Source organism: Chelonoidis abingdonii, chromosome 2 (assembly GCF_003597395.2).
Source record: "Chelonoidis abingdonii isolate Lonesome George chromosome 2, CheloAbing_2.0, whole genome shotgun sequence".
In the NCBI taxonomy this organism is placed as follows: domain Eukaryota; kingdom Metazoa; phylum Chordata; order Testudines; family Testudinidae; genus Chelonoidis; species Chelonoidis abingdonii.
In genome coordinates, this window is record NC_133770.1 from 265,051,010 (window position 1) to 265,123,098 (window position 72,089).

The window sequence follows — 72,089 nt, forward strand, 5'->3', positions numbered from 1 at the left end:
GTGGCCCACCTGCCTACGAGCTGGACTGCTGCTAGCCGCTTCCAGGGCACAGTGCAGTGTCAGAACAGGTAGAGACTACTAGTTTTTACTGGCCAGCCACCGAGGTCCCTTGGTGCTGAGCAAGGCAACTCAATGCCTTGCATTTGGCAACCCAGTACTGGGTTGTGACCCGAACTTTGAAAACCACTGTCCTAATCTACACCTAAAAATTTCATGCCGTGTGCAACCTAGGTAAGTCAATCTCGCTTCCACTGTAGTGACAGCTAGGTTGACAGAAGAATTCTGAAGCTTTGAAAACCCCTCTATTGTTGTTGTACATTGGTAGAGCTGCAGCACCTCAGCTGTGCTGCTGTCACACTCGACTTTTCCTGTCTTCACCTGGGCCTTTCGCTCAGATAGAGATAGAAACACAGCTTTTGGTGAGTAAAACAAACAATTTACTCACCACTAGTGATCTCTCTATATATTATTAAACCTCATTATAGATTTGGTTGGGTTTTGGGCAAAGGCTTGGGCTGGTTTTAATTTGATCAGTATTAGTTTGCTGGTCCCTACTGTACTGAAAGGATGCAGTGTCTTGCCTAGGTTTTTAGTAACTTTTTTTCAACTTATCTCCTATTGCCTGCATAACACACACACCTAAGAAGAGGGAAACAACTTTCCATGATCCCTCAGAGAATATTTTTATGTGTCTGAATTCATTTTTAATGTGTCTGAGTTCACTGCCAGACAGGAAAATGAACAATTAAATAGGCAATGAGAGGGGAGCATCAGGCTGCCAATGAACTCTGCCTTGGAGGCAAGCTGGAGAAGGCTGAGATGTTGCACAATATCAGAGATTTTATGATAGAGTCTAAGTACATAGAAATGAAATACTTTGCAAAAGTGTTTTACGTTGGCAGAATAAGTTAGTATATCATGCAACAGAGATGGCAATTTCCTGCAATATCCTGGACAAACCTTACTGAATTAAATTAAAGTATTTTAATAGCTCATTGTATTAAAAATGCAAATGTTTATGTATTATTGTGGGATTGTATGTAACTTGTCTAGGAGACCTGACTAACATTTGGGAAGTGTTAATGAGCTTTCAAGGACTCTTTTAAACAATGGACTAAGACAAGAATGAACTACTGGTTGAGTAGGTTTCCTAGAAAATATTTGGGAGGAGGGGAATGCAAATGATCCATCTCCAGATCCATCCCTTTTGTGATCCATCTTGAGGAGAAACTCATTGTCTGGCTGATTACCTATTTTGGATCTCTTCAAAGACCCAAACTAGATAAAGGCATAACTCTCATTCTTGTGAGTGCTTGTGCTGAGCTAACAGCTGAATTTGTGACGACAGAAAAACCCTGGGTGGGGTTTGGAGGGCTACTCGCAGGCCAGATCCTTTGTTGGAGTCAGGGGATAATTATTAGCGTGTGTGCAGGTTCTTTTATTGTTTTTAACATGTTTTCTCTGTAACGTTTTTACCTTAAGAATTAATGTGCTTGCTTAGAAAGAGCTGTGTGGTAACTTATACCTGTGGCAATAACACTATGTACCATCTGAGGAGGAAAGTAAAGCATGCCTGCTTAGATAATCAGACTTTGTTAGGGAATTCACAGTGTAGATATACTAGGCAGTCTGGAAATATCCTCCTTACGACGAAGAGACATACTGGTTTTTGCCAAGAGAGGTGATGACTGAGTAGCTGGGAATTTGGAGGATGTGCCCTTGCTGAACCATGAGGGAGAAATACAAGTGCAGTTGTGCCTGAACTGTGACACCATATACATTACTATCTTTTAATCACCAAGGTCCATCTCTCATTCACTTTATTAATTATTAATTGCTTAAGTTTTTTCAAGAGGAACTCTGAATCAGTTCCCATTAAAGTCAATGGCAAAACTCCCATTTATTTCACTAGCGTGAGGCCTTGTCTACACTTCAAAGTTTTGTCAGCAAAAGCTACCTTTTGCCAACAAAACAAGGGAGGTGTACACACTACAAAGCTCCTTTTGGTGGCAAAACTCCGCTGTTTTTTCAACAAAATAAAACCACCTCAGCAAAGGCATAAAGCCTTTTGCGGCAAAGTTAAAGCAACAATGTGTCAGCTTAGATACTGCTGTTTGTTTTGTCGACAGAACTGGCTTCCGCCAGTATCCCACAAGGCCTGCCCTGACCGCTCTGCTGCTCACTGCTTTGATCTCTGCTGCCCTCCAGGCATGTGCCCCTCCCCTTTCAAAGCTCAGGGAAATATCTGACAGCTAAGCATGCTGCTCCCTTTGAGGAACAAAGAGCAAATCATTGGAATGCTCCTGTTCTTCCCTGCACTAGGAACACAGAAGCAGGGAGACTGCTGCTGGGGTGGGATGGCTGCTGTGCTGCTTTGACATTCCTCAGCATGGAGAGCTCAAAGGTATTGAGTGAGAATCTTGAACTTCTGGGAGGTCAGGGCACTCAGCACTTTATAGGATTGGGCCCTGAGCACCCCAAAATAAAGTACAAGTTTGGAGGGTTTCATTTTTGTTACTTTTTCTGTGACCTTATCCTTCTGTAATGTGTTTTTAATGTGGCTAAATGTAAATGTATACATCTATGGACAAAACGTTTAGGTCATAGTTACATGATGGGGAACTCTATCCTGGGAAGCAGTGACTCTGAAAAAGATTTGGAGGTTGTTGCGGATAAGCAGCTGAACATGAGCTCCCACTTCAACCCTATGGCCAAAAGGGCTAATGTGACCCTTGGATGCATAAATGAGAATCTTGAATAGGAGAGAGATTATTTTACCTCTGTATTTGGCACTGGTGTAATGGCTGCTGAAATACTGTGGCCAGTTCTGGCGTCTATAATTCAAGAAGGATGTTGAAAAATTGGAGAGCATTCAGAGAAGAGCAACAAGAATGATTAAAGAATGCTTTATTTATAGTGATAAAATGAATAGATCAAGCTCTTTGAGTCTAACACCAAGAAAGTTAATGGGTTACTTGATTATAGTCTTAAGGTACCTACACAGAGAACAAATATTAATGGGTTGTTTAATCCAGCAGCGAAAGGTATAACATGATCTAATGGCTGAAAGCTGAAGCTATAGACAAATTCAGAATAGAAATAAAGTGTAAATTTTTATCAGTGAGGGTAATGAATTTTGGAGCAATTTACCAAAGATCATGATGGATTCTCCATCACTGGGGATTTTTAATCAAGGTTTGATATTTTTCAAAAAGATCTGCTCTAGGAATTATTCTGGGGACATTCTATGGTCTGCATTAGGCAGGAAGTCAGGCTAGCTGGTCACAGTGGTCCCTTCGGGCCTTGGAATCTAAGTCTATGAAGTGGAAAGGGTATTTGGTATGGCTTTAGATTTGTGGGCATCACTGAAAAAGGAATTTAAATGAGACAAGGATGGAAAAGTAGGACAGTAATGTTAACTACTAAAAAGTTTTCTTTGAATAAAGGAAAATCTTTCTAGATTGGTTATATAGTATATAGCCCTGTTTGATCCAGAACCTCTTGTTTTTAAAGACATCTGTAAGCACACTCAACAGTAAGCTGTATGATATCTGTTGTATCTAGCAGCATCTAGGCATAGGTGCTGACTCCATGGCTGCTCTGGGGCTGGAGCATCTACAGGGAAAAATAAGTGGGTGCTCTGCACTCACCGGTAGTCAAGTTCCCCTCACCCCGACCCACCTGCTGCTCCTCCTCCCTGAGTGTGTTGCGTCCTCGCTCGTCCACCTACCTCCCAGCGCTTCCCGCCCAGCCGCCACCAAACAGTTGTTTGGTAGCGTTAGCAAGCTCCAGGAGTGGGTGGAGGAATGGGAATGTGGCATGCTCAGAGGAGAAGGCGGGGCTGGGGTGGGGATTTGGGAAAGGAGTTGGAATGGGAGGGGACAGGGGTGGGGCAGGGCCTCATGGAAGGGGTGGAGTGTGAGCAGGGCCAGGGGCAGAGGAGGGTCGAGCACCCACAGGAAGGAGGAGAAGTCGGTGCCTATGGGTTCAAAGGTACTACTTGCAGTGCAAAGAGATGAGGCACCTCATCCTTAGTCAAAGTGCTTATATCAGGTGCCCTGAATTAGAAGTTATAATACTTAACCCTTTATTATGCCTTTTAGCCTCAGAATTGTTTGTAAACATTAGTAAATAAGTATATTAAATTCCTACTGTAGCATACCAATTTAATATGAAAAACCCAGGATGGATAAAAATCAATGATTTAAAAAAAAACAGATTTTTTTATTTAAATCAGATTTTTTTGATAAAATGCTTCTTGAGGAAAAAAATCTATCTAAAGATAGTTTTATTTAAGATACATTGTAGCTCAAAGATATCTCATCATGGAATAGGGATCATAAATTCTAATTCTATAGTATGAGACAATATAATCATGTAACATTTAAGAAAAGTTTTGTAAATGAGTTCTAATAGTTCATGGATTAGGGACCCAATCTCACGGAGTTCCAGGGGCTTCTGTATAGAGTATTAGGTTAATCTTTCTATCTACCCAATGGGACTCAGTGCTCAGTCTAGAAGATACCATTAGAGATGCTTAGTTTTGCAGTTCTCAAACTGTGGATTTGTTCCAGAGATAACATGCTTGTTAACAGCAGAAATGTTTTTAAATAAATAAATAAATAATACATAGAGGTGAGAAATAATAGACCTCAACTCTATCGTCCCTATGCAAATTTGTGTACACAGAGCCAATCCCTTACCTCTCTCTAAAAGTGCAAAGTTCCAAAAAGTTCAATGAATAGAAGATTGTTGGGGGCAGAATAGATTTGGCCATGGATAAGAAGTCTGGAGATAAATGTGAGAAGGAAGGGACAGCCAGTAGAAACAAAAGTGCAACTGTTTGAACAGCATATTCCAGAAGTCTTGAGGTCTTTCTGACTGTAGCCTTGAACAAAATGCAGGAAAATAACTGTTCTTTTTGAGTGCTTGTTCATGTCCATTCCAATCAGCTGTGTGCACGCGCATAGTGGGCGGAAGATTTTTTCCATAGCAACATCCGTTGGGCCGGCCTGGGCACCCCCTGGAGTCACACCTTCACGGTGCTCAATATAGAGCCTCGCCGATCCACCACCCCTTCAGTTTCTTCTTACCGCCAGCGATGGGTGGCTAGACCTTTCTTAGCCCTTGCTTAGCAAGAGCATTCTATATTTACTGTATATAGTTACCGTAGTATCTGTTCTCAGTATGAGAGTTCTTAGTATAGAGTTATTGGGGGTTCCCTCCAATTCCATCTCCCCGGAGCCATGGTAAGCCGTGGTCTCCAGGGTTTAAAAACTGTGTGGTCTTCACAAAGTGCATGCTGAACCGCAATCCACACTCTTTGTGTTTACGGTACCTAGCGGAGGGCCACCAAAATGATTGCTGTTAAATCTGCCACAAGTCCTGCTCTAGAACTCTTAAAGAAAGGGAACAGTGGCTTAAGGTGATCCTCTTGGAGGCAGCCCTGTGCCCTCACTCCGACCCAGGTTCAGGGGACCTGACGCCTAATGCTTCATCCTCAACATGGAGTTGGAGTGCCCTGGCATTGTCATCAAGCTCAGCGCCAAGAAAGAACTCGTCCCAGGACGCTTAGCACCTCACAAGGCCCAGCTGAGAAGAGGCACCAATCCCACTTGCCAGTGCCTCAGAAGAAAAAGAAGCCAGACAGCCACTCAACCTCCAGCTAAATCCAGAAAAGTGAGACCCCAGGCGGGCCACAACTCCAGATCCCCTACTGGGGCCGTGTCGACTCCAGCCCAGGCAAGGCAGTTGAGTCCGGGCCCCACCTCAGTCACCAGTCTCTACACAGCAGCTATGGCTCCCTTCGATGCCAGAAGCTTACCAAGCCACTCGGGACCTCCTGTATCTTATGGCACCATTCTAGCCCCCAAGGGAGGAAGAACGAACCTCCAGCACTGGTGGACCCTCCCTACCTCCCAGTGCAGTCAAGAGGGAAGCCAGCTATGATGTCCAGGAGCTCCCCCTCTCCATGTTTCTCGGCACCAGCCCTTTCGGACAGAGAGCCTACCCGCTCCCTGAGCTCTCAACACTTGAGGCACCAAGGCTCGGTTCCTCCGTGATCTTCAGTCTCAGAGTCAGAGTCCGACTCCTATCACTCCAGAAGAAGCAGGAGCCGCGGATCGAGGTCCGGAAGAGAAAGGAGAAAGCCCCAGGGTGACCTCCGCAGTGGCAGAACCTACCACAATGTCCCTTCTGGACCCCATGGGCCTTTCACCAGGGACAGGGAGGGACCCAAGGTCACCATTCTGCTGCGTCTTCTGTGGCCTCAGCCACCTTTATCCTGCCATCGGCTATGCATCTTCCCTCAGCGCCTGCCCACACACCAACATCTCTGATAGCAGTACCATCGCTGACTCCGACACTGGATTCGACACTGGATTTGGCACCGCCCTTGGCAACATCCTCGGCATTGCTGACACATCCAACTTCCATGCCAATACTGTTGTCAATGTCGACTATGGCACAGGTGCTGATCCGGTGATGGGCCCGGTCTTCGTCGGTGCAGACAAGCGGATTGGCATTGGCCCCATCGACTGTTCCTCCCGTTGTACCGATGACAGCACCAACACTTGGTCCACCATCTGCAGCTCTAGCACTGTCAAGGGCACCACAGGTACCAATGCTTCCCTGAGAGTCTAGGGACCCTCTGAGGCCAGATGGCAGGGAGCATCTGCTCCTTATAAGTACTTCTTCTTCTCCGTCACTTGATGGAAGCATTGGCGGGTACAGCTGTAGCACCAGTGCTCGAGGATAACAGGGTGCTGCAGCAGTTGCTGCTCAGGGTTGCTCAGGTCTGGGCATTAAGGCCGAGGAGGTAGTCAAGGGGGCTGATCCCACAGCGGACATCCTCGCCCCCTCAGGACCTTCCCATATTGCCCTTCCACTCATTAAAACCACTGTGGACATCACCAAGACACTGTGGCAGACCCCAGCTTCCTTGCTGCCCACTGCCAAGCATTATGAGAGGCGTTATTTCATGCCCTCCAGAGGGTTCAAACATTTATACTCTCACCCACCCCCTGACTTTCTTGCTGTGGACGCTGCTAACCAGCGTGAGAGTCAGGGTTTCCAAGGGCCCTCCCCAAAAAACAAGGTGGCCAAGCGTCCAGACCTTGTTGGGAGAAAGGTCTATTCCACAGGAGGTCTGCAGCTCCGTATCTTGAACCAACAGGCCACTGTCAGCAGGTACTAACACCTGTGCGGCAATGGCCAAATGTATGGCTCTCCTCCCGTCGGACTCCTGAACCAAGTTCTCAGCCTTGGTGGAGGAGGGGAGGCTAGTCTCCCGGGCTTCCCTCCAGGCCACATTGGATACTGCAACTAGGGTCATGGCGACTGGGGTAGCCATGAGGAGGAGATCCTGGCTCCAAGTCTCAGGGCTCCCTTATGAGGTCCAGCAGACTATTCAGGACCTCCCATCTGAAGGTGTGACTCTGTTTTCTGAAAAGACAGACAAGAGTTTGCATGGCCTGAAAGACTCACAAGCCACCCTCAAGTTGTTGGGCCTGCACACTCCCGCCACACAGTGGAAACACTTCTGACCGCAACCTCCTCCAAGATTAACCGACAGAATGGTTCTTGGAGGAGGAATGGGGGTGTCAGGAGGAGGCAACACCCATCCTGAGGCCAGGGCTCTGGACAGCCCAAGCTGTTTTCTGGCCCTAAACCAGCCTTCTGAAGGTGCGATTGAGGACGGCACACCAGATCAGAGATTGGATCTACTCCACCTTACCTCTTCCTACCAACTATCCCCTTTCTACTGTGCATGGTCCCATATCACTTCGGACCGCTGGGTGCTCGACACAGTAGAGAGGGGATACTCCATCCAATTCTGTGCCCTCTCACCCTTCCACCCCCCTCCCCGTCCCTCTTCAGGGACCCTTCTCATGAGCAACTCCTCATCCAGGAGATGCAGTTGCTCCTATCACTAGGGGCAGTGGAGGAGGTTCCTCAGCAGCACAGGGGCGAGAGCTTCTATTCCCAGTATTTCCTAATACTGAAAGCCAAAAGGCGTATCCTGGACCTGCGAGAACTCAACAAGTTCTTAAAGAAAGAAAAGTTCTGCATGGTCTCCTTGGCTTCCATCATCCCTTCACTAGATCCAGTAGATTGGTATGCTGTCCTCGACTTGAAGGATGAGTATTTTCACATTGCAATCACTCAGCCCCACAGGAAGTACCTCAGGTTTGTGATGAACGGTACCCACTACCAATTTACTGTCCTCCCATTTCACCTGTCAGCAGCACCTCGAGTATTCACCAAGTGCATGGCAGTCATTGACACATTCTTGCAGAGGCACCAGGTACAGGTGTTTCCGTATCTCGACGACTGCCTGATCAAAGGCCGCTCCAGGACCCAAATGGAAACTCAGATCACATTTATCAGAGGCACTTTCGAGTGCCTGGGTCTACTCCTAAACGAAGCAAAATCAACTCTGTCTCTTGTCCAGAGGGAGTTCATAGGGGCAGTACTGGACTCGACCCAAGCCAGGGCATACCTCCCTCAGGCAAGGTTTCAGGCCCTCAATGACATAATCTGAGGCTTCATGCAGTTCCCCACAAGTACAGTGGGAAACTGCCTGAAACTCCTTGGACACATGGCTGCCTGTACCTACGTGGTGCAGCACCCCAGACTCAGGCTTCGACCGCTCCAGTCATGGTTCATGTCAGTGTATCGCTCAGACCAGGACAGTTTGGACAAGCTCGCTACCCTGCCTCTGGTGGTGGATAGACATTCAGGGGTGTGCTCAGGGATCCCCTTTGCTGCCCCACAGCCGTCTCTGTTGTTGGTGACGGACACATCAGACTTGGGCGGAGAGCTCATCCGGGAGACCACAGAACTCAAGGCCTCTGGTTGCAATCAGATTTGGGTCTCCACATCAATGTCAGAGAGCTGAGAGCAGTGAGCCTAGCATGTCAGACATTCTGTCTTTACCAAATCGGACAATGTGTATCAGTCACGATGGACAATATGACAGCAATGTTCTATATGAACAAACGGGGGTACACGCTCCTCTCCCCTGTGCCAAGAAACTCTCATGCAGTGGGACTTCTGTGCAGAACGTTCAATGTACCTGCAGGAGTTGTACATTCCTGGGGTTCAGAACGAGCTGGCGGACCACTTCAATACATTGTTCCACAGCCACGAGTGGTTCTGTCACCCGGACTTCGCAATTTCAATCTTCCAGAGGTGAGGGTTGCCCCTGATAGACCTCTTTGCCACGCGATGCAACAGGAAGTGCCAGCAGTTCTGCTCCTTCCAAAATCACAGCCCAGGCTCCAGCGCGGATGCATTCCTCCTCCACTGGAGAGGTTCTCTCCTATACATCTTTCCACCCATACCACTTGTTTACAAGGTGCTGCTCAAAATCCGCAGGGATCAAGCTCAGGTCATACTGACAGCACTGGCCTGGCCCCGTCAACACTGGTACACATCCCTCCTGGACATGTCTGTGGGAGCCCCAATGATCTTGCTGCTCTCCCTGGACCTTCTCACACAAGATCATGGATGTCTCCAGCACCCAAACCTTCAGTCACTCCATCTCATGGTGTGGAAGCTCCATGGTTAAATCCATTGGAGCTTTCCTGTTCAGACCAGGTTAGACATGTCCTCCTTGGCAGTAGGAAACCCTCTACAAGAGCCACATACCTTGCCAAGTGGAAGAGATTTTCAATCTGGTCAGTGCAGCGCCATTCGCCCCTGATGCTACCTTCAGTGCCACACATTCTGGACTACCTCCTCCATCTGAAGCAGGACGGTCTCTCGTGTCTTCTATATAGGTGCACTTGCCGCCATCTCAGCCTTCCACCCAGGTGTGCAGGGCCGTTTGGTATTTGCTAACCCCATGGTCAACCGATTCCTAAAGGGGCTCGACAGGTTATACCCTCACGCCCGTCAGCCGGTCCCTGGCTGGGACCTCAACTTGGTCCTTCCTGGGCCCATGGGGCCCCCCTTTGAGCCTTTAGCAACATGCTCCCTGCTCTACCTCTCCTACAAGGTCACATTTCTGATAGCAATAACCTCAGCCAGGAAGGTGTCTGAGCTCATGGCCTTGACATTAGACCTTCTCTACACTGTGTTCTATAAGGACAAGGTTCAGCTCAGGCCTCACCCTGGTTTCTTCCCAAAGGGTGTCTCGCAGTTTCACATCAATCAGGACATCTTCCTCCCGGTTTTCCACCCTAAACTCATTCCAGCGGCAGGGAGTAGAGACTCCATTCTCTGGATGTCTGCAAGGCACTGGCCTTTTACACTGAGAGAAAGAAACCGTTCAGAAAATCTGTCCAGTTGTTTGTGGTAGTGGCGGACAGGATGAACCATCAGCCGGTTTCATCCCAATGCATTTCATCATGGATCGTGTTCTGTATCCATGAGTGCTACGACCTGGCAGGTGTTCCCGCACCTCCGATCACTGCGCACTCTACCAGGGTGCAGGCTTCATCTACAGCATTCCTGGCTCAGGTTCCCACTCAGGAAATCTGCAGAGCAGTGATGTATTCCTCCATACACACTTTTGCCACACATTATGCGATCACCCAGCAAGCCAGAGACAATGTGGCCTTGGGATGAGCAATACTCCAATCAGCAGACAGTTCCAACTCCACCTCCTGAACTTGGCTTGGGAGTCACCTGATTGGAATGGACATGAACAAGCACTCGAAGAAGAAAAAAGTTTACTCACTTCTCGTAACTGTTGTTCTTCAAGATTGTGTTGTTCATGTCCATTCCAGTACTCAACCTCCTACTCCTCTGTTGGAGTAGCCGGCAAGAATGAACTGAAATGGTGGCAGGTCAGCAGGGCTTTATATTGAGCGCCATGAAGATGTGACTCCAGGGGGTGCCCAGGCCAGCCCAACAGATGCTGCTAGGGGAAAAATCTTCCAGTCACCGTGCACACACACACACACGATTGGCATGGACATGAACAACACAAAGAACAACAGTTATGAGAAGTGAGTAATCTTTTTTTTATTGCCGATGCTCTTGAAATTTGGAAGGAACTGAGTGAGATCTTAAAAAGAGAAATATGCAATGACAGAGTTAAATTACAAGCATTAAAAAAATGAATGGGACAAGCTCTATCTCCAGCTCATTTTCCTGTAAATATTCTCAATATTCAGTACCAGAGTGAAACCTTAACTGCTGAAGAAGAGGAGTTGGCTATGACATAGACATCCAGCAATCATCCCTCCATAATGCCAACTATAATAAACTTCAGAGCTAAGGGTGAACCATTTCAAGAAATATTGTTTGCTGATGATGTTTAAGGAAGTCACACCAGTACAGTTGGAAGTCACTTAAGCACTTGTCAGAAGACTGTGAGTGATATGTTCTATTTAACATGCAATAGCTTCTTCTGTTGTGTAGAAAGATTACTTTCTCTTTGGATTAATTCATTCCAATTGGAAATTGTTGTGGGATCTGAAAAAGCAGGAAAGTGTGTTTTTTTCGTTTCCAGATTTATGAACAAACAGGGAAAAATGAGATGAGGTGAAGACGAGTGAATTAGCTGGCAGAAGCCAATATTTGAAGTTTTCTCAATGTTGACTGGCTACAATAGTAGATTTAATTTTTGTTTTGTTTTTTAAATATTCATTTAACTATTTTTATTAAAAACTAATTTAACGAAAACAAACCTGATTTTAAAAAACTTGAATGTAATAAATTCAAAAATCATATGCCTTTGTTTGTTAAAATATTTATATGTTTGGCTGCTGAAGGAAAAAATCCAATAAAGAACATTGTTGTTTAGTTAAATGAAATAATTTAAATGTCTGTTTGGTGATTCTCCTCCTAATACAGCATTGGCAAGAAATCCTCCAGATATTAAATGCCATTAACCTGTGAAATTGCGAGATAGTTCACCCTCCCAATGACTTCAAAGTAATATTGCCTTCATTACTTGTTGGTAATGAATAACCAACAATCTTCATTTTTTGATATAGCTGTAAAACTAATCTGAAAAGTTTTCAAAATAAATCACTTTAAAAATGTATAGCATGTACCTTCTAAAAATGAAACCTACATCTATCTCTGAGTTTTGAAGAATATGTATTAAGGTTATAAAAACCAACAAGAATGCACTTTAATGTAGAAATCCATGATTAAATCGAGTCTTCCTGAGTAGTGATTTAAATCAAATCCACCCTGCATACAGGTTAGGCAAACTTGTTATTCCTCCCTAAGTACCTCCCATATTGTATCATTTGCTAACTGATGGGTGTATTTATAGAGGTGAATACTGGGTTTCCACCTGATAGCCTGGAGCTATGGTCATGTAAAGCATATCTAATCTTGTTCCATAAACAACGCATGTAGTGGCTTGCATTTGATAGTTTGTGTTGATATATGCTGTATTGTGCCAAGTCTTCAAGAGACTGTTTATAGCAGCACCTGATCTTGCTACTAAGTTTTATTAGATGTTTTTACTGGAAACCTAACTAATCAAGGATTAATAACTCAGCCTTAAAAATGTGACTCATGCATTTTTAACCTAAACAAGCTTTTAAAAAATAGAAATTATTCATTATTAGGAGGTATTGGGCTTGATATGACTCACAACTTGATTTTTTTATGATAGAAACATAGTTATATACACGTAAAATCTTTGTCTGTGGAATAAGATCCTACTGCATAGTAAAATTGCACCAGCAAGACCATTCTTAGAGTATCAATTATAAACAGGTCTAGGCATCTCAATTCCAGGAATATCTTAATAAACTGGAGAAGAGTCAGAGAGCAACAAAATGATCAAGGGGTTGGAGGAACTGACTTACTGTATCAAGAAACAGATTAAGGTTTTTATATTTTTACCTTGCCTAAAAGAAACCACAGGATGGTAGATTTGTAAGTATTTAAGAGTGTGAACATCAAGGACAGGACTTCCTGTGAGAGTCACTGGGCTGTATTCATCAATGCACTGGAACTGAGATGGTGGGAACCAATACTGGCTTTACACCACATTTATGCCTCTCCTATCCTGCAGATGCAAGAGGCTGCTTTGGCCCACTATATTGATTTCAGCTGCAGTTGCTGCCCTACCTTGTGCCCAGGTGAAAACTGAAAAGGTGGGGGAGGGTGGGTTTTGGTTCTCGGTTCTGCAAACTGTTCCTGTTGGCTGGAATCAGCATCCTGGATTCAGGTCATCATCTCTGTGAAACAGATTGTGGAAGAACTGTCAATATGAAGTACTGGCTTCTGGGGTAATGTGGCAACAATATGGATCAATGGAATGATTCACAGTTTGGAAAAATTCATCTAGTCCTGCCTTAGCAATTACAATGGCAGGGCAGAAAAATGAGCTCTTCATCTCTGAAATCTACTAGTCTACAGCTGTGGCAGACTTAATCTTCTTCTGTCCATCACCAGCACTTGAATGAAGTGGGAGAGAAGGAAATTCACTGTAGGTCATCGGAGAACCAGCATGGGGAGGGTACATTTAGGCACAAGTGTGTATTAGTGGCTTTGCTCAGTGTATTATCATTAAATTTCCCAACATTATGAACTCTATATCCACATGAGAAAAATGCTAAAACATGTTTTCTAACATTATACTAATAGGATGTTAACCAGGACTTAGTACCTACTGTAGAAAGACAAATTGCTTTAAAAAAGCTTTAGCCAATTGTAGTTAAAACAACCCCCACACATTTTTTTAAACGTTAATATCATTGTCTACTAAGAACAAAACAGTATATGACATTTAGCATGATCTATTTTCCAAGTGTAGACAAGGCATCTTTGGCTCACTGGTTGGGTGTGGTTTCCTCAAGAATGCTCTAGAATTTAGCTTGACCCATAATCTTATAAGGGAAGACAGTGGATTTTTGAGCTTGGAGCTCAAGTGCTGATCTGACTGAATGAGGTAATAATCTATCCAGGTTAGGGGAATGATTTTTACGTTTCAGGTAATTAATGTTGTTTAAGCATTTGTGATTTTTTTCTAATAAACTACATACAATTTTAAAAATTGCTTTTAATGGTTAAAATATCCATTTTTTCTTTGACTTGTTTTCCTCCAGTGGCCAAAAGGGGATGGGGTGACAGTGAGATAAAATGGCTCTTTTTCATCCTACCAAAACTTTAAAAACTTCAAACATTTTTGAAATGGCAACTGTTGGGTTATTTTAATGAAAAACTTCAACTAAAATTCTGTGGGTTGGGGTGAGGGCATTGGCTTTTTCTCATTTTTTCCAAAAAATGTTTGCTGTCAAAGTATTTCCTGTTAAAATTTTTCAACTGAAAATTTTCAGTCAACAATATTCTTTAAATTCTCTTCTAGTCAGATGATCATGTTTAGGATGTGTCTAGATCTGGAGATTACCTTGGAGTACTTTTTCCTTCTCTTTTTTTTTTTTTTTTTTTTAAATTACTATTACTCTCCAAGAATAAAAGGATCCCCCTTTAGACCAGTAAAACAAGGAAACCATGAGCTAAGGCTCCCTATTTTCTGTTCTTGCTACTGCAGCAGCTCTTTAAAGGACTCTGGAATAGGCACAACAGACAGGTTAAAGGGACAATAAATCTATCTAACTTCTATGCCATGTTCATAGTAATCTGAACACTTTGAGAAAGGCAAAATTAACAGGCGGAAAGGGTAATTCTTATAAAACAAAATCCCCCCCCCCCATCCTTTAAAATAATCAGAGTTGGGAGAGTCTTAAAATGCCAAGCAAAAAATATCCGACACTTAAAGGTGGCTGTAAATTTAAATATCTTGCTATCTCACAAAAACAAGTGAACAATAAATAATAGAGGGCAGACTACACGTTCCCACCCAGTGTACTGCATTTGTAACTGTTCCACTCAAAGCTCATTAGCTGGGATTTTAAGCCTTGTTTTGCAGGGCTAATAATTTTTTCCACACATGTAACTGACCACTAACTTCAAGCCAAATACCCAGGGCATGGAACTTGTCAGCAACTGACTATTTTATTCAGTGCAGTTGTAGCTGTGTCAGTCTTAGGATATTAGAGACACAAGGTGACTGAGCTAATATCATTTATTAGACCTCTTTTTGTCTATTTTATTCAGTTTAGTTTCTTATATGCAGGCTATACTAGAGCTATAAATAATCCTAAATTGCCCATTTGATTTGAAGAGCCTCTTCTTCGTGGGGCTTTTCCTCACCTTTGTCAGGCCTATTTCCTTTCTTTAATCTGTTGTTTTTTATGTCTCCAAGAAGGTCGTTATTGAATTGAGTAGGGAGGAAAGGGCAGACGTGACTGCTCTGATGACTGAGCTTCTTCCTCCATGGGTACAAGGGCCAGCTGTTGAGCCAAGGGCGCGTGTGTTTCATACAAGCTCTCACCGTGTCCTGCCCATCTACTACAAGCCTTTCTGGCGAGGGGGGGAGGGGACAAAGCGTGGACAACCCACCGAGCCTCCTAGCGGGCGGACAGGCCAGGCCGCTTGGAACGGGCCCCTAATACCTCACAGGACGGCTCACAGCGGCCCAGCCTGGGGGGCCGCGTCCTAGGTCGCTGCTCGGCCCCCGGGGGCGGCTGCACTGACCTCCCTCCCCGCGCGGGCATCAATCCCACCCCCACCATCTCGCCGCTTTACACAATCCACGCTCCTCCCCTGGTCCCCGCCTCCAGCCCACCAATCGGCAGCCCTTTCCGGTCTGCGCCCCGCCCCTTCCTCTTCCGAGTCCCCTGGGTGAAGCTGCCGCAGGGATCAGCTGTCTGGTGCCTCACGTGACTCGCTGGCTGCTGTCGGGGGTGCGGGCGCTGCTGTCAGGGGGGGATGGAGCAGTGACGGGTAAATACCCACCGGGCGCACCAGTGGGATCTGTCCCGTCCCCTCCCATCCTGCGCATGCCCGGCCGCTCCGGGGACACCGGTGAGTGTGGGGAGACGCTGTCCCGAAGCAGCAGCGGGGAAGGGCTCAGCCCGGCTGGGGGGCGGGGGTGAGGCTCTGCCCAGGTGAACGGGACTGACAGGCCCCCGCGAGAGAGGGCGATTGCGGTGTCAGGGCTGGGAGTGGGTCACCCCTCAGCGCATGAGACACACCCGAGCAGGCCTGGCCCCGGCCCCTCGCTCATTGGATTGAGGTAGGAGTAACAGAGAAACTCCCCGGGCGGGCCTGGTCTCTGGCCTCTCACTCAGTGGATTGGGGCGGTGGGGAAAAGAGATTCCACCGGGGAGCTCTGGCCTCCCGTTGAATAGGGGTTGAGGCTGATGCTGAAATTGGGTGCAGGGTGTGTGCTGCCAATGTATCTCTCTTTCTTATGCATCCTTTTAAAAAACATCTTGGTTAACACATAATTGACCCAATGTTAAATCAAAAAAGCTTTGTCCTAGTCGCTGAAGTGCAAAAAAACCCAAAACCCCTCCACCCAAAGCTGAGTAAGGAGGCCTTCTGGTTAGTAAACTTGGGCTCTGTGGGGCCTATGGGAAATCAAACTCTAGAATTAGTGATTTCTGGTCCTAAAATATTTTATTGTCTAATAAAACACTAAACATCTCTTTTCAGTTTTTTTTAGTCAGATAATAACAGCCTCTCCCAGGCTCTAGGTCACCAAAGGTTTCAGTTATCAAGGATCATTACAGGACCCCATCTATCCTTCCTGAGTCAGGTGTAAATGCAGAAGCTGTATGTGTGCAGGACTATACACCTCCACCTCGATATAACGCTGTCCTTGGGAGCCAAAAAATCTTACCACGTTATAGATGAAACGGTGTTATATTGAACTTAATTTGATCCACCGGAGCGTACAGCTTCCCCCCACCCCCACCCCGCTGAAGCGCTGCTTTACCGTGTTATATCCAAATTTGTGTTATATTGGGTGATGTTATATCAGGGTAGAGGTGTATGCTGAAAATTGCTGCTTCTAGCAACTGGTTCAAGGACACAAACTTCATCTGATCTGAGATATCAAGATAAAAACTTTAGCATGTCTTTGTCCCTTGTAAATTTAAATGAAGCTTTTGTGAAAACTTGGAAATGATTGAGATCCTAGTGATGAGCACTGAATGCTCAGTCAAATGGAACACTGTAGTGTACTACTTGTGATATAGTCTTATGATGTTTAAAGTAAATGTGTCCTTTTTCTCCAGTGTGTTTGTAGAAAGCTTACATTTCCTCAAATTCTTCCCAGTACAAATACCAGTCCCTTGCTATGGTAGACTTACTTCCCTTTATGAAATGTAGGGACAGTAATAGCAAAGCAATACATACCAGAAGTGATTTCTGGAGACAATAATGAAGAAGTATACACAACACACAGTTTCACTCTGAGGTACTGGAAACCTTGAAGTAACTTTAGCAAAGATGAGAGCTGAATGTAAAAACCTCCGAATCATTCTAGGAAAATGCAATAGAAAATGCATACTAATTAAGCTCCTGTTTTGCCATTATTATAGTTATACTCACTGGTCTACTGGTGAACTTTCTAACTTCTGTTTAGGGATGGTTGTGCTTATGCATGGCACATTGTATGAAAGCTGTATCTTCCCTACTGTCTATTTTTCACTTGATACCACATGAGTGCTTTCATGAAAATATGCATAGTAATGAAGAAAGATCTATATAGATGTGGCAGCAGGCATGTTCCAAAATATTAGTAAACGTCACTGATGAAAAATCCTTTGATGCTTAACTTCCATGTTTCTAAGAGGTCTTGTACATTAAGTTCCACCCTTTGTACCTATTATAGTTGTTTAAGCGTATTTCAGAATCCAATTATTGTGATGCCAAAAACAGGGTTTTTTCCTATTAGTTCAGTCAGAGTTAATGTAATTTTTAGGTGTATATATTATATATAAACTTGTATTGTGAAAACCAGGAAACGTGTGTTTCTGTGACAGCTTTTGTAGTTTAGCAGTTGCTAATATCATAAGTCTTATCTTGAAATCCCCTTACAGGCATGTTTATAAAGTACTGTCAAGGAAAATTCAGTATACTGTGCTGCTTAATCAATGACACTAAAATGAAAACTAAGTTGTAAGTATATTCCAACAAAACTCTACTGAGCCTTTTTATTATAAACAAGAATAGACATTCTCAATCAGTAGTATTGAAGTGTTAAATAATGCATCATTTTATAAGAGTGGCCCCACTGAGTCTGACTAATGATCCATGTAGCCCAGTATCCTGTATTCTGATAGTGGAGAGATTTTACAATTTTCCACGTGAAGACCAGCTAAAACATTCCATTTTCTTGTAAGATAATTGGAGCAAAATGATCTATATGAAATGTAAAACTTCAGTTGATCAATCATCATATAACTAATAATCTACAAGCCTGCAGCATCCTATGGCCCTTAACATTAAATGACCAATAATACTTTAGGAATATTTGTAGCTGTGTTGGTCCAAGGATATTAGAGAGACGAAGTGGGTGAGGTAATATCTTTTTATTGGACTAACTTCTGCTGGTGAGAGAGACAAGCTTTTGAGTTTACGCAGAGCTTTTCTTCAGGTCTGGGAAATGAAGACTATATCTAACTATGGACCTTACTGCAGCACAGCTATATTGTTGCAGCTCTAGATCACTCTATATCTTACCTATCAGTCCTCATCCTGAAAGAAAACCTGCACAACACCTTCAAAAGATGAGCCTGGGAGCTTAAATTCATAACTTGGCTAGACACTAAAAATCATGGACTGAATAGAGACTCTGGATTTATGGCTTATTACAACAATCTGGAACCCACTAACAATCCATCTTCCCCTTCACTTTTTTTCCCTATGACTGAAGGGGGTGTCCATGGGCCTCTTGGATAGTTCCTTGAAATATGTGCTAACTACTAACTATCCTAGTGAGGCAAATAGAAAGGAGGACAAACACTGCCAGCTTAAGTGCAGGAGTGTAATAAGAAAAGCCAAAGAGGAGTTTGAAGAACGGCTAGCCAAAAACTCCAAAGGTAATAACAAAATGTTTTTAGTAATCAGAAAGCAGGAGACGTGCTAAACAACTCAGTGAGGCCCTTGACATTCAAATACAAAAAGGAGGCTTAAAGACAATAAAGTCATGCGGAGAACTAATGGATTCTTTGTTTCAGTCCTCACGGCTGAGGATTTAGAGGAGATTCCCAAACCTGAGCCCGCTTTTGAGGTGACAAATCTGGAACGTCACAGAGTGAAGTGTCCTAGAGGAGGTTTTGTGACATTAATTGATAAAACTCAACATTGTAACAAGTCACTAGGACCAAGATGGCTTCACCCAAGAGTTCTGAAAGAACTTCAAATGTGAAGTTGAGGAAACTAGTAACTAAGTTGTAACCTGTCTTATAAATGGCTTGGTACCCCAATGACTTGGAAGTTAGCTAATGATACGCCAATATTTAAAAGGGTTCAGAGGTGATCCCGGCAATTACAGACCTGGCTAAGCTCAAATCGGTACTGGCAAATTAGTCAAAACAATAGTTAAGAAAATAGGTCAGACACATAGAAAAACATAAAATGTTGGAGCAATAGTCAACATGGTTTGCTAAAGGGAATCACTGTTCTACTAATCTGTTAGAGTTCTTTGAAGGGGTCAAAAACATGTGGACAAGGGATCCAGTGGACATACGTAGCGTCTAGATTTTCCTGTACCTTTGCAAGGTCCCTCACCAAAGCTCTTACGTAAATTACGCTGTCATGGGATAAAGGGAGTGTCTTCATGGACTGAGAACTGTTAAAAGACAGGAAACAGAGGGATGGAATTAAATGGATTCTCAGAATGAGAGGGGTAACTATTGGTTGTCCCAGGGGTCAGTCCTAGACCCAATTCTGTATGTCCATTTATTGCATAAAATGATCTGAGAAAGGGATAAATAGTGAGTGGCAAGTTGAGCTGATGTACAACTACTCAAGATAGCTAGACCAAGTAGATTGTTAACGAATTCAAAAGATCTCACAAACTAAGTGATTGGGCAACAAAATGGGCAAATTACATTTATCCCATAGAATTTTTCAAGTAATGGCAACAGCATTGGAAATAATACCCCAACTAACATACCAACTATGATGGGGAGCTAATGTTCAGCTACGAGCAAGTCAGAAAAAGATTCTTGGCGTCATCAATGGATGGTTCTTGAAGATGTCCACGCAGTGCCAAGGCGGATCAAAAAAGCGAACAGGATGTTAGGAATCATTAAAAAGGTAAGAGAATAAGACAGAGAATACTGTGCCCTGGTATAAATCCTATGGTACCCCACATCCCGAATACTGTGTACAAATGCTGGTCTCCTCAACCTCCAAAAAAGTATTCATGCACTAGAAAAGGTTTCAGAAAAGGGCAACTAAAATGGTAGGGGTTGGAGAGGGTCCCATACGAGAAAGACTCAGAGGCCTAGTTCTCAGCTTGGAAAAGAGGAGACTAGGGGGTAATGATAGAGGTATATAAAATCCATGAGTGATGTAGAGAAACGTGGATAAGAAGGTATATTACTAATCCCATAATACAACGAACTGGGTCACAAATGAAATTATAAGGTTCTAGCAGGTTTAAAACAATTAAAAGAGTTTCTTCATTACAGCGCCACAGTCAACTTGTGGAACTCCTTACCTGAGGAGGTTGTGAAGGCTAGGACTATAACAGTGTTTAAAAGGGAACTTGATAAATTCAAGGTGGCTAAGTCCATAAATGGCAATTAACCAGGAAGGGTAAAGAATGGTGTCCATAGCCTCTATTCATCAGAGGATGGAGATAGATGGCAGGAGAGAGATCACTTGGTCGTTGCCTGTTAGCTTAACTCCCTCTGGGGCACCTGGTATTGGCCACTGTCGGTAGACAGATACTGGGCTAGATGGACCTTTGGTCTGACTCAGTATGGCCTTTCTTATGTACTTATGCTAAACAATCTGTTCCATCTTGTATTTAGCAGGGACACTCTAGTTAGGCTATGTCTACACTAGCACTTTTGTCTGTATAATTTGTGTCGCTCATGGGTGCAGCCTCCTGAGTGATATAAGTTACACCGACTGCAGTACTGGTGTGGATAGTACTATGTCAACAGGAGACATTCTCCTGCTGACATAGCTACCGCCACTCTTGGGGGTGGTTTAATTATGTCGACATGAGAGCTCTCTCCTGTCGCCATAGAGTGGTTATGTGGGAAATCTTACAGTGGTTCAGCTGCATTGGTACAGCTATGTTGCTGTAAGGCAGTGGTTCCCAAACTGGGGTTCGCAAAATGTTATAGGGGGTTCTCAGGGAAAAAATTCCTTAATGGTGGACAGAGCTGTCCTTAGGGACCCTGGGCAGCATGGGGCCAGCAGCATGGAGCTCCTGAACTTCCAAGAGCTAAACAGATCAAAGCAAGCATTTCTATCACACTGAGGAGATTAAAACTTCAGGACTCCTTATAAGCAATGGAAAAGGAGGTGGATATTTGTTGCTGTTTTTTAAAATTAAATAGGCAGCTAGTATTGTTTTTAAAAGTATTAAGAAGAACAAGTTTAAGCTTTGTTTTAACATGCATTGTTTGCCTGGACTGCTCAAGACCTGAATGCTTGTGTAGGAGGAACTCTTTGAGTTGGCTTCTTAAATACCTTCATGCTGTTTCACATCTGATATTCCTTGATGAAACGTAGGAGCTTTGTCTTATAACAGGTTTATTCAAAGTGATACAACATACGAAAGTGAGATTTTGGAAGAGTGTTGCTATTTTCATAGTGTAATAAAAATACTGTAATGATAAATAATAGTGTGTAATAAGCATCATAAAAACAATTTTATCTTTCCAAGATCATTGCTTTCATAATTTATACTCAAATAAAGAAGAAAATATCTGGAAATATTCATTTTTAGGAGGGGATTCACGAGACTTGACATTTTAGTGAAAGGGGTTCACAGGTTGTTAAAGTTTGGGAACCACTGCTGTAAGGTATCAAGTATAGACATAGCCTTAGTTTCCCAGACCTGAAGAAGAGCTCTGTCAGCGCAAAAGTGTCTCTCTCTCTCTCTCTCTCTCTCTCACCAATGGAAGTTGATCCAGTAAAACGTGTTACATCTCCCAACTTGTCTCTCTCAAAATATTTTGGTTAGCTAAGAAGCAGAGTTTCAGAAATTACTGAAGAAGTTCCAAACATCCTTTCACAGGCTTAGCAAATGAGAGGTTTTCATGTAACTTGCTTAGCTTGGTGACTTCTTTTGTTTTTAAATTGTATACAAATATTTCTTGTAAAAGTTGATTAATTTTTCATAGTGACATTTCAGAAGATGAGAACCTTTGTCCCACTCCTGCAATATATTGTGGAGTGGTTACCCTTAATGATTTCACTGGGGTTCTGCATAAGTGCATGAGTCTGCTCATGTGCAACAGGATTCAGGCCATTGTTTCTGCCCTTTCAGTGTAACAGAATGTCTTGAAACAAAATGACAACATCAACGGGAAAAAAATGAGTCTTCGGAGGAATCAGACAACTTGACTGAACTATGTGCACCTACTATATTTGGTATCTATTTTTCAACATTAATAGTGGTGTCTAGTTTTCCACAAGCAAGTAGGAACTTCAGAGTTATTTACTCTGTCAACTATACTAGCAAATGAGAAAATTTGCCTTTTATTTGGCTTGTTGCTTAAGGCTATATCTTCCAAATTGTTATAATTAATTTATTTCACTGTGAAATCAATGACTTGGAAGAAATTGACGTATTTCCCTATTGCAGGCAGAATTCCATTACATAATATGGATACGTCTGATTTCTTATGTATGTGTATCAGAAATAATTGCAATGGGGAGAAATCGCTAGCAGTACCAGTGTTCATTGGACCCCAAATTCTATAAAGAATACTACCCAAGGGGATTCACATACTATGTTCTTTTGACAGTCTTTCATAACATAATTGGCTTTTCTTAAAATGAGTGAAAAGTAGTCTTGAGTACTACACTTGTCCCCTACTGCCCTTTCAATTCTTTCTCTTCAAAGTTGTTCACCCGCCAAGCCCCAGTTATTGTTGTAAAACCTCACAAATAAGGGAAACTGAGTGAAACTTGGGACACAAAGCGCTGTCAGATGTGGAGTGCAAACTGATTTGACAGATCTCTTTTTCTAATCTTTCAGTTGTTGGAAACATGCTCTGAAAACTTCTGAGAGGCACTTTTAAAAAATGTACAATTAAGCTGCTGTTAGTGTCTTCAGTTTTGGAATATTGTTACAGTAGTTTCTTGTAATACTTTTAAATTATACTTTGAACCTTAATCTGACACAACTTTAAAACTACTTACAATAAAAATGTAATAATCATTGCACCCTCTTAAATTGCAGATTCTACAGATCAGGGACGGTGTCCTTATATTTATTTGTATGGCACCTAGCACAGTGGGACCCAATCTTGACTGGAGTCTCTGGATGTTACTATGCGCAGTGTATAAACCTATTTATTTCAATTGTAGTAATTTTAGTCTTAGGTGTTTTTTTGACAGCATTGGGTAAACCTCTTTGCAGGAAAAAAAGTTCACTGTCCTTGTAGGCAACCTGTATTTACAGTCAAAGTATTTCTGAAGCAAGATTTTAAAATATGAATTTTATGACTCTAAACAAGATACAATAAGGAATTTGGCCTTTCTGTAATAGGGCTCATTTTTTTTTCTCTGACTTGCAACACTAAATCTGAACAGCAGAATTTATGTGAGACTATTTGTTACTATGTAATTAAACGGAGATGGGTTTTTCAGACTTTTTTTGACGGAATTGGCCAGTTCATTGGACAGTTAAATAACAGCTCAGTTATTGTACTATAGAATTTAAAACAGTCAGAAATTAGGGGTAAGAAGTCTGCAACGACCTTTGATTTATATACTCTCCTTTTACTAATTCGTAAGCTGCCCAGTTTTCTTTTTTCTGTGTGACTGCTTGCACTTTTTTCACTCTACTGTATGTTGTATTAGCAGCAAAATGTACAAGTATCTTTGAAATACTATGTGCTAGCATTTGGAATCAGGATTGTACTTATCTTTGGTATAACTGCCGCCAGCATTGGCGTAAAGGCCTGATGATTCTGGTTTTGTTTACATGGATGCAAGTTGGTAATGGTTTATATAATTGTTTTCCAGCATTTAAAAGTAATTGTCTGCAAAACCACATATCTATATCTCCATCCATATTTGAGACCACTTTCCCTAGAAACTAACAGATATTAGTCTCAGCTATCACAATGCTCAGGCTAATAGCAGCAGAGACTACTTGTGATGTCAGGACTTCAAAATGTACCCAACACCTATTAGCCTAAAGACAAAATCTAACAGTCTGCAGTGGCGGGAGAAGTGTCTGAGTGAGCACTCCCATGCAGTTTAAAGGAACAAAACAGTGGCTTACTGTTAATGGAAACTCTTGATGTGTTTTGAAAAAAAGTCACTTAAAACTCAGTGTCAGGGGTAGCCATATTAGTCTGTATCCACAAAAACAACGAGGAGTCCATTGGATGTATGGATCTGAAAAAGTGGGGTTTTTTACCCTTGAAAGCTTATATCCAAATAAATCTGTAGCCTTTAAGGTGCCACCAGACTCCTTGTTTTTATTTAAAACTTAGTATCTCCTCCTTTTGTTTTGCCATATTTTCTTTCCTAAAATAGATTATTGCATATCTTTATATGATACATACAATAACTATACTACTAGACAAAGGCTGATGGAACTGTGTAGGGCAATTCCCAGGTAAGAAGCCAACATCTTTCTGCAACTGATGAGAAATGGAAGGGTGCTGGAATTCCTACCCTGCTTGAGGGCTTCAGTTTCATATAAACCTCCAGCTAACAGGTGCCTGAGAAACTTGAAGTGGTGGTGTTCTCTTCTCGCTACTGAAAAAGAGAAGGGATGCTTGATTTGTATTCCCTGACTAGGATAAACATGCTTGGCTACTAATGAACATGTGTGTGGGTCTCCTCTGCTTTCCCTTTTCACTCAGCTTTCAGTCTTCTCTGAGGATGGTGATAGAGTATTTCTCTAATAGTCAGCCCCTCTGCCAGCCTTTGTTTTTCAGGCTAGGTCTACATTACAGACTTATATCAGTATAACTACATCATTTGGGTGTGGATTTTTCACACCCCTGAGTGACACAGTTATACTGACCTAACCTCCTCGTGTACACAGCTTCTACCATCAACATAGCTACCACCTCTCAGAGAGGTGGATTAACTGCACCAACAGGAGAAGTTCTCCCGTTGGTGTAGTAGTGTCTTCACTTAAAGTGCACCTGTGCTGCTGTACATGAAGACAAACCCTCAGTCTGCTTCCCAGTGAATAGCTCCATGATTTCCCAAGCAGTAGTGGTAAAATGAAATTGATCAGATTCTTTTCACTCTCATTGTTGCCCACAGTATTCTGAATTATCAGTTTTTACTCTACTGCAGCTTGGGTCTGATCTGAGCAGCAGCAGAGGCACTGAAGCTCTGTCTGCACATTTCAGATTACAGCACTGCATTAGCTTACATTCCATGTTTGGAAGGATATTTTACTATCAAAGGACTAGAAACAAACGATTTTTAAAAATGCAGATGTTGATGGGCCTTTGCCTGGGAAAGCTTCCTTCACAAGATGGCAAGTTAATTTTTCAGACCCTGAGTGGTGACAGTTTAAATGCAATTGTTACTGAAGTCTACAAGGAAAGGAAAGAATTGTTTGTTAGGATCCTGATTTGAGCAGCTGATGTAGCCACATCTGTTTTCTCTTGCTAGTTATGAAAGTAGTATTAGGGTTGGACTGCGCTAGAAAGTGAGGTCGACTCAGCGGTGTCGCTCAGGGGTTTGGAAAATTAAGCCAACCTAAGCCCTAGTGTAGATGGTGGTAGGTTGATAGAAGAATTCTTCCATTAGCCTAGCTACAGCCTCTGGGGGAGTGGATTTACAACTGTGATGGAAGAACCTCTTCCATTGCTGTAGTAAATATCTATAGTAGAGTATTACAGCGGCACAGCTGCAATTGTGCCATTGTAGTGTTTTTAGTGTAAACATAGCCAAGATTAGTTTTGTCTTACAGTATCAGAAAGAGGAATTGAATATAACAATATAAGGCTACAGTGCAGCCTCCTGTATTTTTTATTGCACCAGCTGAATTAAAGGTTTGTTACAAGTCCCTCTGTTCAGTAGTTTATAACTTTTTACTTTTTTTGCCATAGACTAAATGGTGGCATGTTAAAATAGTTTTCAAAAGTATTCTGTACTATCTGTGAAAATCCCTAAAACTTGACATTTTGAAGTCAGTCTGTATTCACTATTTTCTTCAGAAGTTTTAAACATTTAAAAGAATTTATTAATGATTACTGCATGTTCTGTTCAGAGAAGCTACCTTTCACATCATTATCTGTAATGACATGCCTCACATTCTTTGCACTGTGAAAATATAATGTTCTCTTGACTGATCATATCTGAGATGTCTTTTGGAAATACTTTATAACACATGCATGAGGAACCTTTCAGATCTAAGTGGAAACATATAATGTTCCACTTACTGGAGTGAATGAGTCAGATTTGGTTTTGCCAGGATATTTGCTTACACTGTTCTGTTCTCAGAAGAACTACTTCCTCATTCTGCAATGAGGCATGTTTTTTAGTTCCTCCATCTTCCCACAAAGTCCATTTTAAAAATTAAGTTTTAGTACTTTCAAATTCTAGTCAACCCCTAAGTGTGGCAAATGGAAAATAATAGAAGTGACTTTAGCTTTTCAGATATCAGGATATGTGTCTCTAAACTGAACTCTTGTCTTTTCCTGTGGATAGGGTTAGGAGGCAGAGGAAGAGTGAAGCTCCATCTCATGCAGTGGCAGAACCAAAAGCTGATTGGGAATTTCTACTCAGGAGTGATTGTGAGCAAATGTTAGCTGTAAAAGGCTATATAATAAATCAAAGCCATTCTGCCACTGTTTTCAGATAAAATATACAAATGATGTAAAAGGTAGCTGGAGTAGGGAACCCACAATGCATGCAGCAGTCAACATCAATTCTTTGCTTTGTAAGTGTGTATATAGAAACATAGGGTATGTCTAGACTACCTGCCGGATCAGCAGGCAGCGATCAATCCAGTGAGGATCGATTTATCACGTCTAGTCTAGATGCGATAAATTGACCCATGAGCCCTCTGTGCGAGAGGTGCAGGCAGAGTCGACAGGGGAGCGGCAGCAGTCGACTTATTGTGGTGAAGACACCATAGTAAGTTGATCTAAGTACGTCGGCTTCAGCTACGTTATTCACATAGCTGAAGTTGCGTAACTTAGATCGATTTCTCCCCCTCCCCTTCCCCCCAGGGTAGACCAGGGCTAAGAGTGAGGGTAGTGGAGGAGGAGTCTACTGTTGCACCTGGAAAGGGTGCCACTGGATTTTTGTCGTATATTAAGGGAAAGAATGCTTCTAAGTCATGAGAACGGAAGGACCTAAGTCTCATTTTCTCCAGAAACATGGGAGATTCAGCATATCAAATTCTATGGAAGTAAAATGATGTGAGATAATATAGCTAGCATTTTTTCATGTAGATGTCTAGGCTTTATGTACCAAAAAATTACACCCTCCTTCCCATGCATAGACATTTCACACTCATGGGCATAAAATATTTGCAGTCATGTGCCACATTCCGTTATTGCATTAAGTAGCTTCCTTTACAAGAGGGATCTTGGTGGTGGTGAAAGGGCATATTATAAAGGGAGGAAATAAATTGGCAGTTGTAATTTGAGGAAATCTTCTGTGTGGACAGACAGAGTTTAGTAACATAAGACTCATCCTGTTTATTTTCTAATTGGAAGAGACTTGCATTAATTTGGAAATCATACAATCAAGGGGATACGTGTGTGTTAAAGTACAGTAGAGCTTTGCTAACCCCCATGCTTTGATTCTTAAAGATCTGGCTCCCTTTCTCAGCAAAGATTACAAGTGCTTTAGCGAGGTCTCATTAAAACTTCACAACTTTTCCAAAATATACTGTAGGAAAAAATATTAGGAATTAACAGAACTAAACCATAATTCTCAAATGAACAAAGTACACTTAGTGATGTGTTAACCTTGATTTTTTTTAGAATTCATTTACTAATTCAAAAGGTTTAGTAACTCTCAATAGACTTGGTTCTGTTTTTTCATGTCTAGAACTGTGCCTAAATATTTCCTCTTAGATCTTTTTTTTGAAAAGTTTACTTGTCTCACTGTAATTTTCTTTCAGTACTTGCATTGTAATGAACAACTGTCCACTATGTGTATAGTTTTGTAAAGTACCATGATGAGATTATATGTAACAAATTCCCTATTCATGTTTGCCACTTGGAAAATCCTCTTAACTTCAGAGCAGTAAATGTCAAAAAATTACTTCATTGTCAAGCAATAGCTCTTCAAGTGTGATTCTACTCTGAAAAGTGGTCAGGTAAAACTTACACCACCTTACTGAGCCAGTTTGCTCTCCCTATATATTCAGATGTACACCTCTACCTCGATGTAACGCTGTCCTCGGGAGCCAAAAAACCACGTTATAGGTGAAACCGTGTTATATCCAAATTGCTTTGATCCACTGGAGTGCGCAGTCTCTCCCCCCACCCCCACCTCTCAGAGCACTGCTTTACCGTGTTATATCCAAATTCATATTATATTGAGACACATAATATCGAGGTAGAGGTGTATTTGCTTGCTGTCTGAGCTTTTTTAAAAAAATCCTTCTTTATATTGGCACTGCAGAGTAAATATGGCTAAAGGAGTTTGAGCTGTATTCTGTTGTTGCTTGTGCACCTTCAGTAGACTTGTAAATTATGTCCTGTTGGAGAATCTATATACTTGAAAGAACCCAACTTAACTTGCAGTTTCTAGGTTGGGTTTGCAGGGCTGGTAATTTAAAACTAAAATGGCAAGTCATGGGGGGAAAAGAGATAACAACATTAGGGGTATTGTAGCAGTCGTTTTACACTGTGTTAAACTGTACTCTGAGAACGCAGACTTTTTTAAAGTTACTACTTTGAGGGACACTAATCTGTGGCTAAGTATAGATCCTTTTTTTTCCCAGTGTCTCGCATCTATCTTCAGAAATATTAAGTGTAAAGATAAAGTGACAAAAATGACAGAGTTCTGGCTTATTTCTGCTCCTGGGGAAAAAACATGTCAACAGACATGGGAGAAACTACATGCTGCAACAACAAAAAATAATAATCTCTCCACCAATTCAAAGTTCAATATCCCTGACTTAAAGGTATGTAAATACTCTATCATATTTCCTAAAATGTTCATATTTTCTTTATCTAATTCAGGATTCTTCTGCTACAAAAACTCAGTGAACTTATGTTTCTAGTTAGATAGTTGTTTCATGGTTTGAACTGTGGAACTTTAAAATTAATGAAGAAAATGACAGATTATTAGAAGTTTATGTAGATCTGAACATTAGAAATAAATTCACTTAAAGAAAATAACTAAAAAATGAATTCTTCTACTTAACATATCCTGAGTTCTGGGTTCTATTTACTCTGCAAGGCTTGAAGATGCAATAAACCGTGGTCACAGCATTCTTCTAGTTCTGGCAACTGCCGCAAAAGAAATAAAGAATGTTGAAACCATGAGTTAGTAGTTAAATGGAGGAGAAGATGTAAATGTATTTTGATCAACTAAGATTTGTAATATGAGCTGTCTGCGGTAGGGTTTTCTATGGTCCACTTCTGAATTGTCTGTTTCTCCCTTTTCACATGAGATACCATGAAATTGCATGATTAAAATAAGAATCTTTGTCAGAGACAGAACCTATATCCAGACACAGCACTTCCTCCTTCAGTGCAGATGGTGCTGCTTCAGTGTATCTTGCCAAGGTATTGCATGGAAAAATTAATTCTGGGGGAATTCTGTGCCAAAAAAATTAAAATTTCTGCACACTATTTTAAAATTCTGCATTTTTTGTCAAAATAAAACAATATAATTACACCAGTTTCAATTATTTTGGTAATCTGTTTCAAAGTACCTGTCAGCAAGTATTTCTAACAATACAGACAAAAAAATATTCAGGACAAATAGATTCCTTACTAGGCATATTAATACAGAATGTTGGGTAATTAATTTACACTACAATACAGAAATGTATTTACCTCAGAATCAGAGCAAAGGTTTGGGGTGGCCAGGGGTAACAGAGGAGTTGAGGGAAGGGGAAAGTAATTGTTGGGAAGGAGCCTGAGAGTGAATCTGTAGGGTTGTTGGATGTGAGTGGGAGAAGTATGAAACAGGGTTGGTATTTTTTGGGGGGTGGGTGGGGGGAGGATTATTAGGGAGTTGGGAAGCCTCCCCCCTGCAGACCCTGTCTGACGCCTTGCCTCTCCCATTCAGTCAGGCAAATATGCCCCTGTTCCCATGTGTTCCTGCAGCCCCTCTCCCATTTCAGCCCCTGGCTCAATGCTCACTAGCTCCTGAACCTGTGCCCCAGTGTGTCTCTCCCTCCCCACCCCCCAGGAGCCCTGTGTGCCCTACTCCCTCGATCCCATGCTTCGTCACCTGGCCCTGCTGTGAGGAATGCATCCGCTAGCTGACTTCCCTCTCTTTTGGTGCCACAGCAACCCCGGTGGGAAAAAGGTGTAATAGCAACACCTCTCCAGCAGAATCTGTATTCTGCATAGGAAAAACAAAAACACTCTGGAGGGGCATGCCTTCTGCACATGTGCAATGGTGCAGAATTCCCCCAGGAGTAAAAAATAGGAGACAGTGGATACCATTGCAAGGAGAGAGAAATCTGGAAGGCAGTTTCTCTTGAATTGAATTTACTACTACTTGTCAGTCACAGTTGAGAGCCAGTGCGTTAAATAAGAAAAGGCACATCCTGGTCTCAGAAACAATAAGAAATTATAAATCCAGATTAATTTTTGAAAGAAGATAAAGCTACCAAAGGAGAAAAATCTGCCTGTCACTGGAATGATTCCTAAATAGGAGGTGAGGTCCTTGATCCCTACCACCTGTCACTGTTGTTGGGCGTGAGAGCCAGAGGGCACAATGCTCCAGTTTATTCTCAGCTGATGGTGAGGTTCTTAGGAGTTGTTTCCAGCTCGTATAATTTAAAGAACCCTTGGAAATGCTCTGTATTATGCTGGTAGAAGTTTCAACCCCAGCATCCTGAGAGTAGAAGGTAGATTAAAACCACCTTCCCTCTCCTTCCCGCCTTCTCTTAGCTTGTGTCAAACGCAAGCTTAATGCATCTGTGGATCTGGCACAGAATCTAATAATTGTCTGTCTGCAGTGGTGAGACCAATACTTACCTAGAACAGCTCCCTGTGGGTTTTAGTATTGTACCCCTCATTGGGAACCTAAGCAGGTATGTCCTCCCTTTTTCCTGTATCTCTGATCTTGCTGAACTAAGACTCTTTCCTCATGGAGTCAAGACTGTTTTATGCTGTGCTTGTGTATAACACTTGTGACCCAAACCTTCAGCTTCTAATTCCTGTGTATGCTGTATGGCCAAAAGTTGTGTTCTTCCAGCCTAAAAATTGTGTGGACAAACAGGCTGTATTCAAGTGCAGCGGGAGCTTAGGTCAAGGTTTGGACGGCATCAAAACATCACAAGATGTTCTTGAGATTTCTCCCCATTGAGGCCAAAATCTCATAAATCATTCACTTTAGGATTTTTGGCTGTATATGAACCTGTAAGTAGGCCACTACCAGGGATTAGAATGTGAAACATCCTCTTTCCCTTCCTAACCCTCAAGGCAAGAAGAGAGTACAGGGATTGTATTCAAAACTGCAACCCGAGACACATTTTTATGTACATGTGAGTGCATAAACAGAAATCTGTTAGATTTGGAGTCTTCAACAGCTTAGGTTAACAATTGTGTCTACATAAAGGTTTGTAACACACCTTTAATTTTCAGTGTAACATAATTGCTGCATTTAAATGTGGCTTTTAAAGGTTGTAGACTTAATACTTGTTCTTTGTAAAACATTTTGTTTCTTTATTTGAACAACATGTATTAGCACACGTCAAGAGAGCTCAGAAAACTTATTTTACATGTTTACAGGAAAAACCCCAACCCCTTCAATTTTTGTCTGTGTATTTGAGAAAGCTTAACCATCTATGAGGTTCCAAGACCTTCTTGTGACTTAAACATCAGATAACTCGCACCCAAAATATTTGGTATAATCCAGTACCAGTGGATCTCCCTGATGGGCCGCGTGCCAAAGGTTGCCAGTCCCCGTGTAAAGCTTTTTTTTTTGGCAGTTAAGTGCTTGGTCTCTAAGACTTGACTTGAACCTAAAATCTATTAATAAACTTTCATTCTTTTTTCTCTTCTAGGTTGGCACACTGGATATTTTAGTTGGTTTGTCAGATGAGTTGGCTAAGTTGGATGCATTTGTGGAGGGGTAATATAACTATATATGTGTGTGTGTGTGTATAGTATAATTGTATATTGATGTTCAGGCTTCATGTCAATCTTTCAGCAGATTGACCTAAATATTGTTTAATAGTACCCATACTTTTTATAAAAAGAGAGATCTAAACGTGCTTAAGATTACCTTCATTAATTTAAAAAAAAAAGGTTCTTTGTGGTAGTGCTGCGTGCGGCCAGATTCAGGAGAAATGTGTTCAGATCTTGGCTTAAGAATCATAGGAAATGGTGGTGAGTATGATGGGTTTTCCTGTGGTGCAAGTGGAACTGGAGTACCGCTGAGCCCACTGGCTTACCAGCCTGGGCTCCCTCTCATACTGTTATGCTATGACAAGCTACAGACCTTTCCAGGTACTGTCTGTGTGATCTCCGCGCAGGGATGCACCTAGCTGAGTTACATAAATGCTTCTGCCAGCCACTCATGAACTAACAATAGAGAGACTCCATCCAATTCCCCCAGCTCCTCAGCCTAGGACCTCAGAGAGGTACCGTTCTGCCATTGTCAAAAGCCTGACCAGTGTAAGTTTATTACCCAGTCCACCACTTCCTCAGTGTGGAGAGGCCCTGCACTAGCTTTTGTACACTGAGCAGAGGTTTACCCAGCACTTCAAGCACAATGCACTGTTTTAGGTAAAATATGAAACAGATTTATTAAGTATGGGAAGATAGATTTTAAGCCGTTATAAGAGGTAGGAATAAAGGATAGAGATGGTTACCAAAGAAAATTAAAAGAAGTGCACAATGTAAGTTCTATAAATTAAACAAGATTTGAATTAAGCAGTGTCTCACCCTGATAGTATGAGCAGATTACAGATCTTCTGTACACAAGCGGGAATTCTCGTCCAGCCCAGGACCATTTTCCCCAGTTCAAAGTATTTGTCCACCAGACATTTTTTCAGGTATTGAGTTGTGGGGGGATGTGAGCTCTCCTTTTATAGGTTCTTCCAGCTTGCTGGAAAGATCCTTTGCTATGACGTGGGTCAAGCAATCTCCATTGTCTGTGTGCTATCTCTGAGAAGTCTCCATTGTACACAGTTCCTGGGTTAATCCTTGGGAGTGTGGCCTTTAATGGGCCATCAGCAAGTCTGGCTCCTCCATTGTTGCACCTGAAAGGCTGGTTGTGGGTGTTCCCAACCTCACAACATATTTCAGTAACACACACAGACAGAGGAAAAGTTCATAACTTCTCAGTGGAGAAATGGGGGATGGGGGTTGGTGTGGGCAGGAGTCCAGATGCACAGGGGTTGGGTGGACAGGAGGAGCAGCTCCCCATACAGTGACCCCTCCCCCAATGGCTGAGGCATGATGGGGCCAGGAAGTGGGGGGAAAGGGTTGCTGTATGGGGAGCTGCTCTCCCAGCCACCTGACACCAGTGCATCTGGACCCCCACATCCCTACACTGAGTCTTACCGCCTGCACCCAGACCCCCCCACCAGGCCCCCCCCTGCAGTGCAGAGCTTCCTACAGTGTGCATGTGTGTGAGGTTTCTGAGGGTTGATTTGACCCAGTCCTGGCTGCTCCATGTAGGGGAGAGAGAATTCTTTCTGTTGTCATTTCTCTTCTCTCCCCCCACCCCCCAGCCAGAACTAACATCCGTGGGTGGCTGGGACATCCTCAGATTCCTCTCCCTCGCCCCCACCGCCATATGGTGACTTCGCTCCCATGGTTGCTCTGGGTGCCCTAAGAGATGGTTCCATGCTGCTGGGGAGGGGTGAGTGAGCACTAGTCGGGGGGGAGCATAGGGAAGGCGAGGGATGTTTCTGCATGCACACAGTGGCGCAGAATTCTCCCAGGAGTAATTAATAACTTCAGAGTTAATTAAGAAGGTAAGTATATAGGATTACAAAGAAATTAATCTTGCTGCAGGGCCATTGTTTCAACAGGAATGCATCTTCACTGTTCTAAAAGGTTGTCTGGTATGGAGTTTACCAATTCCAAAAAAGACTCATTATCTTCAAGGGCAGGGGTTTGGTCTTTCTTTAGGTGGGGGAGAAAAGGAAGAGATTAGAGGATCTCTTTCCATTAAATGCTATAATTCTTCTTTGAGTACTGTCTTCTGTGAGTGTGGGTGCTCCACTTCAGGTGTTGGTGCGTCCTGATGCCGTTGATCAGGGATTTACAGTAGCAGTTTCCACACGGGTTGCATGTGCACAGTAGGTGTCTTGCACATGCCATTGGTGCCATATGTAGCAGGTGGATGACATGAGCCCTCCAGTTCTGTCTCAAATGTCCTCAGCTGAAGACAGAGCTCTGGGGCAGTGTTAGCACTGTTCCCTAAAACCGTTAGAAAAATTGTTTAATTAGATAGTTAGAAAGTTAGCGTTTAACTCCCCCCCCCCCCCCAGTAAATTTTTTCGTTAGCTCCTTCCCCTCAGGGGACGGTTACCTGTTAAGATGCCTGGTTCTCCAGGCTTCAAAGGCTGCGGCCCTATGTGAAGCTGTGGCCGTTTCAGATGGGCACTTGTTGTGTGTATGCTGCCTGGGTGAAGGGCATATCTCCCCCAAATGTCCCCACTGCAGCAATTTGAAAGCCAGAGCCCAATGCGACAGGGATCTCCGGCTAAAAATGATTTTAATGGAGAAATCCCTCCAGCCAGAGTTGGACAAGCAGACTGTCCCTTTGGGGACTCTTCCAAATGGGAAAGGAGACATACCCTCTGAAAGACGAAAAAAGAGGGCTCAGACTTCCGCATAGAGAGCACCTCGAAAACAAAGGTGATATCCTGCCAGGTCGCTGCCCTGGATGCCGACATATGCTTGGGTGAGCATCTATGATGCTCCGGGCACCTCCGGCACCACTGAGGTCCGAGCAAAGGAGACTGAGTCAAGGCACAGACAAAGACATGCCTCCTCTATGACACCAAGTTCACTGGCATGGAACTCGAAACCAAGCTTCTCCTCAAGCACCATGCCTCTGCCCCGGCACCGACATTATTCAGCATTATTCTTTCTGTGTGGAAGATGGGTTATTCAGAGTGCCAACAAGTTAAACTGTTGGGAGGATAAGCAGAGATAAGATGAGCTATAGTTATGATGGAAGGCATTAATGAATGCCTGACCTGTGGACAGGTGTAGAGGTGCTTGAAGCTATGACTGTGTTAATCAGGTGGCAGGAGCTCCATGTTGTGCCAGAAGCTGGGAATGGGCAACGGACTGGATCACTTGACAATGATGATTACGTGTTCTGTTCATTCCTTCTTGGGCATCTGACGTTGGCCACTGTCAGAAGACAGGATACTAGGCTAGATGGACCTTTGGTTTGACCGTGTATGGCCATTCTTATGTCCCCCCACTTTTCCCCTTTTGGTTTTCTAATTTTCTCCTAAATCAGTAGGATTCTGGCCACTGATGCCTAGAACATTCCCTGAAATTTTGGAATTGATTGGATGTGACGTTCAAAAGTTACTGCTTGAAAAACAAATGTCCTTGAGTAAGGTCTTCAAGCTCAGCCAATCAAATGACCAACTAGTAGCGGTGCTGACATTTTCCTTAGCAAATCTGCAATCAATTGCTTGTAGTAGTTTATTGTACAAATTGCTAGGTATAGCCTTACATGAGTTTGTTCATTGAAGTCTGAGGAGGTTTGTGTGTGGGGAAAGTATCTGTAGCCTGGGCAACATAACTGCTTTTTAAAACGAAGAGCTAAATAAGCACAACTCCTCTTCCTTTCAGAGCATTATGTTCACAGTGTCCTTGCTAAACCAGTGTGTGTCTTACTGATACTGACATAGTAAGGCATTCAATAGAGGTGATCGTTGTCTTATCCAAGTCTAAAATTGTCAGTTAATAGTTTGACTTATTCTTAACTGTCTGAGTATTAGAAGGAGGGAAGGCGAAATGATTAACAGTGGGATAACTTTGTTATAAAGCTTTCAAACAGAAAGCAAGTAATCTTTAGGTTTGTACATGTAAATGATTGAAATACTGTTAGAAGAGCATTCTACTTTCTTAGGAAGGATGGTCTTGTGTTTAAGGCACTGGACTATTATTCAGGAGATTTGGGTTCTCTTGCTGGCTCATCCACAGTCTGTGCATTTGGTAACTCACTTAACACTTTGGTCTACACTTAATATTTAGGTCAGGATATCTACAGTGCTTAGGTGTATAGAAAGCCACACCCCTTAGCTCCATAGTTATGCTCAGGGAGGTGGAGTTCTGATAGCATTAGAAAAACCCCTTCTGTCACTGTAATCTGTGTCTATGCTACGAAGTTACAGCAACATAGTAGACATGGCTTTAATCAGTCTGTGTCTCAGTTTCCTTTGTGTTAAATAGGGATAATCATGCTCCCGATCTCAAAGGGTGTTTTGAAAACTGGGCTGGGATTTTACAGAAGAGTCTAAGTGAGACAGGCACCCAAATCCCACTGAATATAAACAGGGTTTGGGCATGTAATACCCTGGAACTCTGGAAGATAGTCACATCACAATGACAAGCACCTAGGAAAGCCTAAAAAACAAAACCGATATGTCTGCAGCTGTTGGGGAGATGGCTTCCTGTAAATGCAAAAATTCTGTAAGGTGAGGCTTCCAGGAATGCAATTTAAAAATTAAGTTTGATGTAATTGATCTGAAACTGTTTGGAAAACAGTATTAAAGATTGGGCCAAATTGTCTTTGACTCAGTGGAACTAATGTAACAGATTCTCTTATAAGATGACAGTGTTTTCTTCATCCTCAAAGCAGTTCATGTTTTGTTGCTCTATCTTGGTTCTCCAGCGTGGTCAAGAAGGTGGCCCAATATATGGCTGATGTTCTAGAAGACAGTAAAGATAAAGTTCAGGAAAATCTATTGGCTAATGGAGGTAAAGTGTTAACTTTATTCTCTCCAGTGGTTCAGGATTTTTTGCTTTTTTCCCTACCAGCTTAACAGATCATGTAAAGAATAAGACTGAGAACTTAGTTTAAACATGAAAATGTTTTCATCTGTCTGTTGCTTAAGTAACTTGTATTGGAGGGGATGATGCTTCCAATTGTGGATAGAAAATATAGGTACAGATCTGTATGGTAAATGTCCACTTCCAAGAAAAGCCTTGGGTTCCTTTCGGGTACTGTGGTTTTATAGCTCCGCCAGTTTAAACTCCAGTTTTTTTTCTTTACTTTTATACATTTTTAAAGATTTTGTTTGGGATCCAATACTCCATCAATAAATTATGTTCATATAAAAGGGTGCCCAAATTTTACCTGCTAAGTTCTTCAGATAAGCTAGCTGAGAATCTCTGCCTACCCCCCCAATTGTCAAGTGACATTTTATCAAGCTAGTTATCTCTTAGAAACAGACGACTGGCTATGGTGGAACACAGCACTGATCCCTCAGGTCAGCGTTCTGTCACCAAGTAATCTGGCAAATTCAAACTCCGTTTTTTATTCCTTGGTATTGATATAAAAGAGAGCTACAAGAATTCAGTTAAAATAACTGCTGAAGTAGTGTTCAACCAAAAAAAGCAATCTGATACATACATATTTATACATAAACTGCGCCTAGCACCTCTGCATGAAGCTGCTACTCTGTCTGAGAGCCAAATTAACTTTGAAATTCAAAAACAGCTTTGTGCAGATCAAGACTTGAATGCCATAGGTCAGGGGTGGCCAAACTTACTGACACTCCGAGCTGCATGCAATAATCTTCAGAGGTCTGAGAGCTGGGTGTGTCTGCCGGGGCTCAGGGCTTCAGCCCTGCTCCTTCTGGAGCCCCAGCAGGGCACAAGCCCCTAGTCCCACCACCTTGCCACTGGGTGGAAACCCCAAGCCCCCCGCCCCAGTCTGGCAGATGGAAAATTGGGGGGAGGGGCTCAGTGAGCCACACTTTAACTGTAAAAGAGCTGCATGCGGCTCGCGAGCTGCAGTTGGGCCACCCCTGCCATAGGTGGTAGGCAGACATAGTATTTTTGTCTTCATCACTTTGCTGCTTCTCAAGAGACATGATTAGCATGTTCTCCAGATTAACCTTTCTTCAGTTTTAAAGGTCCACAGAAGTCAATATCTGAAGGGAAGAATCCCAGCTAATGCACCTATAACTTCTTAGCTTCAGACATTCTAATACCATAAGTCTAAGGGTATGTCTACAGTTCCCATGTTACAACGTGACCACAGCAGCACTGTGACGTGGGCAGTGTAGTCATGCTTTATTGCCAAGGGAGAGCTCTCCCGGCCATTTTAAAACACCTCCTCTTCCCCTCCCTTCCTTCCCCCAATGAGGGGTGTTAGCTTTATCACTGGCAGCATGCTGGCGCTTTTCAGCACTAACTTTTTTGTCGCCTGGGGGTATGTTTTGCACCCCTGAATAACTAAAGTTTTAGTGCTGAAAGTGGCAGTTTAGACAGCCTTAGTAACAGGGCTAATATTTTTGAAAATTTACAGTCTTTCTCAGTATCTTTCATGGCAGCATAAACAATACTGTAGCAAACAAGTAAAAGTATTTAAGTCTATTATCTTTTATTACCAAACTTAACACATTCGTTCCTTCACATTTTTAGTTGACTTGGTTACCTATATAACAAGATTCCAGTGGGATATGGCCAAGTATCCAATCAAACAGTCCCTGAAGAATATTTCAGAAATAATTGCAAAGGTAAGATGACATATAATTCAAACTACATATGTATTGTGTTGTTTTCATCTTTGATACAAGAACTTAGTTTGATAATGATTCTCAATTGTTTCTACTCTGGACTACCTATGAAACAAGAGATTTTCTCAAGGGTCACCTCGCCTCCACCTATCACCAGTTCTGTGACAACTGTAGTATTTGGCTACAGCAAAACATACAATATTTATATCATATGTAAACAAAACTTGCTTCTATGCTATGGATTTGGCGGGTTGGTTAGTCTTTCATTTGGTATCTGTGCTCTTTTTCTTCCTAAACCAAAATCTGTTCTCTCACCATGTATAATCTCACGGATTTCAGTGGTATTACACAGGTTAGGGCAGATATGACGCCTTGAGTTGTTGTTTCTTGTGTTAAAGCAACAAGAGATTTCAGTATCTTCTTCCACTGTGTTAATAGCGCCAGGGTACTTTAAAGTTTGTTTCTGTTCTCCTGTGTGGTGTGTGAACTGGCTAATGATGGAATTTGCACAAAAGAAAATCCAGGAAACAACAAAGCAGCTGTGCAGGGCACATAAAAGTACCTTCTTTAGTTCAGTTGGTCAAAACTCTCTGGAAACCCGTAAAAGAATCATGAAGTAGGTTGCAGGTAAAAGGAAGACTCAGTGCCAGAAGGCTGACATGAGCTCTGCAATTATGGTGCATGCCAGGGCTTCCCAGAGGATTCAGGGGGCCTGGGGTCCTCAGTGGCAGGGGGCCCCCGCTTCGGCGGTAATTCGGCAGCGGGGGGTTCTTCTCCTCCGAGACCCGCTGCCGAAGTGCCCTGAAGACCCACGGCGGGATTCTCCGCCACCGAATTACCACTGAAGACCCAGCACTTTAGCGGCGGGTCCCAGGGTGGAAGGACCCCCTGCCGTGGGTCTTTGGGGCACTTCGGCGGTGGGTCCTGGAGCAGAAGGACCCCCCACCTCCAAATTATCGCCAAAGACCCAGAGTGGAAGAAGGCCCAGGGCCCCACAAGGGTTTTCTGGGGCCCCCGGAGTGAGTGAAGGACCCCGCTCCAAGGGCCCCGAAAAACTCTCGTGGGGGCCTCTACGGGCCTGGGGCAAATTGCTCCACTTGCCCCCCCTCTGGGCGGCCCTGGTGCATGCCCCAACTATTTGCAGATCACATCCTAAGAACCTCTGGTTTGAGCTTCTTGCTAAGTTTGTTATACCAGTATACACCATGTAGCTGATCCAGATTGTAACTGACATTTAGTTTGATGCCCTGTTACAGAAGACTAAGTTCAAGATGTAGTAACTGTCATTTCTTAAATTAGATAAATAGCTTAAGATCACTTTTTTTAATCAATAATAATCTATGTTCCTAGGTGTGGTAATTAAACTTTCATGTATTTTGTGTCTGCAGTACTTTATTCCCGCTGGAAGTATGAAGGCTGACTTCTGGCTTTGATTAAAAAAAAAAAAAAAAATGCATGACCTTAATATTTCGTGTGTGCAGTGTATTTGTGTTAAAATGTGAAACTATGTAAGGTCATGAGTTCTTTGTAAGCATGAAGAAAGCAGAAGAAATGAAGAGATTTGTTTCTGGTAGCTATAGTTGTAAAATGTTTATCCACTCCTAGATTTTAAACTCTGGAAAAAGCTTTACAGTAACTTCACTGGTAGATTTGTGAGTGTCTTATTGAGCTGAAACTTGAGGAAATGAACTCTCTCTGAAATCTGTTACTTGTCCAAGTACTCCATACTTTAACAGAACCAGAAGATTTTGCCACTATGCCTTCTCTCATCATTAGTCCTGCAATGGAAATTAGATATAGAAACAATCATAGTTATAGTAATTTATCTGTCCCGAGGTGGAAGATGGAAATCACTTAGCAAACTACACAAACGTACATGTAATTTCATAGAATCCTAGAATATCAGGGTTGGAAGGGAACCTCAGGAGGTCATCTAGTCCAACCCCCAGACAGATTTTTGCCCCAGGTTCCCTAAACAGGCCCCTCAAGGATTGAACTGACAACCCTGGGTTTACCAGACCAATGATTGCATTTCGGATAGCTCAGACCTAAGCAAGGTGGTGTACTCCATGATTTCTTTCCCCCACCCTTCCAGCCTTGGAAGTTGCTAAAACTCTTGCCCACTTGCCAAAAAACTGCACCAGAACCTTACTTTTGATTATTTTTATTTTTTTAAAGCCACCTGTTTCTACGCATTGAGAGTTATGGAGAACCTGAACTGAACAATGTAAACTGATAGCAACATCTGTTTGAGTCTGTAGAGAACCTGAAACAATAGCCCTGAGGGATGACCAGTCACATTGATCTCAATCCAGGCTCCATGCACTTTGCAATTTTGCAACTGCATACCTGGGAATTTTCAAGATGGCATGAAATCTTGCCATTTTGCTGCTCCCAGGACCAGACATCTTTTTTTCTGTCTGTTGCCTTACTCTTCCAGGACCTGTCTACAGCTGCCTCTTACTGCACAGGAATTGCCATACTAGATCGCAGCATGTTTTCTCTAGCCTAGAGGTGGGCAGACTCTGGCCCATGAGACTGACTCCTGCCCAGCCTCTGAGCTCCCAGTCCCTCCCCTGCTGTCCTCCGACCCCTGCAGCCTCAGCATGCCGCACTGCCAGTGTTCTGGCCTGCCGCTCCTGCCAGGCAGTGCAGCGGTGTGCCGGCTCCAGCATGGTAAGGGAGCAGGAGGTCTGGGGGGCAGTCAGGGGACAGGGAGCAGAGGGCGGTTGGATGGGGTGGAGGTTCTGGGAGTGGTGGTCAGGGAACGGGGGCAGGGGTTGGATAGGCGTGGAGTCCCAGGGGGCCTGTCAGGGGGCGGGGGTGTGGATAGGGGTCAGGGCAGTCGGGATTGGGAGCAGGGGGTTGGCTAGGGGATGGTGTTCCTGGGGGGTGGTTAGGGGTGGAGAATCACGGAAGGGGGTGGTCAGGGGATAAAGAGTAGGGGGTTGGATGGGTCAATCAGAGCAGGACATGGGAGGGGGCAGATGGGGGTGGGGGCCAGGCTGTTTGGGGAGGCACAGACACCCTACCTGGCCCTCCATACAGTTTTGCAACCTTGATATGGCCCTTGGGCCAAAAAGTTTGCCCACTCCTAATCTAGCCAATCTCCTGTCTGAGAATGGCCAGCGCCAGATGCGTGAAACCTCACTGTAGGCAGTTGTGGTGTAATCTGCTCCATGTGAAAGTCTCTTGCTGATTCCTAATAGTTAAAGATTAGCTTAAACCCTGAGGCATGAGGCTTTTATATCACTTCCAAAATATCTTTTGCATTAAATATAACTCTGGTTGTTCTTGTTTACCATATTAATGTCCTAAAAAACTCTCAAGCTTTCCCCACAAGAGGGAATTAATTTGATCACAGTGCATGTTTCCTTCACTGTTCCATGGAGTCATGGAGCAGGGACTTGAGAAAGAGTCCGAGTCCAAGTCCAAGTCCAGCCCACAGCCAGGGAGCAAAGGAACAGAAGTGTAGGCTGGCAAATTAGGCAACCTGAAGACCAGCTCAGCAGCTGAGGCCTGGGGGGCCAGTGAGATAAGCAGCTGAAGCTGACTACAAGCTCTCATGTTCTCTGGCAAATAGGGAGAAAAAGGGTCTGAGCTGAGTCCCCAGACATAATCCTAGGAGCTGAGACTGGGTCCGGGGCACCTATTGCCAGTATCTAAAAAACCTAACCTTGGAAGCAGTCATGGTAAAAAATAATGAACAAAGTTTATATCGGTGAGTTCGACTCAGAGGCATACCTCTATTTTTTTTTTAATGGGGGGAGAGGAATGGGAATGAAGGATATTTATGGCAGTAGAATCATTACTTTTGCTGTGGGATTCAGTTCTGTTATCTCAAGGTAGGTTAGGAGTCGGGGGAGGGGCCTGGATATAATCTTTATATTTACTTGAGGTCCCATTGCTCAGACATCACTGACTTGATATTCAAGAACTGAATGGTATTCATAGCTTATTGTAGTCCCTAACTATTTATATACAAATCCATTTTTGGTTAATGTAGTTGCTAAATAACAATCTCTCTGATACCATGGTAATGACAGTGGTATAGATATGTTAGCAGCAGTGGCATTGGAATAGTTTTTATCGTGGGGGTGCTGAAAACCATTGAACAAAACTGTAAATCCTGTATATGATGGAAAGTAGGTCAAGCCAGGGGTTGCTGCGCACCCTGAGCATCCTTAGTTCCTGCACCCCTGAATTTGATTCTGATATTGAGCAAATCTGAGTCTAAATAACTTGGAAGGGCTGCTGCCAGCTGAGATGGAGTGTTTCAGGAAGTGAAAAGCGTGGTGTAAGGGGGTTGCTGAAAATATTGAAGAGACTTGAGCATGTAGTTTCAGTTGTCACATGGTTACAAGCTCCTCTTTCCTCCTTAGTTTAGCTAAAATGATTGTTGCCTTGTGGCAGCAGCCCTTTCCACTATTCACTCTTTATTGAATACCAGTGAAATCCAACTATAAGCACACATGCCAGAAGATTGGCACTATTAGTGTGCTTATCAAACTAACTAGCCTTGGCATTCAAAAGTTCTGTGATCCATTCAGAATACAGCACATAAATGTCAGTGACAGGATACCACTCTACTGTGCCCCCAGCTATAATTTAAAATGGTTAAGTCTACGTTTTCTACCTTTTTAATAGAACCCCTTTAATAGAACTATTATAAAATCAGTGTTTTCTTTTGACAGTATCTTGAGTTAGTTAGCCTTTGCCTTTCTGTGGCAGTGAAAGACCATCATTCTGTGACATTGTTTCATTGGGATTATGTGTTAATTACCCCCCAGTTACAATGCAGTGGGTCTTGGGACTTGCTTTCTGAGAAACTTAAATGCATTTTTATCTTATTTAAGAATTGTAGCTTAAAAGGACAATGATGTTTGTAGTTATTGGATATTTTTGCCACTTTGGTAATAAGGTAATATTTTAAATTTAACTGGAAGCAAAATCGGCAGTCATTTTTGTAAATTCTAGTTGGGCTGTAGTCTAAGTATCGGATTAGTTATTGCTTATAAAATCTATGCCTATGAAAAAATATCATATAAAATAGCTGGTGATAGTAGTATGAATGCTTTGCCATGCAACTATTGATGTTCCTTGTTACTGAACAGCTGCACATCTGTGATGTTATTGTGTTAGGCCTTGTGTAAACAGACAACTGGTTGTGTCAAAACTATTTCAGATTTTTTGAGAGAGGTTGGAAAGAGCTCTTAAATGAATTTAAGCTGTCTCGAGACAAAGACAATCTCAACATCATTTGAGTTTTTTCTTCTTTCTTTCTATCAGTTTTTCTTAAATGATGCACAATTAGCTGTACAGTATTGTTCCCTCATGAAATCACAGAAAAGGATTGGTGAAGGGGAAGGGAGGAGGTTTATGCCTAGAAATCCCAGCAGGTCCAGGAAAAATGCCAAATACACTAACATCCTTGGCTGATCATCGTTAATGGCTGTCTTTCTAAGCAAAGGTCACACTGGCTTCTAGCTGTAAAAAATGATTCTACAAGAAGGGCATTTAATGTAAAAAATTTTTCTCTCTGAATGGTAATATAGATGTATTAGCTCTGCCAAGTGAAGTGTGTTTGGAATGTTTTTAGCAGGTCTATGTTTAAAGGCCATGTTGCTCAAAGGTCACTAGTAATTGCAGATACCACGTCTCATGAGCTGTTAAAAAAACAAACCAACTTCTCACCTCTACTTTTTCAGATTTTCATGGCTGATGTAATGCTGTCCTCTTAAAATCAAATCGGTAACCGTACCATATTAAATGAAAGGCTTCTGGGGTTTCAGTTTCCAATCTCAGACCTTAAGAGAAAGTTAGATTAAGACTACAAGTAGTTTTTTTTAATGCTATGTACTGTTTCAGCCACCATGCTAATAAAGACATACCACTTAAGAGCTATTCCATTGTGTTTATATATTAAAAAACAAAAAAGAATCGAATAGAATCAGTGATTTTTTTATTTTATTTTATTTTGTTCCCTTGGCTGCTGGTAGGATGTTCCAGTGCCATGGATCAGAACAGAAAAACCCTCTGGCAACAACATAGGCCCAAATAAAGGCACTACCTATTAATGAGGCATTCATATATTGTGTAGTGTTTATGTACCTAGATACTTGAGATAGAAGCAGTACAGGAAGATTTTAGGTTTAATTGTAAGACTAGAGAGGTACGCTGTACTAAGTCCTTTTAGGCACTTGAACTAAACATTTTTAAATCCATATGCTTAACAGACGGCCAACATGTAGAGCCTTCCTAAATTCCATGTGACAAAGGAATATCTATTTTACCATCTCTTTGACAAAAAACTCAAAAGATCATTAAAGGTCCACAATGACTTTCTAAATCTTAAAGGTGGAGTGCAAGGTATGCTTGGCTTTGAGTAGCCATGGAGCAAGTTGGCAATTCTGAGAGACTAGACTTCTAGTTACAGACATAAATCCTTAACAGAATCTTATAACAGGATGGCCCTGAGATGGGCAGAGAATCTGTCTGTAATGCCAAAGATGCCTTATATTTGAAGCTAGCACCTAGGCTAATGTAGTTGGAAATAATCAGACCCAAAACAGTGAATGAATAAGGGGGCAAAATAGTCTTGGAGGAAAGAAAGAGGAGTTAAGACATACCCAATTATCTGTAGCTAATGAAATAAGTCAGGCTCTATGATTTTTAATTTTGAAATGCTTTGATTTTTAACCAGCAGTAATTACATTGGACGTGGCCCAGTGCAATTTCAGCACAAGCCAAAATATCCTATGGCACTCTTTACTAAATGAAGAAAACTCTCAAAAAACATGCTGAAACAGGCCTTCCTCCCTCACCCCCTCCTTTTTAGTTATAACAAACTGCTGCAGACCTGCAGCAGAGATAGCTTGGTGTTATGCCAAGATATAAAACAGGACTAAAACTTCCTAAATGAAATTGGCAAGTGACTTTCTGATGCAAACTTTGCTACATCTTCCTTTCAAAGTGTACAGTTAGGGAACTGCTTAGTTTAAAACACTGGGTGTAGTATAAACATAACAATATTTAGAATTGGAACATAGGAATTTTCATACTGGATTTAAACCCAGTGCATCTAGACTAGTATCTTGTTGGACAGTGTCCAGTGCCATATCTTCAGAGGAAGGTATAAGAAACCATGCAGTAGGTAGAAGTTGTGTAATCTGCCCACATTCATGTCTCTTCTTGACACAGAATAACTTAAACCCTGAAGCATGAAGTTCTATATTGCTTCCTAAAATACTGTTGTTAACTGGTGTAAGTCTGGATATCCATGTAATGTCCATTCCCTTTTTGAATCATACTAAATTCTTGGCCTCAGTGACATCCTTTGGCCAAGAAATGACTTGATAGAAGGAATAATGATATGATTAGAAATCAAGGTCAAGAGGGAGGAAGTTAAAAGTGTACAGGGCAACATGTTTGAGCTGCCATTAGTGGACAGAAGAGTATACAGGGATATATTGGAAAGAGGATGAAATATGTTCACAATTCACTTTTTTTTTATGATAGAAGTGAAGATCATATGTTAGAAAGTAATCTGTTCACTACTGGCAGTTGGTCAGTTCCACTTAAATGGATGAGAGTGTTTTATGGCAGAAGAGTTGTGGTAAACTGTTTCTGCGACTGTATTTTGTAAAGCGTTTTTAGACATGTGATGCACTATAGAAGCACAAAGCAAAATGGATGAACAGTTTCGATTGTGGAGTCTCTGAAAGTTTCTGGAATAAATTAAATATCTTGTAAAGATAGTTGACATGAAAATACAGATGAAATATTATTTGGTAAGGGGGAGGTGAGTGAAATATGCTTCACTTCATGACATTTCTGAAAACAAACAGCATGTCAGCATAGAACTTGTGGTTCATAAACAGCAAGTTCCAGTCTACATTACTTTGGATTTCCTTAAAGATGTTTGCAGTGTGTTCCCAGTTTCAGAACTGTGCAGCAATACAACTTGTTCAGTGCTTTGTTTTTCCAGTTTTGTCAAATTACTATTTACAAATAAAACTTTTTTTTTTCTTAGAGGCAATTTAAAAAATAATTTGTTTGCTAAATTTACCCTTTTATGAGACTTAAAGTGAACAATTTGATTTTTGAATTTTGTTTTTTAAAGGGAGTAACCCAGATTGACAATGACTTAAAATCAAGAGCATCAGCATATAACAATCTGAAAGGCAACCTTCAGAACTTGGAAAGAAAGAATGCGTAAGTGATTTTAGACCTTGCTAATGGAGCACAAAAAAATGGCAGTTTAACTGCAAAGTGTTGGTAATGTGAATATACTACATTTTGGCTTGGTAGATTTTAGAGGTGTCTGTTTCAGAATTCTGGTGTGTCATGACACTTAGCTTGTTTACTGAGGTGAACAGGCCTAAAATAGCGATTTTTTTAATTTATTTTATTTCACAATAGTTATTCACAAACAGTATTCTACTTAAGTAATGCTACTAATTATGTGATTCTGTTGCTGTTGGTTTCTTTATAACTTAAGTATCTACCTAACCTTCTTTTGAGGAAGTTTCCCCTTTTATTATTATTGTCTGAAGAAACCAGTTAATATTGAACTTGATATATTCCTCAAGTACAAACAGTAATAGGCAACTTGTCCCCCAAAACCCAGACTAGTTGAGCAATGTAGACACGATGTCTTAGATGGATAAAGATAAAACTTAATGAAATAAGGAGTCAGAATAACTTCTTAAATAACTGAGGGTAACATTCTGTCCTTCCCCTCTGTGTGTGAAAGGTCCTTAGTATAACCAGACTATGGTTTTTCAGTGTGGAGGCATGCACTGGGAGGGTATGCCCAGTGGCTATGGGCTACATACAAGCCCTAAGGATACATTTTTTCAGAAGTGTTTTAGGCTTCGTACTTTTGCCTCTTAAGTCATTTTTTTAAAATGGGACTTAAAAACACATAATTAACTTAGAAACTTTTATTGCAAACCCCCACACCCCTCATATGGACTGGTCAGGAGCCACATAGGCTATAGTAGTGACAGTGGAACCACTGATAACTCTTGTCTTGCTACTCTTTCTGTAACTGAAGTTTTTGTAAGTGCACTCTGCATACTAGTAATTTAGTTCTTAAGTGAAGTACTTTCTAAAATGTTGTTAACCAAACACTAGAATTTATCCAGACCAAGTTTAAGATTTGAACTATACACTTACTATAGCAGTTTTTGTTCCTCTACAGGGGAAGTTTGCTAACTAGAAGTCTGGCTGATATCGTAAAGAAAGATGACTTTGTACTTGATTCAGAATACTTAATTACATTGGTGGTGGTTGTACCAAAGTAAGTAGTCTCCTGGTACCAAATTCTGAATAAAAATGTAATCAAAATGCAAGCAAAAATGTAAGTTATACAATATGTTTTGTTAGAAGTAGGAAAGGACTGTTTATAGTATGGCTTTTAGACAATTTTGAGACTGAAAACAATGTAACCCAAACTTTTAGATGCTCACCTGTGGCATAATAACCCTGTGTGTGGATATTTTCTCACTGTTGCTATCTTATGGCTTTATCATAGCGGGTGCTCACTATCCACAAATTCCACTGGAGAAAATTTGGAATTATGTCCTTAATGTTTTATATGAAAGGTGATGCCCCTTTTTAATCTTACAAAAGTTGTCCATATAAAATAATAAAATCCAAGCAAAATACTGGATGAAAGCCAGGATTTCTTTCCTAATTTTCCTAAAAGAACTAGTCACTGATTTGCCTAGTAATTTCAGTATTAGCTCGTACCACTTAACGTAAGCTTTTTTTTTTTAATACATTAAGGTTCTATTTAGTTTCTTTATCCCACCTTCTCAAAGAGCTTGAGCATTGCCTTTAGAATCGTGTACAACCTCTAGCAATTTAAAGAATATTCCTTTCAGTAGTCTTGTAATCTCACTAAGTCTTCTAAATGAATTCTCTGACTGGCATGACGGTCAAGAGGAATTGTCGGGTACATGCTGAGTACTGTATAGATAACTTTTGAAGTATTAGCTTCAAATTGAAAATCTGCCCTTCTGCTAAAAAGTGCTAACCTAGAAACCCAAATCTATCTATCTATCTATCTATCTAATATATTTTTTAGGGCGAACAGGGTGGAAAATAGCAGACTGAATATTTCTTGAATCAAAAACTAAGGAAACTCTAGGCATTTTGTTGTGCTGCCTTTACATCACCAGGCTATCCATTTTGGACGGAGAGTAGATGGTGGTCTTCTAATTTACAATATACCGGTATATGCACAATGTTACTAAATAGTAGTTCACTATTCAGTAAGAATTAAGTGTAACACCATAGGAAAGGCAATATTATCTATTCTAGTGGCAGTAGCAAAGGAGTGAAAGTAAAGACTCGTGGATTGTATTTTTCCTCTTCATTTGACTTGTTTGGACTTTAGGCAGGTTGTGTAGGGTTGGGTTCCATTCCTGTAAACAGGAGTGAAATACCCACAAATCCATCATATTAATTTTGAGTCCTGGGGTGCATAATGTCTCTGAAAAGCTGATTCTTTATCTCTGTACTTACATTTATCCAGCTCCTAAAACGGGGTGTAAATATCTCATAGGAGTGTTCAGATACTTCATTGAACAATGTCTGTCAGACATTTGGAGATCCGCTGAGAAGTGTTAAACATGTAATTATTAACTTCATTGTGTAGCTGTGCCTGTTTAAGAAAAACTTTGGCTTTCACTTAAAAAAAAAAAAAAAAAAAAAAAAAGCCCACTTCATACAATACACGTAAACTTAAAAATAATATGTTTAAAGATCAGATACTATATCTCCTTAATTTATCTGAATTTTCCTTTAAGAGTGTTTTCTTTGCAATATGTAGTACCCTGAAAAATGGGACAGCGGACCAAATTCCCTATTTCATAATACTTTCTGGTGTCCTCCAACGATAGGAGGGAAACTTGACTAGCAAGAGGATGAAACAATTTTCAAATACTCCTGTGGGTATCTTAATATTTAGGGGTTCTCTGCCTGCCCCTTGTGACCCATTGGATTTTTACCATGGCTTTATTGTTGTAGCACTAAACTTGAATTATAACCTATTTATTCTGTAGGTCAAATTACAATGACTGGGTTAAGCAATATGAAACATTATCAGAGATGGTAGTTCCACGATCCAGCAAGTAAGTGGCTTTTTTATGATTCAGCTTTTCAGAAGTAAATCTTTGATTTGCTTGAACTGGGTTTTAGTCACGCACAAGAGTACCTCTTGACCCTAAATCTTTAAGACCTTTTATTTTTAATTGGGTTTTAATTGCTGATTAGTAATTGATTATTAAGTCATTACCTACGTTCTTATTAAATAGTTCATCTGAATTTAACTCCAAATACAATATTCTAAATGTTAAGATTGTCTCTAAAGTCTATAGTTCACAAAGGTGTCAGTCAGTCCCAGTGTTTATAAGGCATGGACTGAAGAATTGAAGCAGGAAAATTAAACTTGTCCAGATGTGCTGTGTTAGTCCTGGGCTCCAGTGTCTTATTTTTAAAAAAAAAAACAAAAACCTACCACAGGGTGACTGTGTTGCCCTTACTAGAAGGGCTAAATCATTGGAAACCTGATGCAGGATGAAGAACTGGGGATGCAGATGGTTCTGGGCAGGGGATAGGATGGAGATGTGTAGTATTGGGTGAAGATGAGTAATGTGTGTTTTGGCACTCTATAACCATGGAAGTCAGCACATTACCTAGAAAAAATGTGTGAGAGGAGGAAGAGGGTACTCTGTTGTGTACTGTTTTGTGGGTGGTGCAGAGAAACAGGATGGATTCTTGTGAGTGCAAATCCTGGATGTGAGTGCAGTGTGTGAGCGTTGGGTTGATTTTGTTGTTGGGGAGAATATTTGGGAACATGCTAGAGGATTGTCTGGGGGAAATCCAGTGATCTTTACTACTTTACAAAAGTTTTCTGCAGGAAGGGGGCATGGGCAAATGCATTTTCCTTTGTCTGCAAGTCATATTAAACAACACTGGATTTTTTAAGAGTGCCTAGATATGTGGTAAATACTTTTTTAAAAAACAATCCTTTGCTTCAAGAGCTTACAATGTAAATTTAACACAACAAATGTTTGTAAAGACAAATGTGAGAGAAGTGGGGGGGGAGAGAACAAGGGCAACAATAATATAATGTGGTAACTCGAGCGCATGCAATCTTGATGCCTAACTTCCAGTCCTTTCAGTTTTGTTACAGTTTCTGCCCCTTATTACTTGTAGATGGAAGTGAGGATTTTTTAGAGGGATTTGAATGTGGCAAGGGAGATGGCTAGGCAAACAGTGTGTTCCAAGTGTTAAGAGCATTATAATTAGGTAAAATTCCCATTTCCTATTTGAGGCATCATTTTCCAGAAGTTTCCTAGTCGACTATTTTGATAATTAGGTATATTCTTGCACACTTTGCTCTTAGAGTTGGGGATGGGTGGGTGGTGTAAATCAGGTGGTTGAGTGACAACTCAGGGTTGAGCAACAGATTTCCTGGCAGTGGGGAACAGGCTAGATCCTTGTAGCTGTTCGCTCCAGACATTATAGCATTTGGGCTTTTAGAAAGATTAACTTTTTGTGAAGAAAGCCACATTGTATTGAGATGTTAGCTGGACTCCTTTAGAGCACCCTTTCCAAGATGGCTAACGCAGCTCCATGCCACCCAGTCACCTACTCCTCATTCACTGTTACCTCCTCAATTCTCTTGTCCCTCTGTACTTGCACCCATTTCCTTTCATCTGAAAGACACCAAAGTAAACGTGACTGCTGAAAACTCTCATCACTGCATACATTGAAATGAAATCAGCTCAAGTTCACTTCCAGTAAAATATGGCTTTAAATTGGAGAAATATCCAGTTTAGCACAGCTAACAGTTTTCTCCAGAAAGCATGTGAATGTGAAATGTAAAGAGTTCCTCTCTTGTTCAAGGATGACAAAGGCAAGTGTGTGAGCTACAATTACTCTTCTCTAATGTAGTTAAACTCTGGAAATTAAGCAGCAAAGAGTCCTGTGGCACCTTATAGACTAATAGATAGAAATTAAGTATTCTGGGTGCGGTAGGGTTGTTCTAGAGTCATTCATAAGCAACTAAATTGATCTTACCAGTTCTGAGTGACCACAGATTAGAATTTTGATTGTGATGCTTCATAAAGATTCTAAACCAGAGAATTGTAACACTTCTTTTTTTTTTTTTCTTTACCCAGTGTTCTTTCTGAGGACCAGGATAGTTATCTGTGTAATGTCACCTTGTTCAGGAAGGCAGTGGATGACTTCAGACACAAAGCCAGGGAATACAAGTACGGTCACTTCTTCAGATTGATTTCCTGTTTAAGAGTACTCTACACAATCACTAGCAGTGTTTTTGTTCCTCTCCAAATGTAGGTTTATGGTCCGTGATTTCCAGTATAATGAAGAAGAGATGAAAGCAGACAAAGAAGAAATGAACAGACTATCTACTGACAAAAAGAAACAGTTTGTAAGTTGGTATAAACTAAATATTATTTTGGACAGAAATTACAATAACTGAGCATTTAAGCATGAAAAGATCACTGCTGCAATCTTCCTCAGACCACAAAGCTGACAACAAGAGTTCTTTTCTCTGTTACATCTGCTTTTGGTTTGAGACATAATGCTCAGAGATGATAATCCTTGAGGTAAAGGTATACTTCAGTTGCATGGAAACTGTTGAATGTCTTTTTTGATATTGAATAAACTCACCAAAATGGTAACTTAGTCCCAAAAGGACTTTGATAATATGTAAGTTGTTTCCATTACACTCATGCTGTGGGTCCTGGCTACGAACACCAGTTAAAGGCATTGTAGGCTGCCTGAAAACATTACAGAAGGAAGCTCATAGCATTACAGAGTCTTTTATAAAATATACAACTATGTCTCTAGTCCAAAAACATTCATTTAGAAAGAACGTGGTGTCCAAGCAGAAAGCTAAAACTCAATTCTTTCTTTTTAAGTAGAAGAAAAAACACACATTAAGTTGTCCTCCTTCAGTGGTACAATATTCCCAGCCAGATCCTTAGCTCTGGCTAAAGAAAATGAGGAAAAGGGTTGAAGTGGTGCTGTCTGTGATCCCCTGATCTTGGGGCTGCTCTGTAGTGGGTCAATCTAACCCAGTGATATGCAGACTGAGGCTCAGGAGCTGCGAGTGGCTCTTTAATGTGTCTCCTGTGGATTTTTGCAGCACATATTCAAACACTGTATGATTTAATTTTTACTTGATCTAAGTTATTAACCAATCAGGATGCTTTCACTGTTAATCAATTGTAATTGATAAAATGATAATGTGGTCAATTATTTTGCTGTGAGAATAATATACTACTCTTGAAATATGAATATATAGTGCTGTAGTAAATTAAAAATTGAATTCATACTACTCTTTCTTTTGAATAATGTTGATTGCTAATTTGACTACTGAACCACTGAGGTTTCAGTATCACTGATCTAACCTGTGCCTGCTGCCAGCAGACCTAAGGGGCCATTATGACCCTAGGCATTCCCAGTGCACAAGAGAGCCCTGTCCATATCCCCTATACCAACAGCTAAGAGGAGTGATATTGGTTCTCTGTGAGGACTCTATCCTATCCGGGGATCTCCCTGTGCAAAGCAGATCTTAACAGTATGGTTTCCTGTGTTTGGGGCTGCTTCATACCATTGGAGTGGAGCAAAGCAGATGAGGCATGACTCAGGATTGTTGTTCTAATTTCCAGAGTTAATAGATTTCTATGGGCTAAAAGCACAGTAGCAGAGTGATTATGAACTTCAGTAATAGTTATTTGGCTATTCTTAAAGTCCAGTGTAGTCTCAGTCAACCCAAGTGCAGTTTTCATATGAGATCCCTACTGTACTTTCTGTATACTAAAACATTTTGGAGTTAGCTGTCCAGCGCCTACTCCTCCATTCATACATTTTCTGTTTATGTAGTAATACCACTTTTAACACTGAGTATCTGTTTAAACAAATTTGAATAAGGCTGAATCTTTATTTAGGCTTGTGAATAACTTCCTGTCTCTTCTCCCCTTTTTCCTCCCCCGCAATCTCTAACAGGGACCTCTGGTTCGGTGGCTGAAAGTGAATTTCAGTGAAGCATTCATTGCATGGATTCACGTGAAGGCATTACGAGTTTTTGTTGAATCAGTTCTAAGGTAAACAGATTTGGAGCTGAGTTGCACTGTTTTTCCTAGGTTTTTTAAAACCTGTCTGGAGCTACATGTAGATAACTGCGGATCTTAATCCATGCACCATCTGGCTCAACTCATTCTGTAGTGTTCCTGAAGGTGCCCTTGCCCTACTCCTTCAAGCATCATGGGCTCTCTGGTTATTAGAGCAAGAGGTCCTCACTAGCTGTTAATGGTTTGCTTTAATTGAATGACGTGTAGAAGAAAACTTTCTAGACTTAGAAACGCAAGCAATAAATGAAGTGATTTATTCAAGATAGACAGAGAAGACAAACCACCCATATTAGTCATTATTAGGTAAACACAGTTTAATACAAAATTCTTCAGGCTTTGAGGCACACAAAGCAACCCAAGACTCCTTGTAGTAGTAACCACTAGATTTATTTTTTCCCCAGCATGTGGCTTTACTATTTTCTCATACTCTGCTTTTCTCTTGTTCATAATGAACAAGAAGTATAGCTAATAAGTTGATTAAAATAACTGGATGAATTCTGCAAAGAAAGTGGATTGTTAGAGTAGGAACATCTGGTTCTCAATTGAAGTTTGCAGCTTTCTAAATTGGATAGTTACTGAAAGCTTCTTGATACTACATTTATAGTAACAGAACAATGTAAAGAATAAAATGAGGTAAATAAAGGAGCAGTGTTGAAAGAATGGCAGGGATTGGTAATAGAATCATAAGTTAATTTGAGAAGTCTTTTCCACAGCTAGCCCATCCCACACCTATGCAGGCTTGTTACTTTGGGAGACAATGTGAGTAAGGAAAGTAAGATGAGACACTAGAATGAAAATGAATATGCACCTAGAGAAGTTAAAAGGTGACTGTGAGAAGGGATTGACAAGAAGCGGGGCTAGCCTTTCCACGCAATCACACAGATGAGATCTTTCAACCTAGGTAAATTACTTAGTTGCTACCCCAAGAATTAGAAGTAAGCTAATTGAAGTCTTCAAAAATAAATAAAGTGGAGGATGAAGCTTGGTAAGAATGAATATGGGAGTTCAATATTGACCATGGAAGAACAATGTCTAAATATTATATTACTCTTCTTATTTAACATGAAATAAAATTCTTTTCCAAGGTTCTCAATATGATGAAACAGTAATAACAATATGGTCTTCCAAAAATTAAAAAATAAGCAGATGTTTTATTCTCAGGAATCCGAAAGCTTTAGCAAAGTCTCTTCTCCCTAAAAAGTGGTATAGCACTATCTGAGGTAAGAATGAATAAACTCTTATGCAACTTTAAAAAAAATCTCATTAGCATCTGTCAGCTTTCTGCTTGCTTCCTCAGGTATGGTTTGCCAGTTAATTTCCAGGCAATGCTCCTTCAACCCAATAAGAAAACAATGAAGAAACTGAGAGAGATTTTGAATGATTTATACAAACACCTTGATAGCAGTGCAGCATCTATCATTGATGTAAGTAACTTGTGTAATTTTTATAACTAGTGTTTATGGTGTCCAGGTGCCACCCACATTCAACCCTACATTGATTAGTCCTTTCTTAAAACCAAGTGGGAATGGTCTGCCTCACTGTACAGTGTTAATCCTCTAAAAAGAATTGTTTCATGAGAAAGAGATGCAGGCTTCTAGGCTCTTCTGGATGCTGTTCAACAAGAAATATGGTCCATGGATTGTCTTGGGGCAGGTCACAAAACACGTTTCAGGAGCTGTTTTGTTTTTTTTAAAGCTCACCCTCTCCATTAAGTACAACCGTTCCTCATTGCTCTCCTCCAGTGCAGAGGCCATTTAATCTTAGTGGTATTAATTCAGTGGAGTTTTCCAGATGCTTTCTGCATGGATTTTTGCAAAGGAGGAAGTACTAAATTTACAACCAAGTCACCTGAAGAGCTGTTTCTATGTTCTTGGGGACTGCTGGGGGTCCAACATATACTGTACAGTTTTTAAAGCACCTTTCCATGGCCACTGTACCATGGTGGGCACAGAGTAAGAAGAAAATAAAACTTTAAGTCAAATGGGTTGAGAACAAATGCCTTCAGTCAAGTTTACACTTAGTTTAGAATTAATCTCTAGGCATTTCATAACTTTTAAGCACAAATAATACAGGAGATAGTATTTGCCATCTCCAGTCTGAGGGATTGCTTCTGTTTGTTAAAAATAAGCAAAGCATACTTTACTTGACAGTTTCAGTAGAGATGCAAAGGAGTAAATGGATATGAAGTCAGAATTATCCTTTCCACCTCTAGAAGCCCTCAGTGCAAGGGAAGCTTGCACTGCTGCTGCCAGTACTGTGCTTATTCTGTGTCTAGGTAAAACTTCAGTGTCCATAGCCGTTACCGTTCATGAGCAGTTGACATTAAAACAAGCCAATGTCTTGAGAGCCAAATGCATGTGAAATGTGGAGTCCAGCCAAATAGTCATGAAAATGTTTCAAAAATTCTTTTAATGTAAGAAGTCAACGTTGATCAGAAATAGGGAATAGAAAACTATATTTTAGATCAGCTAAATTTTCTTCCAGTACAATTTTTAAATTTGCAGAAATATTAAATACAAAAGTTTAATGAAATAGAGATGTAAATAAACAAATCTAAACGTATGAACCCCCACTCTGGACCTTAGCATCCAAAACATGGGGTACCTGCATGAACCCCCCTAAGCTTAATTACTAGCTTAGAAATGGTAGGGCAGCCACCACCCAAAAATATAGTGTTTTGGGGCACTTTCTGGCCCCCAAACCCTTCCCTGGGGACCCCAAGACCCAAAGCCCCTTGAGTCTCAAAACAAAGGGAAATAAACCATTCCCCTCTTCTCTTCCTCCCAGATCCTCCTTTCCCTGGGTTACACTAGGAGATCGCTGTGATTCAACTCCTTGAATCTTAAAACAGAGAGGAAATCCACCTCCCCCCCCCCCGCTTCTTCACTTCCCCTCCCAGACTCTCCCTGAGAGAGAGAGATACTAACACAGAGAAATCAGGTTTTTCCTTCCCCCCTTCTCTCCTTTCTACCAAATCCCTAGTCAGTGCAGACTCCCTTCCCTTGGGTCTCACACAAGTATAAAAAACAATCAGGTTCTTAAAAAGGAAAACTTTTAATAAAAGAAAAGTAAAAATTGTCTCTGTAAAATCAAGATGGAAAATGTTACAGGGTCTTTCAGCTTATAGACACTAGAGAGAATCCTCCCCCCAGCACAAATACAATCCTTCCAGCAAAATACACATTTGCAAAATAAGAAAACAATTAAAAGACTAAACTGCCTTTCTAACTGGTACTTACTAAATTGAACAGAAGAGGCTGTTTCAGAAACTTGGAGATATCTGTTTACATGTTTGGTCCCTCTCAGAACCCAGAGAGAATCAAAAAAAAACAAAAAACAAAACCAAAAAAAAACAGAAAGCCACTAAACAAAAGGCTCCCTCCGACTGAGATTTGAAGGTATCTTGTCTCCTGATTGGTCCTCTGGTCAGGTGTTCCAGGTTTACTGCTAGTTAACCCTTTACAGGAAAAAGAGACATTAACCCTTAACCATCTGTTTATGACACCACCTTAGTTCATTTTGGAAAGCCTGATGGTGCATTATCCTTTTCTTCCCTTACGTTTACATTACCAGACAAAACATAACTCAAAGTTTAAAATTCAAATAGTTTTTTGATATTTTTTTTTTTTTTTTTTTTTTTAAGTTTTGAGGTCTGGCATGACTAAATGTTTGTTTGACTATGTCATGTAATCTCCTGAATGGGACACTGACAAATTATATTGTAAAATGTATAGTAACTTAAAAAAAAAAAATCATACAAACCTTGTTTCACAGGCAACTATGGATATTCCAGGCTTAAACCTCAGTCAACAGGAGTACTACCCATATGTGTACTACAAGATTGATTGCAACTTGCTGGACTTCAAGTAAACCTTTCCTTATCCTGACAATCCTCTGATAGTGTTGGTATAAACAAACAGAAGTGAGGCTGAAGTACAATGATACTTTTAATTCTGTTAATCCTATGCTTGCTTCTTACTCCCTTTACGTAGGTGAATTTTCCCCATGGTGGTCCATCTCTTGACATTTTTCTTTTAAAGAAAAGTGTGGGTATAACTGCTTTTAATCAATCAAGTCTGTAAATGTATATTGAGAGAATGAGAGTATTTATAAACAGTCATTTATTTAAAGAAAAAGGTCATTCTTCTTTCATATGGTGATTGCATTAATTTAATTTACCATTGTTCATAAAGACCTTATTTACAAAGGAAGGTAGTGTAAACACTTATGCCATTTTGTTCTCTGTATTTAGTAGATACACAGATATTAACATTGTTATTGAATTGTGATGTAAAGAATGTGATATTGATATACAGTCTGTGCTTTCAGAATATTTTAAATTACAATCCATAAGCACTGTTGGAGAAAATAAAAATACCTGTGCAAATGTATGGTCTGTCTTATTGTGATGCATAGAACTGTAAAAGTCTCCTGCCAAACATTAATACAGCTAATGTAAAGATGTGATATGCTGTATCCGACAGTATAGAAATGCAGTTTTCAGTTTAACACAAATATTTGACGTGAGAGAAACTAAAATAAACACCTACATTGTTGTGAGAAGTACTGGAGCAGGTTTTATTCCTATAAAGTTCCATGTATGAATATATATGCACAACTGCTCTTAAGGTGACAGTCATGGCGTAACTCTGGAGGAGTGAGAGAGACATAGGCTTCTTACACCCTGGGCCTAGTCAATATTTCTACTCTTTTTTATATATACATATTACTCTTTCACTTATTTGCAACGGTGGCTACTCTTATAAAGTAGCACCCAAACTTCTAGAGAAAGAACTGCTACTTACCCTATATCTTCATCACAAAGACAGCATCCTTTTGATGCTTGTCGGAAAGAGTTTATTAGCATTTTCCAGTAACTGTTCTCAAGATATTTGTATTTGAAATTATCTTCCACTCACTGTTTCAACACTGATGGATTCCAAGTACACCTCTACCTCGATACAACGCTGTCCTCAGGAGCCAAAAAATCTTACTGCGTTATAGGTGAAACCTCATTATATCAAACTTGCTTTGATCCACCAGAGTGCGCAGCCCTGCACCCCCCCAGAGCACTGCTTTACCGTGTTATATCCAAATTCATGTTATATTGGGTCACGTTATATCAAGGTAGAGGTGTACTGGATTTATAACATTAAAGCTTATTGTAGTCATCTGGACAAGTCCTGAGCTTTGAAATAATGTTTGGTAAATCAATTCCTCTCTGGAGTGTTGCAGTCTTTTGAAATTGTTTTCCCCTACTCAACCTTTAATATAATCGGGATCTAAGCAGTGTTGAAAGGCTCAAGGAAGATCATTTGTGTGGCCTCTAATTGCTTAGTATAAACACTCTTGCAGGCGTATGTCTGGCAGACATGGCAGCAGCTTTCACTGAAACTCTTAGCCCATTTAAAGAAATGACTTGCTTGTGTATAAGAACTTCCAAGGAGTTCTGAGCTAAAGTAAAAACTCCAAAACAAGATCATTCATAGATTCTAAGCCCAGAAGGGACTATTGTGATCTACTTTGAACTCCTGTATGGCACAAACCAGAGAACTTCCCTCAAAATAATTCCTAGAGCAGAGCTTTTAGAAAAACATCCAATCTTGATTTTAAAAATTGCCAGTGATAGAGAATTCATCACTTGGTAAATTGTCCCAATGACTGACTACTCTTGCCGTTAAAAAATGTATGGCTTATTTCCAGTGTGAATTTGTCTAGTTTCAACTTATAACTGCTGGATCATGTCAGACCTTTCTCTGATAGATTGAAAAGCATATTATTAAATATTTGTTCTTCATGTAGGTACTTACAGACCAGAATCAAGTCACCCCTTAGCCTTCCCTTTGTTAAATTGAACAGATAGACTCAAAGAGCTCAATCACTGAAAGACATGTTTTTTTTCTAATCCTTTAATCATTCTCCTGGCTCTTCTCTGAGCTCACTTCAGTTTATCAATGTCATTCTTGAATTATGGGCACCCGAGCTGGACACAAATAAATAAGAAATCTGTTAACTCCTGGTGCTGGGATTACAAGTTCATTTTGTACAGTCCTGTTATGTACTGTACCCCTGAACTCTTTACGGAATGAATAAAATACAAGACAGTGAGCAGCACGTGATATACATTTAGTGATGTGAAGACTTGGTGATTATTTCTCATGTTGATCTTAACGTGCACTGGCCAAGGCGAAAGGTGTTAAGATGTGACTTGAAGGTTTGCAATAGATAAGGCAATGAGAGAGAAGGCAGTTGTACTGCAGTGGAGGGGAAAGCAGATGGCTTCTTGTTAAAATGGAGACTTTTCTGCCTCATCTTCTGCCCTACCTCTCATATCATCTGGAGCAGGGCTTGATTACTACTTTCATATATTATTGCACACACGTGTTCGGCACTTTACAGTACCAACAAAGAGATGATCCCTGCCCTGAAGAGCTTGCAGTCTAATCTTAGATAAGATGCAACAAGTGGTGGTAACAAATCAGCAGGAAAGGGAAGGAATTCTGTTAAATAGCTAGTGTCTCACTTACAGGTAGTATGGAAGAAGTGAATCCTTATAGAAAGATTGCAGGAGGTGAAGGGGAGGGGAGAGTGGCTTTGCAACTTAGAATTTGTGGGCTATTCTAAGTGTAGGGTTAGCATGGGAAAAGGCATGAAGATGTTTGGCAGTAAGGATTAGTATACTGGCCTACCATTGTTAGAACAAAGGGGGTTGGGACTTTCCTGATAAGAGACTATGTTGGATATATAGGAACTCCTCCTTGCCTCCAACTCTATTCCCTGGAATAAGCGTTCCAGTAAAAATTGAATCTTGTTTAACATACAGACTACTATCCACTTGAACAAAGAAAGGTTAAACAGCAGGTAATCCAGGTTAGTCAAGCTTTGTTTCTTTCTCAAAATTTGTGTAATGCTAGGGAAAACAAAGATTATTAAATTAAATTTATTGCTTACAAAGAAACCAGCACAGGCTGGTTCAGGGCACTGTATTAGATACTTGTCATCAAGTGTTACAGGGAGAAATGTGGAGTTCTGAACTTGACCGCAAAGGTAAGAAAAAGATCAGTCTTTAAAAATCCATGTTACATATCTTAGATACACCCACAACATACAGATCAAGTAGACTTCAAATGTCTGGTTACAGAACTAACTTAATTTTAGGAAGGCATTGAGAATAAAAAGTGTTTGAAGTGCTAAGGTTTTTTTTTGCCTTTTTTTTTTTTTTTAACTATCTTTCTTTACAATGAGAAACTGGTAAAAGCAATGTAGTTTAAAGTTAAGGCTTGTAACTTGTAAATCCCTATTGTACTGTACCTACTGTTGATAGGTCTTGAATTCATATATGCTAATATAGAAATAGCATATGAACCCAAGATACGTTAAGTATGGAATGTCCAGGCAAAATTAATTTTACTGTGTAATATCTTAATGTAAACTAACTTTACTGTTAAAGAATCTACTCTGAGACATCTCGGGTTCTATGCTTTGCCCTAGCATCCTGCATAGGCAGCATACGTTAAATGCTAATTTCTTCTAATCATTACCCAAATCATATTGGGAACAAATAGCGTGAGTTGATTACTGTGTAATACTAAGTTTCAGAGTAGCAGCCGTGTTAGTCTGTATCCGCAAAAAGAAAAGGAGTACCTGTGGCACCTTAGAGACTAACAAATTTATTTGAGCATAAGCTTTCATCAGCTAAAACCCATTTCATCGAATGCATGCAGTGGAAAATACAGTAGGAAGATATAGATAGATATATCTATAGAGAGACAGACACACACAGAATATGAAATAATGGGTGTTACCATACACACTGTAAGAAGAGTGATCAGTTAAGGTGAGCTATTACCAGCAGGAGAGAGGGGGTGGTAGGGGGAACTTTTTTGTAGTGCTAATCAAAATGGCCCATTTCCAACAGTTGACAAGAAGTGTGAGGAACAATGGGGGTGAGAGGTGGAAATAAACATGGGGAAATAGTTTTACTTTGTGTAATGACCAATCCACTCCCAGTCTTTTTATTCAAGCCTAATTTAATAGTGTCAAGTTTGCAAATTAATTCCAATTCAGCAGTCTTTCATTGGAGTCTGTTTTTGAAGCTTTTTTGTGGTAATATTGTGACTTTTAGGTCTGTAATCAAGTGACTAGGGAGATTGAAGTGTTCTCCAACTGGTTTTTGAATGTTATAATTCTTGAAGTCTGATTTGTGTCCATTTATTCCTTTATGTAGAGACTGTCTGGTTTGGCCAATGTACATGGCAGAGGGGCATTGCTGGCACATGATGGTATATCACATTGGTAGTTGTGCAGGTGAATGAGCCCCAAATGGTGTGACTGATGTCGTTAGGTCCTATGATGGTGTCCCTTGAATAGATATATGGACAGAGTTGGCAACGGGCTTTGTTGCAAAGATAGGTTTCTGGGTTAGTGTTTTTGTTGGGTGGTATGTGGTTGCTGTTGTTCTGAGTGTGTGTATCTATCTGTATAAAATCTTCCTACTGTATTTTCCACTGCATTCATCCAATGAAGTGGGTTTTAGCCCACAAAAGCTTATGCTCAGATAAATTTGTTAGCCTCTAAGGTGCCACAAGTACACCTGTTCGTTTTGTCTAATACTAAAGGTCTTAGGTTCTGTTCTCCTAGATCTCCAGAGTCAATGCAAACAATCTTGGATACTTCTAGTTTCAACCACAAACAAAGAAAGGAAAAGACCAGTATGGGAGACCAGCAGATGAATGTGCCACTAGTGCAGAGGAAGATTTTTGGATACACAAAGAAGTGGAATGCTTTCTGCATTGAGAAGAGAAGTTGAATTAGATGGTCTCTTCTCTACATGGAAGGGTTAGGGAAGCCAACCTTGAGTTCAAAATGGGCAGGCCTTCTTTTAAACTGGGTTGAAAACATGTAAGAAGGGGAAAGTTATTACCTAATTCAGATTTGGCATGCATCCCACAAAGTAAGGCAGAAATTTTTTTTGAAGTAGACAGCATATTAATGACCCAAGTATATATACTGGCATGTAAACTGCATGGGAATTCTAGAAAGAAGAACTAGTAACAGCCTTATGGGAGACTGAGCTAATGGGGAAAACCGAAACGTGGGATGACTTTCATATCAGTGGGCAAAATTTTAGGGAAAGGCAAGAATAGTTAGTGACACTGCATAGCAAAAGTAACAATTGTATTTAAAAATCCATACAATAAAGTATCCAGGGACTTAAGTAAAATGGTGATAAATAAAAGTGTTCTAATTTAAATTTATTTAGAAAAGAATATAAGGAATGGAAAAACAAAAGTTGCAGTGGGCATTTTCCAGACCATCTGAAGTAGAGGAGAGCAGTAGGGGTCTAAGGAGGTGAGTAGTGTACTGGAAAGAGTGAGAGAGAACTGGGAGCATGGAAGATAACCCCTCCCAAAGGGAGAAAGCAGAGCTAGGTGGGTGAATACTTCAGAGCACAGAGCAGCATGAATTAAAAGCAAGCTGACTAGGTCACTGTTCAGTGTGGAGTGGAAGGGGAGAGACTAACATAGGTATGAGGCTGAATGAGAGAAGAGATACAAGTTTCAGTTATGGGGGCAAGAATGTGGAGGGAGTGGGAAATGAAACAGTAATGAATTGTAGATGGTTTTAGAGCAAGGGGAGAAGAGAACATGAGAGCAGATGGGATGGTGGATCACAAGGGAGAAAGAAAGATAGGGTAGAATTAAGAGTGGATAAGAACCGACGTTTGGCATAGGTAAATAGCACAAGATCCTGGGGAAGTTAGGCAAAAAAGAACCCATGTGGAGGATCTGAGTTATGCAAGTAGTGACAACAGGCCTTGCTCAGTGTGTGTACTGGAAGTGAGTGAATGATGATGAGGCATATAAAAGTTCAAATCAAAAAGGTGAAAATGAGTGCATGAACCCCAGGGGCCGCGGTGAAGTGAGGAAGAGGGGTTAAGCACCCCAGTGGCACCGCGCCTAGTTCGCTGCAGCCATCCGGAGTCCAATGTCCGAGCTAGGAGAGTCCCATCTGGGTCGCCAGAAACTGTTACCGAAATGTCAGGTCCGCCTAGCTGAGAGCGAATGACAGCCAGACAGGGATAAGGAAAGGTTGCTTTATTCTGCAGAAGAAAGGAGAGCTCTGTACCTTGGTACAAAAGACTGCCTTACACAAATTTCATAAACCTTTTATACACATTCAGACAAAGACCCTTGCGTGTTAACACTTGATTGGTAGGTGTAAAATCTCGTGCTTCTGTTATCTGTTCAGTAAAAACTGGTTTGAAGCAAGATTTCTCTGCTTTGAGGCAGAAAGAAAAAGTGCAAAAGTTCAGGCTACTGTGTCCGTGAGCAGTACTGTGTACTGTTCCCCCCCCGCACTGGCCGGTTGTAAACTATTAAGGGGGGGCCAACAGCTAGCTTTCACAGATGCATAGAATGGAACACACAGGAGATATTTATACATACAAAACATGAAAAGGTGGAAGTATGCATACGAACTGGAAGAGTCCAATCAACTGAGATGAGCTATTGTCAGCAGGAGGGAAAAAAAACCTTTGAAGTGATAACTGAGATGACCCATAGAAGGTGTGAGGAGAACTTAACATAGGGAAATAGATTCAATTAGTGTAATGACCCAACCATTCCCAGTATCTGTTTAAACATAAGTTAATTGTATCTAATTTGCATATTAATTAGAGTTCAGCAGTCTCTCTTTGGAGTCTGTTTTTGAAGTTTTTTTTGTTGCAAAATTGCCACCTTCAAGTCTGTCACTGAGTGGTTAGAGAGGTTGAAGTGTTCTCCCACTGGTTTTTGAATGTTATGATTCCTGATGTCAGATTTGGGTCCATTTCTTCTTTTGCGTAGAGACTGTCCGGTTTGGCCAATGTACATGGCAGAGGGGCATTGCTGGCACATGATGGCATATATCACATTGGTAGATGTGCAGGTTTAAACTTAGGTTTAAACAGAGACTGGGAATGGTTGGGTCATATCTAACCTAAATCATCTTGCTGCAGGTTAAGCTCATTTTTTGTCCTACCTTCAGTGGACATGGAGAACAGTTAATCACCATTAGAGTTGCCAGTTTTGGTTAGATGTATTCCTGGAGGTTTCATCAGATGACATAATGTTTAATGAAAGATTAATTTTTAGTTCCTGGAGACTCCAGGGCAGTCCTGGAGGGTTGGCAACCAAAGCCCAACATGCCACCACAGGCTACTCTTCACTCTTTCCTGCACTTCCCTACAGAGACTTTCTATAGAAGCTTCTGCAGCCTCCTTTCCATCTATCTTCCCACTATGGATTTAAAGAAACAGTACTTTCTTTTTGGATACTAAGGCCCTGCAAGGAAGTTCTATTTATAAAACACCTAATATCACATGAAAACCATGCAGTGGACTCTTCTATATAGAATCATAGAAAAGGTAGAGCTGTAAGGGAGATGTTAACTATTACACAGTGTGAAACCACCTGTCTTTCCTTACTCTAGCTACACAAATTTTCCTCCTTTTGTTTTTGAAAGAAAATCTATTTCCTCAAACAATTAGAAACTGAACCTTTCCTGATACACACAGCAGTTTGAGTGTGTCTGCAAAATATTTTACTAATTTTCACCCCATGTAACTAATTCCTGTCTACCATTATCGCACTCCCATGCACAAGGCAGCATGAGGATTCTGGGGATAATTCTTTAGGACAAACTCTAAACATAACTCATTATGTATTTTACTGAGGTAGGGATTCCTCAGTAGACGGTGAATAGAACTCAAATTTGCAAGTGCTTTATCTCCATTTAAGTTTCCCCTTTCCCCATTTGTAAACACACAATTTTGAACAATGGAGAATAATGATCAGATTGGTAAAATAGTTTGTCACAATAAATGTTGGCCTATGCTTCCCTAGGAGTTTTCACTATTTGTGCAATATAACTGGTATCTTAAATCACATGGTTTTGTTCACTTACTGTTTTAAGATACTTAAATCTCAGGAACAGAATCTTTGCTGTTAAAACACTAGAGGGTGCCCCAATGTTATTTTCAAATTTCAGGATGAAGCACTAATTGTGTACATAACTGGTTAAATTATTTGAATTAAATTGAGATACTTTTACAGTTTTGTTTCACTAATGATGATGATTTGATATTTCAAGAACACAAGATCAATTACATAAAAATTACTCTTCTGCTAAATTTTGTGGGGGTTGTTCTCCCCTCCTGACTTTTTCCCCTCTAACTAACCAGAGCAGAGTATTTGTTGCTGTGACAATTGATACTTAGTTGTTGCTCAAGAAAAACTAGAGTTCTGATTGACTTACAGATTGTTACCCTTAAAGTTTGAAATGTAAAAATAGAAGGCACCGCAGAGCACACTCCTATTCTAAAAGGTGAATCCTTTGCACATGCTGTTACTGTTTGAAGTGATTTCACAAAACATTGAATTAGGGGATTGTTATAATACTCCAATACTTTCTCAAATACTTCTGTAAGTCTATAAGGTGCCACGGGATTGTTATGTTTGTGGTTGGAGATGGTACACACATGGCAGTGTTGTACATTTTGTAGTTCAGTGGTGTTCTTGAGGTGTCAATCATGACTCCATAGTTCCATCTTGTATTTAAAACAGCAATTCAATGTCTTTGTTTTGTTGGAAAAAGAGGATGCTTTCCCAAAATTTGCAGCACTTCTTTGGACACAAAATAAATATTTTGATAATTTACAAATAAATCTTAAATTTGGGTTTCAATTAATTAAAAGCGACTCCTTTAATACATGTAACATCTGTCAGTCTTTGTTCCAAACGATCTTAACAGAATAACATACACTTCACACTTCCCATATAGTTCAAATGCAATTAATTGAAATCTTCTGCATAGGCTATATTTGAAGAAACGAGGTTGTAATTAATCTAATTATTGTATCTAATTGCTTATTTGTATTACCACATTGCCTAGGAGCCCTCATCATAAACCAGGATTCCTGCTAAGTGGTGTACAAACACAGAACTGAAAGACAGTCCCTGCCCTAAGGAGTTTACAGTCTAAGATGAGACAACAAATGGGTACAGGCAGATGGAGGGAGTACAAGATTAATGAAACAATATTGGCCAGCATGATAGGCAGTGATGCAGCACACTGGCAGCTTAACTGTTGTGTTTTTTTGTAAGTATCACAGAAGAGGAGCGATTTGAACGAAGCTTTGCAGATGTTTGCGGGAACCTTCTCCTAAGTGTGAGGGGCAGCATGGGAGAAAGTTTGAAAATTTAACAAGTTGGCAATGGAGGCCGGAATCATGGGTTGATCAGAATCAAGAGCTAGCATCTCTCGTTCACTATCAAGATGCTAGGTAAGGTGGGGATAGCTTATGAAGGGCCTTGAAGACTAAGACAAGTACTATAGCTGCACAGAAGTGACAAAGTCAAAACAAGGGGCTAGGAAAATGGTCGTTATAGCAACATTCTGAATGAATGTGAGCAGAACAAGAATGCATCTGTCAAGGCCAAAGAAAAGGATATTGCCGTAATCAAGATATGAGAGGATGAGAGCCTGAAAAAGAATTTTAGCTGCATGGATGGATAGGAAAATTCATATCTCAGTGATGTCAAGCTGAGGGAATCAGCAAGATTTAGATATAACTTCAGTATGAGAACCTATAGATGTCTGAGTCAAAGATGATGCTCAGTTTATGGGCCCAAGAGATAGGTGGAATTGATGGTATTGTCCACAGTGATAGAGAAAAGAGGTAGGTTGGGGCGGGGGAGGTAAACGTCTCTTGGGGTTGGGGCATGGAGACAAGGTTAAGGTTTTAGCAATGTTGAGCTTGAACTGGCTGCTAGGTGTCCACAGGGAGGTGTCAGAGACGGACCTACATTTTAGTTTGGACAGAAGAAGGCAGGTCTAAAGTAAAAGCAGCAAAGAATCCTGTGGCATCTTATAGACTAACAGACGTTTTGGAGCATGAGTTTTCGTGGGTGAATACCCACTTCATCAGATGCATGTCCAAAACGTCTGTTAGTCTATAAGGTGCCACAGGATTCTTTGCTGCTTTTACAGATTCAGACTAACATGGCTACCCCTCTGATACTTGAGGTCTAAAGTAGAAGTAGATATGCTTAGTAGTTGAATTTGTTTGCCAATTACCCAAAGATAAGGTGTACAGGGAGAAGAGAAAGGGATCAAGATCAATAAGCCCTGTGGAAACCCCACAGAAAGTTGGAGGGGAGATGAGGAGGATCTTTGGAAGGTGCAATTAGAGAGGTAGCAGGAGAATCAGAAGAGGACAGTCACAGAAAACAAGGGAGTATTTATAGCTTGTATAAGATCAGTCTGAGAGACTCAGATAATTCTGAAGTGTTGCAATTGTGAAATTAGAACTCAACCAATCACCACCCTTCTTTACAGCTAATTTGTATGCAAAATATAGTTGTAATGACTCAACGGTATGAGAGACCCTGGACATGTCACTAGTAGATGAACGTGCCTACATGTCATTGCTCTTTAAAGATTCTGTGGCTGTACACTAGCATGGGCATCAGTGCTTCGAAAACTCCCTGCTGCACTGCTCTCTGAGCTCTGCTGCGTTTTGCAGAAGCACTGCTGGAGGCAGACGTGCAGGAGGCAGCCCTAAAAATGCAGAGCCACTGAGGGTACGTCTACACTGCACGATTATTTCGAAGTAGTTTAAACCGATATTACAAAACCGATGTTATAAAATCGGTTTTGCGCATCCACAATGCGATCACAAAATCGATTGCTTGCGTCCATGGTCCAAGGCTACCATCGATTTAAGGAGCGGTGCACTGTGGGTAGCTGTTCCTCAGCTATCCCATAGTTCCCACTTCCGTGTTGAGAGCACAGTGCCTGATGGGGCAGAAAACATTGCCCCGGGTGGTGCTGGGTACAGCCTCAAGGAGAGAATTGTCAAATGGCGATCTAACAAAACCGTCTGTTTTAATGCGTGTTGGTACAGAATGAAGGGACAATCTCGGAGGCGCTCATGGCTCACTGTCTGGCTCTTCGCTTGGGACGCAGGGAACGTAAGTCTGTCTGCAAAAGATTCCTGGCTGTGGGAGTTACGGACGGCTGTGGCTATCACCCACGCTCACACATCCTCAAATTCCTCCATCTTCCCCCCCGCTACATCCGAAAACACGTTGATATTTCAAGTCCCAAGACTGAATCCACAGACAGGGTGGGGCACTGGTCAGCGCCGAACCGCCAAGAATTGCATATAGTTCGGCATAGAAACGGCATGTATGTCGGCTTCAGAAGCCTGACTTCCGTGCTTCTCTGGCTTCTGGTAACCCAGTCCAGTTCCGTCACTTCACGTCGGCAGCTGAGAGGGAGTCTCTGCTGGCCCTGATCAGCCCATCAGACTGTTGAAATTTCTTTAAAACTTTTCATCTTCCGGCTTTTGGGAACGCAATGCTTGAGCACTCGACCACCCAGACAGCGATAGATCCAGAACTCCTGTGTCGTCCAAAGCGGCCGATACTGCTCGTGATCAGGAACGCATTGGATGAGTGCAAATTGAGCCTGTTGTCACTGGTGTGTTGCTGACCTGCATCTGGACAACAGGAAATGAATTCAAAAGTCGCCGGGATATCAGGCTTTTCCTGAGTTACCTGGCCATGCATCCAGTTCAGTCCCGAGCTATCATGAGTGCTCCGCTGTGACAATGTTCTGAAAACCCAAATGGGAGTGGCTTCACCATGGGCAGGAGAAAGTCGCTCCTTCTGGTCTAAAAAAATTAGTATGTCCTGCCGACTGTCATACAGCCACGACTTACTGCTCCAATGCCCCCCCCCCCCCCGGTTTATTCATCGCAAAATAAGTCGTCTGTAATTCGAGTATTCCTCACGGACTGCATGACAGAAATGGGGGTGGCCCGCCACGGTAGCATCTGCGAGGTGGTAGAGAGTGAAAGCATGGTTGCAGTTCTTGGCCAGGGGGAAACCCCGCTGTTATACAGCCACGGATGTAGCTGCGCCTCTACAACACTTGACCTCTCCTTCAGAGGAGTAGCCGGTTAGTCTAGATCGGTAAAAGCGCAGGAGGAATGCCGTGGCACCTTAGAGACTGAACAGATGTCTGTTACTCATGAAGGTGCTCCAGAATCCCTGCGCTGGACTCGTCGTGTAGTTAGGACTGACTGACTTATTTTTAAAACAGCATAGTAAGGGAGGGATTGACTTCAGTGCCCAAGGAGTTCAATCCAAGGTGCTTTTGCATGCGCCCCTGGCGATTTTAGCGCAGGGACTCAATAGCAGCGATGCATTTCAGGAGAATGAGAGATAAACGCGCATGTCATACCATTTCTCTGCAGGAGACGGTACAGAAACAACTGGTGAACCATCCTCTGCTATCCATTGCATAAAGCATTGATGCTGGTTGATAAGTGCTTGATGTCGCCTTGTCCCACAGCATCTAATACAAGAAAGGTGACGGGAAAAACAAAAAGCCGACGTCTCTAGGCTCGCTGTGCGTATTGTTTCTGCAAGGGCAATCCAAGGAGAAAAATGTGCGAAAGGACGTTCGATGAGTTTTCGGACAAGGAATAACTGACGACTTTATCCACACTCCTCCGTGACCATAACTATTAGCATCAGGGCCGGCGGATCATGAGGACGAAAGGGGGTGCTGACAGACCCCGCTATCCACACCAGTCCTCAACAGTCATCGTAAACTAATTTGCATTCTTGCTTAGCGCCCAGGTCGATAAGCTTACAACACAGTTCTTTTATGGTTCACCAGAACGAGCATCAGGTTTCTCGCCCTACCCCAGCACAAGAAATACAGTAAATAAAGCAATACCTGAGTACTGTACAAATGTCCAACCCTCTTTGTAACATAATGCACTGATAAGGCGAATCTGCCACTGAAAGAGCAATAGAAGCTGCACAGTGGCAACATAACCAATGAATTTGATCGAGTGTGATTAGTTGCTAACTGTGAAAATCCGCTCTCTCCCCTCTGGCTGTAGATGGGTCAGTACTAACTGTAGACAGCCCAACGGTTACCACTCCCTCTTTTGTACAGCTCACAGTAAATGGGACAAACGGAAATAACCTGTGTAAGGTTTGAAAGGAAAATGGGGATTAACTGCACTTGGGACTGAGTCAACTCCTGCCCCTTACGGTTAATAAAATAAGTCAGTCCAAACCAAGAATAGAACAGTGTATTAAACAGTACAGCTGCTCTGCGTATAGTCAACCAGAGAGCTGCTGCCAAGAATGCAACTGTGCTTCCAACCTACCTGGTGCTATCTCACAGCAGGCCCCACCAACCCATTGTGCATGAAGGAGGAAGGAATCTGAAAGAATCACAGAGTAGTTACTTAGAGATCAAATGAGGGGAGGGAGCGCACCATAGGCTATGACAGTCCATGCAGTTCGAAATCTTTCTTTACTCCAAGAGAGGAAGGTCTGATGGAAGCTCAGCCCCCAGGTGATTAAGTAAACAGTAACCAGGCACGTGTACCCCACTATCCCAGAAAAAGGAGTCAATTGCCATTTCACCCCGGAGGCCCTGGCCACAACTCAGCCAGGAGCCACTCAGCTGGCGGTCACTACCCCTGGGAGGGGCAGAGAGCAATACTGCTCTTTCACGCAGCAGATATGCCCGTCTCCACAGCATTCAGTCACACAGAGGACATTTACAGACCAATGAATATTATTTCCACTTGTTACCGGTCGCTGGAGGGGGGAAAAAACTGACCGAGCTTGTACCCGTGAAGCCACGCAAGACACCATGTATTAAACGCTGCAGCATGCGCGCAGCCAAAAAGCAATATAGTTTTCAAGAGACCGCTGGGACGGGTAGCTTAAGTCCCATACACCGCCCTCGCCTCCATGACCATCCGATTTGAGGTGGCTGGCTCCACGTTACGTGTCACGCACCGCTGTGTAGCTGTATTTATTTTCAAACTGCTTGGGCATTTCCTGTCTTTAACGGAGCTCGATAATACAGATTCCAAAACCAGGAGCAGCATAGGATCTGCATCGCCGGAAGTTCAATGCAGGAGCTACTTTGCATTTGAACGCATCGCCCCGTGGTGAGTCAGAGCTGGACACGTGAAAGCAGAAATGTCACGAAAAGCTCTCGAGATTCCCGTT

General features: G+C 41.5%; 1 protein-coding gene across 4 annotated transcripts; it reads left to right on the forward strand.

Annotated features, from left to right (window-relative positions):
- The first annotated feature begins 15,669 nt into the window (after positions 1-15,669).
- On the forward strand, positions 15,670-58,388 carry ATP6V1C1 (ATPase H+ transporting V1 subunit C1). Of its 4 annotated transcripts, none has more exons than XM_032771310.2 (13): positions 15,670-15,846; positions 28,910-29,092; positions 32,159-32,226; positions 36,970-37,055; positions 38,727-38,821; positions 46,944-47,035; positions 48,027-48,125; positions 49,894-49,962; positions 52,018-52,110; positions 52,196-52,289; positions 53,873-53,970; positions 55,295-55,421; positions 57,772-58,388. In XM_032771310.2, exons 2-13 carry the CDS (start codon positions 28,961-28,963, stop codon positions 57,865-57,867), a joined length of 1,149 nt encoding a protein of 382 aa, XP_032627201.1. In that variant the 5' UTR covers positions 15,670-15,846; positions 28,910-28,960; the 3' UTR covers positions 57,868-58,388. The 4 variants fall into 4 exon arrangements, with proteins under 4 accessions (XP_032627201.1, XP_032627205.1, XP_032627203.1 ...); XM_032771312.2 differs by lacking the exon at positions 15,670-15,846 and adding an exon at positions 29,585-29,699 and having other exon boundaries at positions 29,004-29,092; XM_032771313.2 differs by lacking the exons at positions 15,670-15,846; positions 28,910-29,092 and adding an exon at positions 31,165-31,183.
- Positions 58,389-72,089: the final 13,701 nt, after the last annotated feature.

Coding starts and splice junctions, on each gene's coding strand:
- ATP6V1C1 (XM_032771310.2), top strand. CDS start 28,961: ATGACAGAGTTCTGGCTTATTTCTGCTCCTGGGGAAAAAACATGTCAA. Junction 32,227..36,969: donor TTGGATGCATTTGTGGAGGG/GTAATATAACTA, acceptor TTGGTTCTCCAG/CGTGGTCAAGAAGGTGGCCC. Junction 37,056..38,726: donor AAATCTATTGGCTAATGGAG/GTAAAGTGTTAA, acceptor TCACATTTTTAG/TTGACTTGGTTACCTATATA.